This window comes from Oryza glaberrima, chromosome 7, assembly GCF_000147395.1.
Source record: "Oryza glaberrima chromosome 7, OglaRS2, whole genome shotgun sequence".
Taxonomy (NCBI): domain Eukaryota; kingdom Viridiplantae; phylum Streptophyta; class Magnoliopsida; order Poales; family Poaceae; genus Oryza; species Oryza glaberrima.
Window position 1 is genome coordinate 10,136,036 of NC_068332.1, and position 72,089 is coordinate 10,208,124.

Consider the following 72,089-nt stretch of genomic DNA (forward strand, 5'->3'; position numbering starts at 1 on the left):
ATAAGCTCAGCCAAAGCTTTACAATTGAACATAGTTTCCAAATGACTTTTTCTCTGATATGTTACCTTCATTCTTAAACAGATGATATTTTTGAACATATGCAAGCTGTCAAATATTAAAGGAAAAGGTTTATTCTACAACCTTGCGCTTTTAACCATGGTTTAGAAATTCACCCTGTAACTTTCTAAACCGTTCATCCTACTGTCATAAACTGAGGTAGTGATGTGGTTTTGGCTTATTCAGTATAGTCCCCCATCCCCATGCCGTTCCCCTATTTTCTTCTTGCTCCTCTCCTCACTCCCCTTCCCCACTCTGCTTCAGACCCCCAACCAAAGTACCCAACCACTGTGTCTCAGATCATCCAATGGAGGCAACAGCGGAAAATAGTCCATATGCCACCTCTTTGTTCGGAGTTGTATTTCGCCTATGGCTTAAGGTACTGGAGAAATTTCGGTACTATATATTTAAGAAGGTTGGGTAAGTTTTGGTGAAATGGAGGTGAAGAAGTTGTGGCATTATCCAATTATTGGTTATGAGTAAACCTCCTTTTGTATATTATTTTAGTGCTCTTGGTTGATAATATAGTTTATTATGCCTTGTGCACCAATAACCCTCTATATAGCTTGGTTATCGACGGTTGGATAAATGGTTCTTCAGTTTATTTGTAGAATTTTAGCTCCTTGGATAAAGTTGATGGGGGCCAAGATCTAAACTCAAAATAGAGCTATCCACCAATCCCAGGCAGTCTAGAAACTTTATGGAGCTCAAGGGAAATATAATACTCCCTTCAGACGAAAATATAAGAATTCTAGCAATTCTATGACAAATTAAGCATCAGGATAAAAATCTAGAAAACCTCTCATTAAATAGGGTAATCACTTCTGATTCATTAATTATCGGCTGGTTTTGAGTGACCCTTGCGAGTTATGAGGAATGAGTGGCTTCAAAGAGTGCACCAGATAAGATGAAAATCCAAGATATACTCCATCTGTCCCAAAATATAGTAATATAGTACTCCCTCCATCCCAAAATGTTTGATGCCGTTGACTTTTTTAAAAATGTTTGACCGTTCGTCTTATTCAAAAAATTTAAGTAATTATTAATTCTTTTCCTATCATTTGATTTATTGTTAAATATACTTTTATATATACATATAGTTTTACACATTTCACAAAAGTTTTTGAATAAGACGAACGGTCAAACATGTTTAAAAAAGTCAACGGCGTCAAACATTTAAGGAAAGAGGGAGTATTAGATTAGACACAATCTAGTATTACAAATCTAGATAACATGTCATGATTCCTGATTCAAAATACTGGTCCTATCTAGTAGTAGATTGATATATGTTAGAACTATCGGAGTATTAATTACTGCTCCAGTAGTCCTTATATTTTGGACAAATTTTAAAACTCCTATAGTCCTTATATTTTAGGGCGGAGGAGTATATCTCAAATGTGTGTAACAGTTAGCATCCGACTAATTGCTAATTCATTTCCTCTGTTTACCTCAAAGTATGGCTAATCCATGTTTTTAGCAATAATCACATTACTTGATGTGGTACAGAGTTTTTTTTTGGCAATTATTGATAACAAAAAATAATCATCAATGAGAAATCATTCTGCTAAACTATTACATTTCAAACATCACCATTTTTAGGGCTGTGCTTTGTTAAGATATACTTCATTGGCCAATATTTCCCAATCTTTTTATACTATTTCAGGGCTCAGCCGTTTTATTGCCAAAATTAATATTAGCCTTTGTTGTTTATCTTGTCATTCATTCTTGTATATCTCACCATTTATTGTTTCCATATCAAACAAGAACTCAAACATATCTGCCAAGATAATATCTATTAATAGCCTAAAAAAATTGTCTATTTCCCTTGGCTTTATCCTCATCGTTTCCTCCACCTACATGTACATCTCACCATATTCTCCCCAATTTCCACAAAACAATTTAGAGAGAAAAATACAGATCAGAAGAATGCTTCAGGTTCAAGGCTCTCTTCGTGTCCACACTTTCTCCTCTGCTGCCATCGTCCATGCCGTTGAAACCTCCGATGAAGATTCTGATCCATCCCACTTCTGCGCCGTGCCGCAGAACGGTAAGAAGGCATCGAGGAAGGAGATCAAGAGGAGGATAAAGAAGCTTCTGTCATCGCTGGGGCAGAAACACCACATCTCTAAGGTGTTCTTCAGATCACGTTCTGAAGCTGCCAATAGCAATGCTGTCATTGACAACAGAGGTGGTGGTCAGAGTGACATGGAGACTTTTGTGTCCGCGAAGAGCTCCGAGTTGTGTTCGTTCCATACCGATGATGACGACTCCGAGTCACGATCGTTTCGTCTCAGCCCGTTGCCAATCTTCCCAACCGGAGGTATTGAATTCCAGCCACCCGCCTCTCCAGTGAAGATAATCAAGAAGCTCCCATTTGGGTATATCATCGGCCGTCAGCTCGACGGCGCCCCCGCAGCAGCGGCGCCATCAACGAAGCTCTCATTGAGCTTCAAAAAGTTGATGCATAGGTTGGTTGATATTCAGTTAAAGTCAAAGTCGAAGATGATCAAGAAGAAAGTGTTACGTGCTCTCAAGGGAAGATTTGGAGGCGGCGAGCGACGAGGCAGGGATGGACATGTAAGGGAAGGTAAGGAGAGCAGCGACTATGGTGACGGTGATGGTGATGGAGACGATGAAGATGTATTTTGGAGGAAGGATGTGAGGGGGCTGCGCTGCAGGCGGGTGGAGGACAACGATCTTCCATACTGAAGGAGCAGGCCAGTGTATATGGTGGGTTTTCTGTCATGCTTTTGATTTTAGAATGAAGTATTGACTTTCACTGGTAAAACATCTAAACATTTGGACTATAAGTTTGTGTTCTATGCTTTTTGTTGTGGAGGAACCGGATATCAGAAGTTTGGGAGTGAAATCGGCTTGAATCTTTTGGACCACCATGTGCCTGTATTTAGTTAAAACTTTTCACTTCTGAATAATATATTTTGTTATATATCTAGATCTGTCTTACAAATGCCACTGCAGATATGGTTTATGTTTATTACTTTTATTGCATTACTATTAGCAAAATTGTGTGTGCGGATAGGATTGCTTTGAATTATTACATGTTTTGCGATGAGTGCTAGCAATTACATTGATTTGAAAATATACTACATCCATTTTACTTCCTTATTCTGCTGAACCTAAAACTTATGATAGTATATTAATGTATGGAAAATATATCGAGTCAATTTGCATATTTTTTTAATTTAAATATACTTGGAGCTTTTCTTGGAACATATCTTAGAATATAGGGATGCACATAGTTTGTTCATAGTAGTAAATCAACAATATATGCTTTTTTTTACTACTAATACTACCTAAAATGTTTTTCTAAAAAAACTACTACCTAAATGTTAATTTCTACTCTCTCTTAAAAAATATTTGATGCTAGGAAAACTAAGTTATGCTCATAAATGTACTTATATAGAGGGTGCAAATGGGTATAACAACTTGCAAATTACTCGTTCAATATATATTTTTTTTTGAAACGAAAAGTGGCAAAAGACTTGTTGAATATATTAGAGAAGTAAACAAACATGCAAATCAGTTTAGAGAGAAACAATCTTGGGGGGGGGGGGGGGGGCGGTGAAGGGACAACTGGAAAAAGAGTACATATTCTCCAAACTTGGGAGAACAACTAGGAAGACCCACAGTCCCTTAAAGGGATACTCGTTCAGTATAATAACTTGCTAATCCGTGTAAACCAGTGCTGAAACAAGCCGTACAAGAAAGTTGCTACACAGGAAAATTGATCTGAATCTACAGCAAGCTTGACGATATGTACGCACCAAAACAGGATCGAATTAGTTCTGATTTAAGAAAACTAATTAATTCTTAACGGAAACTATTTAGATCATGAAAAACCGAGCTGCCAATTAAACATGTTTTTGTAACAATCAGAAATCACAATGAATCAGTGCAGTCAATCATGATATGGAAGAAAATAATCTCATTGTAAACCAGAGCCTGTGCACCTAACAAGAAGTATAGTAGTAGGCGATATAAGATCCACTTGGCAATTTTTTGATGAGCAATCTAAGAGAGGGCACGAGAGAGACGAGAAGCGGGTGACTAATTAGTTGCTAGCCTCCACGCTCATCCACTGCACTCTTCGCATCCGTCCACCGCCGTCATCCTCATTTATCATTTAGTCGCGGCTATCGTCGATGCCCTCTGCTGCCGCCGCCGTGGTCCTCGTCCACCTCGGCTGCGGTCCTCATCCACGGCTGCCGCTGCTGCCATCGTGTTCGTCGCTACAGCTTGTCCACTATGCTCGCCACGTCGCGTCCGCCGCTGTTGCCCTCATCCATCAGGCGCCGCCATCGCCATAACCCTGTTCCGCTGCAGCTCCGTCCTCATCCACCCTAGCCGCCGCGAGCGCTGCCATCGTCCAACGCATCCGTGTGCAGTCATCGTCGTTCTGAAGAGAAGAGATGAGTAGAAGAGATGGTACTATTTGTGTTCATAGTACTATTTGTGTTATATTATTTATTCATACTTTTGACATTAGATACGCTGTTTATTATTTCTTATAGATGACAGATATTTTCTGAACTAACAACATGCTCTCTTATTGACCTTGCTATGAAGGTCCGAGAGTTGGTGCCATTATGCTAACAAGATCACTGCCAAATCGGTGTCATAGTGCAGCCTTGCCTCTATCCCAATTCACAGAGGAAAATTTACTATTTGCTATCCTCCTAAAATACACATGGCCAAATATCACTCTCCTAAATTTTTATTCCCAAAAACACGTGTACTAGCTTCGATGGAGTATCAGAGCCCGTACATATTCAATGAAGTGCCAGGGGAAACAATAGGAGATGGTGCCATGCAGTCTTAGACGGATATTGTTACATATACTCCCTCTGTCACATAATATAAGGGATTTTGGGTTGATATGACACATTCTAGTATAACGAATCTAGACAGACGGTTTATCTAGATTCGTTGTATTAGGATATGTCACATCCATCCAAAATCCCTTATATTATAGGACGGAGGGAGTACTATTTGTTTAATCAAGTACTCTTACAGTCTTATTGTTTGGCTTATGCTTATCCATATAAGCCAAATTTAAATAAGTGAAAGGTGAAACCCAAAATGCAAAACTACTGTGCCACGTCATCAAGAAAAGATGCACCGTACGATTTTAGCTTCAGAAGTTACGAGCCATCGGATTCCCTGATTGGCGAAATCTCTTCTCGTTCCTTCAGCAAACTTCTTTTGCGCGTAGGTCCTTCCACTTCCCTGGCTCAAAAAAAACAAAACAAAACGAAAACTGCGTTCCCCATCTGTTCCCTTCGCCAATCGCCAATTCTCTCTCGCTGGACTGCCCGTCCGCCGCGGGGACTGCTAATAGGCGACTGATCGCGCGCGCCTGCGGCCGCGCGGTCAGTTATAGCCTTCCCCTATATACTATAGTACAATACTAGTATACTATACTACCCCTTTACTACTGTACTATGTTTATATATTTATACATACATATATATACTTTTGAATATATACATACCAAATCATTTTTGATGTATAAAAAATATATACACATATACAAACTTTACATACATCATATACAAAGTTTATATTTGTATACGACGTATACAAACTTTGTATACAACATATACAAAGTGTATATACATATGTATACAAATGTATACGTACCTATAAAAACATGTATAGAAACTTTGTAACGTATTAAAAAACAAGGAAAGAAAACCAGAGAAAATATCAACTTTGTATTGTATATATACAAAGTTTGTATACATATGCATAAAAAAATATACGTATATAAAGTTTGTATACGTGTATATAAAGTTTGCATATGTGTATATAAAATTTGTATGCGTGTTTACAAAGTTTGTATACATGTATGTAAACTTTATAAACACATACACAGAGGTTATATATGTGTATACAGTTTGTATACACATGTAAACTTTGTAATGTAAAAAAAAAGAAAAAGAAAAACAAATAAAAAAGAGAAACAGAACGAAAAAAGGAAAAGAGAAACGGAGCGAAAAAACAAACAAAAAAAAGAAACGCGCGGCGTCCGCCACCTCCCTCTCCGCGCGCGACACGTGTCCAGTCACGCGCAGGGGCGCGCGCGCGACTATCCGCGAATTAGCTCTTTCGGTCCGACGCTGCCTCCCTCCTCCCCAGTCCCCACCGGAAACAGATTCTCTGACTTTGTGCAGTCTGCAGTTGTGCCACTGATATGTGGACCCTAGTTTGGTATGACCCACATATCAGTGGCACAACTGTATACTGCATAAAGTTAGGAGAATCTCGTCCGTCCCCACCACCTACGCAACCGCCCTCTGCACTGTGGACTCAGATCCTCAGCATTGGCTCTTGTAACGCAGAGAAGTGCTTCTCTGCATTAGCCCAGATCTACCGTTCATCCAAAATCCAACAGATATGCTCGTTTGGTGTCTCTTCGTATAAAATCAGCAAAAGCTCCTGAGTTTATACAGTGAGTGAGCTAAAAAATACAAATTTAATAAGATACAAAATGGATTCCAGATAATATATTTAGCACGTTAATATTATTGTTTGCTCTCACCTTCCTCCTTGCTACACTTGAAAAAAAAGGATACACTTCCTCCGTTACAGAATATAAAGCATCCATAATTTAAAAAAAAAGTCAATAATAGTAACTTTTGATTAATGTTCAGGCTAACACTAGTAATATGTATGTTCAGTGTTATATATGTGATATCATTATATTCATATTTTAAAATGGTTTCATATATTGTTAATTTTATAGTCATTGATAATATATTATAAAAATATTAATGGTAATATCGAAGACAGTGTAAAAAACATACGCTCTTTATAGTTTGGGACGGAAGGAGCAACTGCTTTAAGAGAAAATCGTCATATGAAGATGAGGGACATCATCTTAGGAAAATCATGGTGAGTACAGCGCCGTTCTCACAGCAAGGTGAGCTACTGAGGAGTTTGGAGGAAGAAACAGTTATACTTATATTTTTAGTCAAATAAAAGCTCACCGTTCTTTTACCGATGAGTGGTCCAGATTTGGGCTAATGCAGAGAAGGACTCATCTGCTGTAGCAAGAGCCAATGCAGAGGATCCGACCTCTCCCACCTCTCCTCTTGCTTGTCGATGGCTATCCTCCCACCGGATCTGAACATCCCTAGCTTGGAGGCTCATGATCTAGCCACCAAATCCCGCCACCGCAGGAGGCCGCCCTAGCCACTGCCATGAAGTGGAGCGGCTGCTTCGACCTTACCCCCGACAAGGCGCGATGGTAGCGGCAATAGCCATGGAGCTCGAAAGGTGCCACCTCCACGCTGACGGAAGCGGCTTTCCCTTCCCAGTCATTGGAGCGCAATGGAGCTCAACATGCTAAAATCTCAGGTATGCTTCATCTACAAGCAAGATTCCTTCATCCCACTCCTTGGAATTCTTCATTCTTTCACTGATGGCGCGTCAAGATGGCCAAAGCCAATATGCAACCGTATGTTAGCTGTCCAATATTTATCACCATAGGTTGTGCATGTTAGGTGTTTGATAAATTGCTTGAATAGATATACTAGGCAAGGTTGGTGATAGGGATATACCAATTGCAAAAAATCAAGAATTTTGCCTCTTGGTATATATATGCAGTAATGAAGGTTGCTACTTGAAAATCCAAAGTACATTCTTTGCTAATTTTCTGTTATTGAAGCTACCCAATAGCCTAATTAGAAAAAAAAATGGATAATGACATGTATCTGCTATCTGCTATTCTGCTATTCTGCATTCCGGTAGTATGTACAACAGTCAACAGATACTATCTGCAAAAAAGATCCATGGCCTTCTGAGGCAGATAAGACTAAAGTCAATGGCTTTCAATTGATATTATTTAGAACTTTATGTTTGGTTGATGTAACTTATGGTCTGATGGATTTAACTAGATACAAAACTTAAAACTGATGTCCCTCAAGTCAACTTCTCAGCTCAGAATCTTTGCATTTATTTCTTAATACTAAATTCATGGATTAAGAGCAAATCCATCAAAAAAATTCCAACAATTCCTTAGGAGGGATTGGCCGGTTAGGCTAGGCGGCTAGCATTGTTTGATGTGTAGATCAGTGGCCCATGTTATGCCTTATAATTACCATAACTTTGCACGAATGACCTTAGGAGCAAGTCTTGATGTGCATATTTTTTTGTTATAACTTACATGCTCTGTTCATACAATGAATTAAAGCTTAACTTTTTCTATGCATCAATTGATTGATTACTTAATGTTCAATTAATGGAGTGCTACCATCATTTCAGAATTGCAGAAAGGATCGTTTATATATCTTATTTTCCTCTTTCCAAAAGACAATAATTAAGTTGTGAGGGTGACATTGCTTTGAACATAATCCATGGCAAAATATATCTCATACTGCAAATGATTTTATAAGGAAATGTCATGGCATTCTCAAATTGGTTTTAAAGTTAGTTGCTCTCATGCATAGTTTGTTTCTCAAATTATTGAAGAGCCACAAACATTTTGATTTGTCGACTGATTTATATGTTTATACCAGGACGCCTTTGGGACTATGCTCTGTCATTTATGATTCAAGGTGAAACCGGGTGTTTCTCTGAGGACAAGATTGCTGATTTTAGTGAAATATTCAAGGCAATAGAATGCAAAAATATTCAAGGCATGCCGATCTCCCTCCCCACTCGTTTCCTCCACAAATTGAATGCAAAAATAGGTTCCTATCCTCCTCCTCATCAATTCCCCCACGTTTTCCCCTCTTAATTCGTCCTTTAATCATCAAATTTAGTCTCCAATGAACTGCTGCCATTGATGGCAGCCCGGCGAACTCTCCGGCCGTTCTCCTCCTCTCCCCGGCCGTCCGCCTCCTCCACCCCGGCCTATAAAAAGGAGTACCGACCCCCCCTCTCTCCCCACACTGCAGCCCTCCCCCTCCTCTCTCCCTGGCTGCCGCGCTGCCTTCTTCTCGTGCCGTCGCCACTGTGCAACTCCGGCCGCCCCTCGCCGACAGTTGGGACCTCCTCGGAGCCCAGCATCGCCACCATCCACTTCGCAGCAACCTCCTCTTCCCCAGCCTCGCCTCCGTTTCTCCTGGAGACTGCCGGAAGCTCGTCCTCGCTGGTGAGCAGTGGTGACGTCGCCTTCATCCTCGTCCTCCAGCAGCCCTCCCTCCTCGCTGGAGGATTGCCTCGCTGCGCTGTCAATGCTGTCGGCGTCATCTCGTTGTCTTCATCATCGGCCGTGCCTCCTCGCTGCCCAAAGACTCCCGTAGCGCCGCCCCGTTGCTATTGCCTCCCTCCTGTCGTCGTTCCCGTCAAGACGAAGTGCCGCCTGTCGTCGGTGTCAAGTCCGCAGCGCCAAGCCCGTCGTTGTCCGCCTTTTCACCAAGCTCGAGGATTGCTGGAGCCGTCCCCTCGTTGTTGACCCGTTCCTCTCTGTCGCCCTTCGTCGCCGCGCCAAGGTCTTCGCCGGTCGCCACCGTTGTTCCCTTGCCGCGTTGTGCCCATGGTGAGAACCTCTTCCGTCGCTACCCTATCCTCGTCCTCCCCGTGTGGTCGCCACGTGGATTGCCCACGTGTGCAGCTCACGTGGTAGTCCCGGCTGCCAATCGCTCGATCCTTTCTTTCTTCGAGCGATATTTCATTGCACATAATTTAATAGTATAATAATAATAATTAAACAACTCGAAAATATCCACTTTAATTGCACTTAAAATTCGGATGGTCGTTTCTCGGCCATACGAGCTCCTAATTGACCCGTCGAAATTGTTTAATTTTTGTTATAGCTTGAAGAACCCGTGTTTGTTATTTTTATATGTTGTTATCGTTTATTTCTTAGATTTGTAGCCCTGTTTTGTTGATCGTGTAGCTGTCGTCATTTCGGAAGTTTCTGAAGTGCAGATCAAGTCGTCCGAAGACCTTCTCTTTGAGCAAGGCAAGTCATACCATATTCCTTGAACATAGTGAATCCCATTATTGCAAAAACTACATTGTTTCACTTCTATATGCATCGCTTTTATAAATTATATGACGCTCACTATTATTTATTTAATAGTTAATATTCATATGATCCTTGTTATATAGCCATGTTATTGAATTGCTACCCATGCTCTTGACAACCTTAGTAAAATGATAAAATGACTAGTATGGCTCCCTATATGATGGACTTATTAGTTGCTTTAGGTTGGGCTTATATACGCTTAGATCAAACATAGAATCTCTTTTTATAAATTAACCTGTGGGTAACAACTAAAATATGTGAGAATGATGATTAGGTGGCTGGTTGAGCCTGGACATGATGGAATCTCATTCAAAACTCTCTAAACCTATTTTTGGTGGGGCGTGAGGTGCATGGTTTTGTTAGAAGCACCTCGGCCACTGTAAGGACTGGTCTTCGGACCTCTGTTGCGAAGCATAACAGTGCAACCACAAGTCTAATGGGTAAAGCCTGACTAGAAGTCCAGATCATCTCAAAACAAAGGCCATCGGTATGATAGGTCTGGGGCCAGGGGAGGCTGACTTTGACCTGGCGCAAGAGGGGGCTTGTCTCGTCCCGGGGAATCCGGCAACCTTTACCTTGTCGGGGACCAGCGGGTGGCGAAACCTTAGCGGGTCCTTCTGTTTTGGGTTGAGCTAGGAGGATAGTCTTGACATGATCTTGACTTTTCGGGTTCCTTTGAGGTATCGCGATACATGGTTGACATGAAATCAAGTATTGTGTCTTGTGGGTAAAGATGTACACCTCTGATCAGAGTAAAACTATTCGAATAGCCACGCCCTCGGTTATGGGCAAGCCTAGCAATGTACCAAAGTTAGTGTTTTTCTTCTAAGTGATGGATGGAAATCATGGCACTTTGGACAGGCGGTTAACCTGGGTTTAAGGCCGGTATGCGTGGGTTCGTAACCGTGATAATATTGCTTAGATATAGGAACGAGTTTAAACTATGCTTTAAAACATTAAAATATTGCAACTTTGGCTTTACGCAAAAATGAACCCTATTATGCCAACTCTTTGTTCCCTTTGCATTATAATTCATTTCCCGGCATAGCTCACTTGAGTACGGTGGTTGTACTCATTTTCTTGCTCAATCTTTCCCTCTCCAGTCAAAGAAGCTTCTTGAAGAAGAAGTCTTAGGTAGAGTCTTGGCTTATACCCCAGTTGAGCACCTGTGAAGATGGAGCCATAGGCCCGCTAGTCCGCTGTTGTTTTTCTTTTGTTGTCAGGCTTAATGTGCCTTTGTAATAATGTAAATATTATCGTGATAATTAATAAAGATGTGTCTTTTGTATCAAGTTGTTGTGGTGTACCCCGGCTTTTCCTGGGACGGGGATTAATACACTAGCGGTCGGGAAAGGTATTTTCCGGGCGTGACACCATTAAAAATCCACTGCAATAGTTTGATCTAACCAATGAAACATCCATATGCATAGACCGAAACATCAAAAATTAAAAAAAAAACATTCTAGACATACCTCTTCTTCCTCTCATATGGTTGGCCACCGCGTCAGCACCGGATGCTGCCTAGCTGTGGAGGGGACATCGTTAGCGATGGCGTGCAGCTGCCGGGGATGGCGTTGTGGACAGTGATGTCGTACGACCCCCACCCGCTCTAGCATCCACTCTACACACATCGCCATCAATGCGTAGAACTTAACCATATCTGTGTCACTGCTGCCTCCGCGGAGAGTTCAGCGTGTCCATGTCGCCGCCGCTGTGGAGATATTCGTGTCGCCGCCGTCATTGTGGACAACTCGTCCATGTCTTCATCATCACTGCCGTGAGATCTCGGCCATTATCCACGCTGTTGCAGCTATCCACCGCCGCAGCCTTGCTCTCTTACTAGTGCTATGAGTTTCTCGTGCATCAGCCACCTCCATGGCTCTATCAGGGTAGGGGAAGAGAGGGACGGATAGAGAGAGAGAGAGACAGAGAAAGAAAAGCGAGAGGAGTTGATAAGAATGGCTCTATCATGGTGGGGGGAAGGGAAGCAAAGGAGTGGATAAGAAGTGAGTTGCCAGCGTGCATCCGGTATATTGTTTTCCTCCGAACTACCGAGACGAAGCCTTTTCGGAAAATTTAACTCGCTTCTTTAGATGCCATGTTATTCTTCATAATTCCTTTTTTTTCTACTAGAGCCTCATGAATGTCCATTGTGCCCCTCTTCACCCCGTTAACTCTCTTTGACATGACGAGATACTAGCGATGGAGGAGAAACTATTTGAGCTCGCAGACACCGTTCACAAGTATGATGACGCACGTAGCAATGGCAATGGGTTGCAGCAGCGTGGTAGAAGGTGAAGGCGCGGGTGGGGGCGGGGGAGGGGGTGCGGCGGTGAGGGGGTGGAGATGGCCCAAGTCATGCTACCACCAGCAAAGCCCATCAAAGACCGCACCGTCGAGAAAGCGCACAGGATTGTTGTCGAGGCGCAGACTCGCTGTGGTTATTATCGATGGGAACTTTGATGCTGATAGCTCCATTGAGCCCCTCATTAGCAACGAGGAGGTCGACCCCAACAAAGTTGTCACCGTCTCCGCGCGTCCTAAGTGGCAAGTAGATAAATAACCCACCTGAGCCCTAAATTAAATGCACGGGGATGTGTGTATTAGAAACATGCTGCAAAAACCTCCAAAATGGTTTTATTGGATTAAAATTGTTTTTGTGTGCATTGCATAATCCTGGTTACTTGAAGCCACTCCATTTTCATCATTGCCACAATGTTAAAAGCAAAATTGGATCTATAGCAAAGTTATCTTTCTTTTGTTTTGTAGCATCGAAAGTTCATTGTTCACTTTAGTAGAACATAAATTCCTGCCTTTTCCGTACATAGCATTTCCATCGCTCCAACTCCCTTTCTAGTTTTCTTTGACTGAAATCGACAAAAATGGCAAGACAATTGACACTATAGGGCCAATTTATTCTTGTCCCTATTTTGATGTTCAATATTAATTTTGCCCCTACTTTTTAGGGTTTTTGTTTATGCCCCTGGTTTCTTGAAGCGAAGCCAAGTTTTATCTCTACTTTAGAAGGAGATGTTAGCTGTGTTAAATTTTTAGCAAAAAGACATCCATACCCTTGCTTGCTACTGTACATTCCGAACTTTGGCAGATTCAAATCATCAAAGAAAATCTGACAGATTCTAGCGCAGCAAGAAGTGGCATAAACAATAAAGCAAGCACCAGCTCCACATCTTTTATTCAGCTAGCAAGCAACCAGCAACTCCTCACCTCTTCAGCAAGACAGTTGGGCGTTGGCAGCGATGCCGCTAGGCCGTGAGAGACAACAGCATGACGCCTCACCGACGTTGCGCCGCCAAGCAGGAAAGGCCACGCCGAAGCCATCCACACCACGATGGTTGGACGTAGGGGTGAAAATGGAGCGGATTCGAACGGATAGTGGTTATATCATATCCTAAACCATATTTTTTAAGCAGATTCGGAGCGGGTGCGGATAGTGTACGGATGTTGAGCGGATTGTTTCAGATGTCGGAAATGGTGCAAAGTCGGTGCGGAATCGGTCTGGAAACAAATTAAATTTATCGGATGTTACGTGTGTATGCAATCAATACAACATCGAGTTAGCAATCCAAAGAACATTAATACAATAATCAATAAATGACCCATCGTAATAATTATACGATTAAGTGCTAAACATCATGAATACATGATGTCCATAATATAAAAACTAGTAATCGTGCACGTGCAAGGCACATCATGCAAATATAAATTAACTTGAGATCAGCATATCACCGATATGACAACATAATAAGTTTATTAAATTTAAAGTGTACGATTCATTTCACATCAAATAAAGAATAAATAAACATATATTCAAGCCATGTTTCATTGAAATACAAAAGCATAAGATAAAATAATACAAGGTCCTACGTTGTATGAATTAAGGATTAGACAGAAAAAAAAAACCTCAAGGTTCAAGAGAATGTGGAAAATGGAGATAAAAGGCACTTTGATCATCCGATGCTATTGGTCATAAAAACATTGTGCTTACAATTGTATAAGAAATGGCCACTTTTATGTGAATGTGTGATCCTCAACTTCTCCTAGAAGTTTTAAATAAATTAGAGTTGCAGATATATATTATGATCATTTGAACCTGACAAAACAGCACAACATGGTCAATCAGCTTTGTTAGAAAATACAAAAACCCTGCAATATTTCTAGAAAATGAACAGCTAACTTGTAACTCCAAGTAGCATATATTGCAACCTGCTCTTAGAATAGCTTTCTTTTTTTTAAAAAAAAAACTTACACTTAATGATACTTAGCCAATGTAATCCCAAGCTTACTGACAGTGAATCGATAAGCCAATATCTGATTGAACATAGAGAGATTTTAACGAACAATTGTGCAGAATATGAAGAATGAGAAGAATTGAAGATACAACTAACTCGTTTGTTTTGAAACAAACCATTCCCTCAAGCTAGCTAGCAACATTGAAAAACTAACACAACTTGCACTGTACTTATGAAGTGCATGCATCGTATCGATCACCAGATTATGCTAAAGAGATCCATCAAGCAAGGATGCATTTAGAAAACATTCAGATTAAAATCAGTTATGATATGTAGTTCAGCTGCTAAAACTTTTATTGAGGTCAACAGGTTACAGGTAGCGAATGACTCAGAACCAATCCAATGGGCCAATCCGAGATAAAAGAAAAGGTGGCAACCGTAGATCTTTATATTAGATGAGGTTTTATACTTGTGTGATACTGGAATATCAGTTCAAGCTATTTTCTGCTAGCTATGTCATAATAAGGTGTGAGATTTGGTTACCTGTTACACTTTTTTTAATAGCAGCCTAAAATCTTTTTATCATCAGCAGATTGATCCATGTACACATAAGGACCACTTAGGTACCACGAACCTGCAGCACAATGATAATATTCTTCAACACATCATTGATTTGCTTGCTCAGGGATGGAAGAAAAAGTCAAGGGGGACAACATAAGAGCAATCAGACAACAATATCAAGAAAAACAGTAGTTACCTTTTTGTATTTGTGAAATTTAAAGAACTACTACTATGCTGGACCATGCCAATCAAGGTTGAAAATAACAAGCCAATATAAAGGCAAAATTAATTAGATTCATGGAATGCAATTTGGTTGCACGCTCCTAGCGCAGAGGTCGGGAACACAACCCACCTTGTGCTTCAATAAAATGTCTCTAAAGAAAGATGCATCATTTCTTTTAATATATCTGTCTTTGGATCCACTCAAACCAAATTTTAAGAGATTGGTCCTTGGACAGGTTCATTGTGAGGCAATCTAAGCCTTGGTAATGAAGATAAACACTCAAATTCCTGGACCAGAGAAAGGGATCAATTTTCGTAGTCAGAATTAGAATTGTTCTATGCCAAGTTGAGTTCATCTCACTGATGGAGAAAGGGGCTTTACTCCCGGTTCATAACCCCCTGTAGTCCCGGTTTTTAAATCGGGACTACCAATCTGGGACTAAAGATCACTATCTTTAGTCCCGGGTGAAAAAACCGGGAGTAAAAATCCATCTTTAATCCCGATTGGTGTTACCAACCGGGACTAAAGATAGCCTTTTTAGTCCCGGTTGGTAACACCAACCGGGACTAAAGATAGAGGTAGCCTAGCTAGATCCGGTTGCTCTATTATTATTTTCTTTTCTTCATTGTGTTTTTAATATATTGATTTCACTCCATCCCCATCCCAAAATCCCAAATAAATTATCCCCAAATCCTCAAATCCCCAAATCGGCCATATTCAAATAGATCACAAAATCTTAAAACAAAATTACATCACAACTTCTACAAAATTCATCACAAATACATCACATATTCACAGACATCACACACAAATCAAATACATAGATCCGAATCACAAATTCTTAAAAAAAAGAAAAAAAACACAGGCTGCCGCAGCCGCTGCCGCGCCGGCCGCCGGCGCGCCACCCGCCGTGAGGCCGCCGGCCGCCCGGGCCTCTGCCCCGCCGCGCCGCCGCGAGGCCGCCCGGGCCTCCGCCCGCCGGCGCGCTGCGGCGAGGCCGCCGGCCGCTAGATCTATCAGTGGGATGATGGGGAGGGAAGGAGAGGAGTTAGAGGAGAGGAGTTAGAGAAGAGGAAGAGGAAGGGATGATGGGGGAGGGAAGGAGAGGAGTTAGAGGAGAGGAGGAGGAGGAAGAGGAAGAGATGGGATGAAGAGATAAGGTCAGTGGAGGAAGAGGTGAAGAGATAAGGCTGCCCGTCTCCTCCTCCTCCTCGATCTCGCAGATGGCAGATGCCTCGTACTCTTCGCCACGATCTTTAGTCCCGGTTGGAAGATGCCTACTATCTTTAGTCCCGGTTGGTAACTAAAGATCAAAAAGCAGCTCTAAACTTTTAAACTGGGACTAAAGATAATCTTTAATCCCGATTTTTATTACAACCGGGACTATTGTGGGTTTTGGCCGACCGAGCAAAGATGGTTTCTCCACCAGTGACTAACAGATACTGCTCAAATGTAGGTCTTTGCCCTTACTTGACCAGTGAACAATTATCTTTTGAGGGCTTTTACGGTGCTTGAGAGGTATGGGAGGTACCTTCCTCCCTACTTAAAATCTACCATTAATTTCTGAAAGGGTAACTTTGGAATAGAGATTAACGTAAACACAGAAAATTAATTATTTTATACGGTAATCATTATCATTCGATAACCTTCACTCCTTGCAATTTGATTTCTTGCAATTTGATTTCTCCATGGCGTAGATGGTAATCGGCTCCTTGATATGTATATTTCATTTATGACGGCACTCGTACAATTTCCAATAACTAAATTGCATTATTACTTGGTTCTTGTTTGATCAAGCTTAGTTTTATTTTTGACAGTATACGACCTTACTTGAATAGGATCAAGCTTAGTTATATGGCTATGTTTTTATTTACAAAGTTGCATGCAGGATTGCAAAAAGTTTGATGTCGCTAATTTGTAGTATTGCTAGTTCTTCCCCGTTACCTAATTTCAAGTGTAGTTACCGAGTTTATCTCAGCAGTTAGTTGGAAACAACCGTTGCCTTCTAATGTGATATCAGGTACAAAATTACCTATATAACCCTCCACCCAATTTTTACTTAATACCTTGGCCCACATTTGTAATACCTTCCTATATCTACATTTTGTTACAGATTGTCAGATTAGAAGCCATCAACGGATATAATGCCTCCCAAGCACCTTAGAAAATCTGTTATCTTATAAAATAGTAAAAACTAAAAGTAAAGAAATAATCTTGCACGTATGGATATTACCTTTATGTTGTGCTTACGGAGTATATGAAATTAGATACATCAACTAGAGGCCAATCAATGGTAAATAAAAGAACAAAATCTCCTCTGACCAACATCCTGGATAGATATGGAGACATGTTGAACATCTATATTAAGGAGTTCATGTGGTCCTGCTCCTCTGCCTCTGTCTGAAGTCTGGGTAGCCTGAAACAATGGAATTGTTAAAACTAAACACAAGACAGCATAATTAGTTGACCAACAGTTGTCGTACTGATTAGTTCGCCAATTCCCCTTGACCTTTGTCAAATGCACCTTCATATGCACAACAATTTACTCACATAGAAATTCCATTGAATATCTTGCAAATGAATGAAATTGTGAATCTAACACTACAGCTAATGATTTCTAGAGGAAAAGCATAATCACTGAATAAAATGAACCCTTTTTTTTTTCCTGAGAGCAAGCATAATGTACCTTGTTTGTGTGGATATGTTGTTTAACCAAAAGGAGCTCCAAGACACCATTGTCTAGAGCCTCCATATTATCTAGAGCACTATAAACAAAATATGCTGTGTACTGTTTAGCAGTCCCAAGTCACATAAACCAAGCTGCTAGGAATAAATCATAATTGAGCTTAATCATTGATTTTCTACTTTTGTGGAGTATGGAACAAAACTACAAATAAACAACAAAACCATTACTTGATATGTCTATATGTACATATCACGAAACATAATGTATATACATGAATATTCACCAAATGAAGTCATATCCACGGTGTTTTGTGTAGTGAGCTTAATCAAGTAGCTCTTGGGGATTAGCACCGGATCAATAGGGCATGTTGAACTGTTAGTCGATGCAGTAGTTAGATGCACACAAACCACCACATGACCACTCACGGGTGAAACATAATAAAGAACCTTAGGGTTATACCTGACCGTTTAGGTTCCTATTCTGCTTGACCTGGCGAAGAAATATTTCAGCTCCTGCACTTTTCTATTGCAGCATGTACGGAGGTAAATCAAATTGATATCTGCATATAATTTATTATAGAATTTGTCATGTTAATTCAGAGTGCAAGGGAAACAATACCTTAGAGGTAAGCACTGTCACAGTCTGAAGTAGCTAGAAGGCTCTCAGAGTACATGATCGTGTTGTAGTGTCTAGAGATTATTTCGGGTAAACACTCTACATAATCTTTCTACAAGCCTTTGCATTAGCATTGGACATGTATCTTTTTCCAATTACTCTGATTTCTAATCCTTTAACCAAAGTCTCCCATGTGTATAGCATAGTTCAGTTAATCAGTTGGTGCAAATAACATGGAGCCATCACAATTTCTGCCATAGCTCAGTTGCAAACTGTAATGCCTGAAAAAAGATTGACCAAGAACATTAACAACAATATTTAGCTTCTGACAAAGTTTTCTCTCCACACAGCAAGTGTAACAACAGCAGGAAAAAAAGTATTTTTCTTAATAAAACTCGCAGGAATATCAAGCGGCGGAGGGTGCGCAGGTGTTGCGGGCAGGACAACACAACCGGCGTTGGGGCGGTGGAGGAGGATCTGACGACGACGGCTGCACGGCAGCGACGGTGGCCATCACGGGATTGATGGCAGCGCGGAGAGAGGATATCGGCGAGGCGAAGGACGACGCTGTGGGTGATGGGGAGGCGGACGCGGCGGCGGTAGCGGTGGCAGGTCAGGGAGGCACAGCAACATGGGGGTGTTGGGGAGGAGGAGGACGCAGCGGCGGTGGACAAGACGGCGCGACATGCGTTAGGGATCGAGCACTGGACCACCGTTGCCGAGTTCACCCCGTCGGTGGATCTGACGACGACGGTTGAGCCGGCAAAGGGGACTCGGGGACGGTGACCGCCGCGGGATTGATGGTGGCGCTGAGAGAGGAGATCAACGAGGCAATGGCGGGTGATGGGGAGGAGGAGGACGCGGCGGCGGTGGGTGAGGAGGAGGACAACGCGGAGACCGTGTGGAGGAGGCGATGCAGCAGCGGTGAGTGCGAAGGAGGACGACGCGTAGGCAATGAGGAGGAGGCGATGCAGCGGCAGTGGGTGGGGAGGAGGAGGACACGGCGATGGTGGCAGGTCAGGGAGATTCGGCGGTGCGGGGGTGTGGCAGGAAGGGGTTCGAGAGCGGTAGTAGCGAGTAGCGCGGGAGAAGTCTTCGCGTGGTGATGGGAGCGAAAATCACGGTGGAGATAGGATGAAGTTGCTGTGCGAGGGTGAATCGTAGTGGACGGTAGGGATGAGAGCGATACGGATGAGGATGCAGATGATGGTAGGATCAACATGTTGATTTAGCTTGTAGAATTGCAAGGAGATAACTCCCCCTTTTTATATTAGTATAGATATAGCTACATGATGTCCATAATATAAAAATATAGCTACCTGAGTGTGACATGAGACGATAAAAGCCTTAGACTAAAAAATCTATGTTAATTGATGAATTAGGCTATTGGATGTACCAACTTATGTTATATGCAATAGATAGAGTGGTTACATATGTTAATAATTTCGGATTATCTGGCAAACGGCCTATCGGATAATCCGACAAAAATATCGGAAGTTTGTGGAGTGGAGGGAGACGGTCACAGTAGTACCAAATTATTTTGAAAAAGTAAATCAATATTTTGAAAAATTATTTTCCCTATTACTATACCTCAATCTGGCTCCAGTCCCTTCGGTCAAAAATAGGTAAACACCTCATTCAATTGAAAAAAGTGGGGCTAAAAACAAAAACCTTAGAAAACAATGGTAAAATTAATATTGGGGTAATAACGAAATTATCCCTTAACGATATTGCCCTTCTGTTTATTGATCCCATGTTCATTCATCTAATTATCGAACGAAGTGATAATCTCCACGGACCGACTCTCTGCGCTCGTGCAGTCCCGCCATTCTTGCTGCAGGGCCATACCCATCGTCAGTTCGCCACACTCGCCTGGCTAATTTACTGCACGCCTCATTGCCGGGCGCCCACACAAGAACGGCAGAGACGTCCAGAGAGGCACCAGTAATGCTCGGCTTCCCCTCCTGACCGCATGCCATTCACGATTTTTCTGTACCAGTACCCCTTGTAATTTGTAAGCGAACAATAATGATCGTGCCTGAAAAATCGATATGCATTTTTACATACGGCTACTTAAAAGACTCATATAAAAAAAATCAATTTTAACAGACGAACATCTTTACTCACCCGCATTAAAAAATAAATTTATTTTCGCATGTAGATCTGTAAGTGATTTTCGCATGCCAGCTACATGAAGAGCACATTGAGCCCACGCTTTTTAACAATTGTACCATAAAGAAATATCCCTAATCCTTTCGTCTTGCTTGAAAACAAATACTGGAATAGGCATTGTATCACTAGGATGCTGTTTATGCTGTCGATTACTTGGTTTGTTGAAATAACAAATCCTGTGAAAATTATTGGCAAGTGTATAACCAGCACTCTATCATTGACATACTATAGAGTAGAGTACAGAGTATCCCATATATAGAACATTGACAAGTTCTATATAGACTCTTCTTTCATTATTTCTTATTTTTAATTTTAAATTTCAGTTAAATCTAAATTGTATTCGTATGTCAACTATCATTTTTATTTTCTAAATTTAGATTTATTTTCTTTTCTTTTTCAAATTTTAATTATTCTCATATTGGGTTTTATATGTACTATTCTTATAATATTTCTTATTTTTAATTTTGAATTTCAGTTATTTCTAAATTATATTACTTGTTAAACTTTTTCCTTTTTCTTGATTATGTAGGATCGAATTACAAAAACTAAGCCAACCAGAGAAGGGTGAATGGTTGATATACCTAAAAACCGAAAACTTTTAGCGGAAATAAAAGTTACCCTCGAATTCGACGGATCGCAGTCTGACCGAAGTTGCTCTGCCGGTCTGACCGCCTGGTTGCCATCGGTCTGACCGCGATTAGATCTCCGGTCTGACCGCCGAGATCAGCTGCCGCTTACTGTTGCCGCCGCTAGTCTGACCGCCCGTATTGCCGCCGGTATATCGTCGGTTACACCGCCAAAACCCGGTAAACACAAATCGAAGAACTCTTAAAGTGGATAACGACTTTATTGATTCTCTCTGTGTTTACAAAGTGCACCAACAGCACTCCTTACAAAAAATTTGACTAAACTCAAAACCTTAACTTAAAACTCAACTCAATTGCTCTTTAAAGCGATACCGGGAAGCCTCACGCTCCCCCTCTATTTATACCCGAGGTAGGCAGCCTAAAGTAATGAACCAAACTCATACTAGGAGTCCTAAAAACCTTAGGAAACCCTCTAGTGCATCGAGTCACCTACACATGAAATAAACAAAGAAACCATATTCCGAGACCAAGTTATCTCCAACTTATCTCATTAGTAGCAAACAACAGTATTACATACGTATAGTATCCATCTAGAAGCCATAATAATGAAACAATCACGGATATCCAAACAAACAACCCGAAACTGATACAACGTCAACCGATCAGACCGCGGGGTGGCCGGTCCAACCGCTCGATCATCGCCGGTCTGACCGGTACACACTGCCCGGTCTGACCGGTCACATGAAATAATGAACATGCGATTCACCTGTAAATCCAATCATCTCCAAACTCACTTCGTGAATAAATTCCAAATAACAAAACCAATAATCTCCAATGCCCAATTGTTCATCACAGAATAATAATCAAAAACACCTTTGATTTTACAATCTCCCCCTTGATGAACACATTGGCAAACCCATCAAAAATATTTTGGTGTTTGGAAAAATAAAAACAAAAGTGGTAAAAAGCACACTTCGTACAAACATACACATCGTGCTCAAAAATCCAAATGAAAACTTTAAAAGAAAGAAATTCCCAATTGAACCAAGAAAACTTCTCCCCCTTTTTAAAGGACAGAAATTCCCAATTTAACCAAAAAACATGCTCTGAAAATACACCTTGCTTCTCAAAAACTCATCTCTTCTCCCCCTTTTGACAATGATTTCATCAAGCATAGGAATTATGTTATTTAATATTCAAGAGCTTAGCATACATATAGCATATCATGTCATGTGTTGCAATAAAAAGAAGATGAACACATCTATAATATAACAAGCATGCATTAAAGTATAACCATGAACCAAAGATTTTACAATTAAGCTTGAATCAACAATCAAAATTCATGATTTCATACGATTTATAATGCAACATCTTAGCAAACACATAGGTTGAAGAATAAACACTAAACACATATACCTATTGCATTGATCACTCTTTCTCAAATAACCTTTAGCACAAAATAACCAAGAGAATCTTTTCAACTTTTTCTTTTCTTGAGCCTTTTTGCTCATATTGTTCTCTTTTATTACGGGTACGTCCCTGTCGTCAAGACTGTTTCCAAGGATTCGACACCCATTATTTTGCTCACATCGAATACGTCCTTGTCGTCAAGACTGTTTCCAAGGATTCGGTATTCATTTTTTTCATATTTTTATTATCTTTTTCACAATGAGCAATTAAAGCTATTTGAGGAATAACAATTCAATAAAGCATATATATAAAGCATTTAGAAATCAAACCACATGCTAGCATCAACATTGCATATTTGCTTAATTCAAGTAGAGAATTTAAGTGTCATGCATCATCTCCCTTACAAGCAAAATCTAAATCTCATGAAAGGACTAGAATACATACAGGCTATGCTAGAGACAAATCAACCTTCATAGTATTGCTAGCATGCACAAGAAAATACCATATGTATAACAAAGCTCTCTTTTCTCAATTTTTCTCATTGTCATATTATTGCTTGATAAAACCATGGGATACAAACTCCCCCTCAAACCATGCCAAAAGGATGAATTGTTCCTAATTCACCACGAAGAAAAGCAAAACGATTAGAATCTAAAGGTTTAGTGAAAATATCAGCAAGTTGCAACTTTGTGTCCAAAAACGCAATTCAACATCTCTCTTCTCAACATGATCCCTCAAAAAGTGAAAACGAATATCAATGTGCTTTGTGCGTGAGTGTTGAACAGGATTTTTAGCAATATTGATAGCACTAGTATTATCACAAAAGAGAGGTACTTTCTCAAAAGTTAGACCATGATATTTCAAAGTAGATAAAAGCCAAAGAATCTGTGAACAACAACTAGCAGCAGCAACATATTCAGATTCAGCAGTTGATTGAGCAAACACTAGATTGTTTCCTAGAAGACCATGCAATCAATGATGTACCAAGAAAATGACATGTTCCACTAGTACTTTTCCTATCAATTCTACAACCACCAAAATCAGCATCGGAATATCCACTTAAGCATATAGAAGATAAAGTAGAATACCAAATTCCAAACTCAAGTGTATGATTCAAATACCTCATTATTCGTTTGACCGCTTGACGATGTGAAGCACGAGGAGAAGCTTGAAAGCGTGCACACAAACACACAACAAATTGTATGTCTGGCCTAGAAGCAGTTAGATACAACAAAGATCTAATCATACTTCTATATTCCTTTTGATCAACAGCTTGACCATCTTCATCAGGATTCAACACAGCTGTAGAACCAATTGGTGTTGAAATTGGCTTGCAATTCTCCATCTTGAACCGTCTCAAAAGATCCTTCGTGTACTTCGTTTGATGCACAAAAGTACCTTGAGGTGTTTGCTTAATTTGCAATCCTAAAAAGTACGATAACTCACTCATCATGCTCATCTCAAATTCCCTGCGCATAGTCTCAGCAAAATCTACAACCAAAGCGTGAGTCGAACAACCAAAGATGATATCATCCACGTAAATCTGAACGAACAGTTGATTATCACCATGCTTAAGAACAAAAAGCGTTTTGTCAACCTTTCCCATTGTAAAACCTTTCGCAAGCAAAAAGTTCTTAAGCCTATCATACCATGCTCTAGGAGCTTGTTTCAAGCCATACAAAACTTTAGACAATTTAAAAACATGATTGGGAAAATCAGGATTTTCAAAACCAGGTGGTTGTTTGACATAAACTTCCTCCTGTATAAAACCATTTAGAAAAGCACTTTTCACATCCATTTGATACAATTTAAAACCTTTTGAAGCAGCAAAAGCCAACAAAAGTCTAATTGCTTCAATTCTAGCAACAGGAGCAAAAGTTTCATCAAAATCTAAACCCTCAACTTAAGTAAAACCTTGAGCAACAAGTCTATCTTTATTTCTCACAATCAAACCATCCTCATTTTGTTTATTTTTGAAAACCCACTTGGTTCCAATAATGTTATGTCCAGAAGGTGGTTCAACTAAAGTCCAAACTTTGTTTCTATCAAAATTTTCAAGTTCTTCGTACATGGCGTTAATCCACGATTCATCAGTTAATGCATGTCACACATCTTTGGGTTCAAAAGAAGCTACAAATACAGAATTTGCACAAACATCATGAGTCGTTACCTTAGACCTTGTAGTCCGCTCACCTATATTACCAATAATTTGTTCCAGCGGATGTTGTCGTTGAATGTGCAAAGGAGCCGCGACTTCTGAAGTTGATCCACGTTCTGTATCAGTACTGGTCGAAGTTGTAGTTTCTGGAGGACCATCTCGAACAGCATCAACAGAACCCTCAGCCGACGACCCTGGCCGGTCTGACCGCACCTCCTGTGCCAGTCTGACCGGAGGTGTGCCGGCGGTCTGACCGGCCTGGCGCCCGATCTGACCGGCCGAGCTGACCTCGTCATCGTCGTTGTCGTCGCTCTCGTCTTCAAAAATACGACTATCCTCCCCCTGATCCTGTGACAATGTACCTGCAATATCGGGTCTAGTACCTGGACTAGCCTCATCAAAAGAAACTTCGCAAGTCTCAACGATTTTGTTAGTCTCCAAAATAAGTACACGATAGCCACGAGTATGTGCGGGGTAACCAAGAAACAATCCATCGGTAGAACGTGCCTCAAACTTATCCAAATTTCCAGATTTCAAGACAAAGCACTTGCAACCAAAAACACGCAAATGTGAAACTTTGGGTTGATGTCCAAATCGAAGTTCATAAGAAGTTTTTCCGAGTTTTGATCTCAAGAAAACTCGATTTGAAATATAGCAAGCAGTGTTAATAGCCTCAGCCCAAAATTTTCTAGGAGTTTTATATTCATCCAACATCGTTCTAGCCATCTCAACCAAAACACGATTTTTCCTTTCAACAACTCTGTTTTGTTGAGGAACACGAGGAGAAGAAAATTCATGTTCAAGACCTCTTTCATTGCAAAATTGTTCAAAAGAAGCATTTTTAAACTCACCACCATTATCACTTTGAATTCTTTTCAAATAACCAGGAAATTCAAGATCCAATCGAAGAAACAAACCACGGAAGTGTTGAAAAGCTTCGTCCTTAGTTGCCATAAAGAAAACCCAAGAATATCGATAAAAAACGTCAACAATAACCAAAACATACCACTTTCCTCCAACAGATTGCACTCTAGCTGGACCAACAGTGTCCATATGTAATAACTGTCCCGGTGCATCCGTCATCACAGAAACAATAGGAGCATGTGAAGAAGCAACCATCTTGGTATGACGACACCGTGGACAAACCAAATCAAGATCTTTCTTAAGTTTCGGCAAACCACGAACAAGATCCAAACCACTTAACCTAGTGAGATGATCAAAACCAACATGTCCAAGTCTACGATGCCAAAACATCACATCTTTATCAAACTTAGCAACCAAACATGTTATCACAGGTGAAACAGGATTTTCAAAATCAGCTTAAACACTCTTCCATAGCGAGAAATATTCAACATAGAATCACCACAAGAATCAAAAACTTTACTTCCAGTTTTCTTAAAGTGAACCTCAAAATTTTCATCAACAATTTGTGAAACCGAAAGCAAATTGTACTTTAAGTCCTCAACCAAAGCTACATTCTTCAATTCAAATTTTTCATTTACCTTAACCAAACCTGTAGCGACAACGGCACTTGTAGAAGCATCACCAAAGATAATCGATTCAGTCTTCGATGCCTTTTTAAGAGAGGAGAACCAATTTTTATCACCGGTCATGTACCGCGAACAACCGGAATCCACGATCCACACGTTCTCCTTCCTTGCCACCAAAGCCTCATGATCTTCATATTCTATATCCGATTCACCACGCGCCATGAAGCAAACACCGGAGATGTTCTTTCCCTTATCTTCATCTCCAGTCTCACCATCTACATCACTTGATGGTTCAAATGCGGCGTAGACTTGATCAAAAGCATTCCTAAGATTCTCCTTGAACTTCCTCCCTTGGGATGTACCCTTCTACTTATTGTTGTTGGTCTTCTCACCATCTTTGTCTTCTCTTTTGCCTCTCCCAAGCTTAGGACAATGCGAACGAAGATGATCAATTGAACCACATTCAAAGCAACGATTTGGACCACCTCTTTTCCTGTTCCTGGCATTATTCATAGCTCGAGCAATTCTGTTAGCAACCAAAGCCAAATCCTCCTCCTCGATCTGTTCGAGTTGATCATCGGATGTGGCATTAAAAATAGCAAGAAAAGAAGATTTAGATGAAGAGGCATCAACATCCAAAGAAGAAGAAGATGAAACCAAAGCACTCGACTTAGAATCAACTTTCCGAGAAAGAACATTCATCTCATGTGTTTTCAATTTTGTGTAAAGTGAATCCAAAGTCAAAGTAGACATGTTAACAGACTCCTGAATAGATGTAACTTTCATCTCCCAAATAGACATGTCAAGACCATTCAAAAAGTGACGAGAAATCTCAGATTGTGGATAATTAGCATCATAAGAAGATTCAACAGATCTAAGATCACTCAAAATTTTATTAAACCTAGAAAGATAGTCATCCAAAGCTTCTCCAGGTTTCATCTCAAATTTAATGTACTCCTTTTTGAAAATATCACGACGAAGTTCTTTAATGTTATTTGTTCCTTGATGAAAGTTACTCAAAGCATTCCAAATCTCATGAGCAGTTCGAAAATGCGCAACACGATCATAATCCGAACGAGAAATACCACTCAAAAGAATGTTGCGAGCTTCACAATTTTGTTCAAACGCAGTTTTTTCAGCAGCAGTATTAATAGCTTCAGGAATCACATAAGAATGAGAAACTTTTCTCCAAATATCATAATCTTCAGCCATAATATAAGATTGCATCCTACTACACCAATGAGAAAAATCCGTTCCATCGAAAATATGAGGCTTAGTTCAAAACCTAGCAGGAGTAGCCAAGGCAAAAACTCTAAATCGATAAAAATCCAAAGCAGAAAACAAGGCTCTGATACCACTTGTAGGATCAAATCACAATAACTAAGCCAACCAGAGGGGGGTGAATGGTTGATATACCCAAAAACCGAAAACTTTTAGCGGAAATAAAAGTTACCCTCGAATTCGACGGATCGCAGTCTGACCGAAGTTGCTCTACCGGTCTGACCGCCTGGTTGCCGTCGGTCTGACCGCGATTAGATCTCCGGTCTGACCGCCGAGATCAGTTGTCGCTTGCTGTCGCCGCCGCCGGTCTAACCGCCGCTTGTCGCCGGTCTGACCGCCGGTATATCGCCGGTTAGACCGCCGAAACCCAGTAAACACAAATCGAAGAACTCTTAAAGTGGATGACGACTTTATTGATTCTCTCTGTGTTTACAAAGTGCACCAACAGCACTCCTTACAAAAATTTCGACCAAACTCAAAACCCTAACTCAAAACTCAACTCAATTGCTCTCTAAAGCGATACCGGGAAGCCTCACGCTCCCCCTCTATTTATACCCGAGGTAGGCAGCCTAAAGCCACGAACCAAACTCATACTAGGAGTCCTAAACACCTTAGGAAACCCTCTAGTACAAGAAAGATACTTTACATATATAACCAATCGTACCAAATTTAGACTCCTTCCAAATTCGACTCCGCATCCCATACGCACACAATACCTCCATCGTATGCCATATGGAATCTCCATCAACCACGTGCATCAACTCTAGCCTAAGTATCCCGCATGATCTCTGACCACCACGGACGTCGTCTTATCCCCAAGCCGACTCCCGGTCCATCATCGCAAATACTCTCCCGAGGCATCGAGTCACCTACACATGAAATAAACAAAGAAACCATATTCCGAGACCAAGTTATCTCCAACTTGACTCATCAGTAGCAAACGACAGTATTACATACGTATAGTATCCATCTAGAAGCCATAATAATGAAACAATCATGGATATCCAAACAAACAACCCAAAACCGAAACCGACACAGCGTCGGCCGGTCAGACCGCGGGCTGGCCGGTCCAACTGCTCGATCATCGCCAGTCTAACCGGCACACACTGCCTGGTTTGACCGGTCACATGAAATAATGAACCTGCGATTCACCTGTAAATCCAATCATCTCCAAACTCACTTCGTGAATAAATTCCAAATAACAAAACCAATAATCTCCAATGCCCAATTGTTCATCACAGAATAATAATCAAAAACACCTTTGATTTTACAATTGTAGGATCGTAAAGGGCCTTTCCTACCCCAAAAGTTAGCCATTGAGGTGAGGGGCTCCCCCACTTATATCTTAGGTCCTTTGCCCTTCCACAACCAATGTGGGACTATTCAACAATCTCCCCCTTCACACATTAGTGTCCCTCAGCCCTTCACCGCCCCTTCACCATATCCGGGCCCCCACCGGCCCACGGTCCATCAGGTATACGGGCCCCGCAGGCATCCACGGTCCATCAGGACTACACACGTGTCCATCGGGCCAGAGATGTTAACCTAGCCTAGCTCTGATACCAATTGTAGGATCGTAAAGGGCCTTTCCTACCCCAAAAGCTAGCCATTGAGGTGAGGGGCTCCCCCACTTATATCTTAGGTCATTTGCCCTTCCACAACCAATGTGGGACTATTCAACAGATTAATGTGGAAATTTCTAGTCTCTGTAGCGAACGTGGTGGCTTCTTTTCGGGCTATATTAATAATACAATACTCCATTCATTTCAAAATATAAAGAGTTTTGCTTGGATGAGACAACCTATCCAGATTCGTAGTGCTAGGATGTCTCATCCAACCAAAACTTTTTATATCTTGGGATGTAGGGTTGAAAACGGAGCGGATATTATCCGATCCGATCCGCTCCGCTCCGAATCCGTCCGATGTGAGGATATGGTAAGGATTTTTAGATATCCGGCCCGATGTGGATGTGGATGTGAATTTTATCATGTGGATGCGGATGCGGATATGGTATCAACTATATCCAACGGATACGGATTATCCGATGTACTGTTTAGCGAATAATACGCAACTTTCAAGCCACACAACAACTCTATTTAGCACATTTTACATCGGGCGGCCCATCTAGCCCATCTAGTGTAACCTAATCCAATCCTCCCCTAAATCTCTCTCTGTGACTCTTCTCTTAGTCCCTTCTCCTGCTCCCACACGCGCCGCCACATGGCACCATAAGTGCGCCGTGCCACCGCTGCAGCCTGCTGGCGCCACCGCCGCCGCTCCTTCTAGTCCGTCGACAGTGTGCTGTGTGCTGTAGGCAGTGTGTTGTATGGAACTAGTGTGTTGTGTGCTGTATGTAGTGTGCTACTGTGCTGTGTGGCTGTGTGCTGTATGCCTATATTGTTGTATGTCTCATTGCCTCATGCCTATCGTACTTATGAGTGAACTACTGAACTGAACACTACATTTTTAAATTTTAAGCAACGCAGTGAACTACTGAACAGAACACTTATATCATGTTTTTTGATGGATGTGTTATATTAAGCAAAATTATATTATTGATGTGTTTTGGTTGGTTTTTCCTAGAGAGCTGAGATCATGTTCATATGTTGTTTTGCCATCGTATTGCGGCTAATTGTATTGCCGCCCTCTTGTTGTATGGATCGAATACAAACTTGACATCCGACAACTTTTTGTCCATTTCCGAACCGAGTCTGCACCGACTCCACACCGAATCCGACATCCGAAATAATCCGCTCCGCATCCGCACGTCATCCGCACCCTCTCCGCATCCGCTTAAAAAAATGGTTTAGGATATGGTATAGCTATTATCCGTCCGAATCCGCTCCGGTTTCACCCCTATTGGGATGAAAGGAGTACATAGAAATCACAAATTTTGATTTCTGAACTGCCATTTGTACTCTCTAGTTAGTAATTGTTTCATTAGGACTGCCACGTGATTCAAGGAAGGATTCTGCAAACATGTCAGCAATATATTTCTGCATTGGGTTTCCAATTGTAATTTCATTGATAGATACAGAAACTAGTCGGCAATATTTTCTTGCGCATCTAAGTTACGTAGTATATATCTTTCTCAAAACTTCACATGCAATTCTCGAATAGAGTATTTAGACATGCAGACTTAAGGACTACTGAACTCTCTAACAAAGAGCGCGACGACTTCGGGAAAAAAAAATTACAGCACACATATCCCTTCACAATTTCAAATAGACAAAAAGCAGAGAACGTGTTGCAGATGTAAAGCATAGAAACACGTAATTGGAGGTGTATAATGACAGACACACAGTATAATATGTTGTGCAGAAAAGGTAGCTGTATTTAGCTGATATTATGTTATGACTCCACTAACGGATTTGCAACACTAACCAAAATTAAACCAGAAGTGTATATACTGCTAAAACAAATATGGCTTAAACAAAAAGGTATACAAGGGATTATCTTTTATTTAGATAGGCCTAGTAATGGATGACTCAACATGCTGCACTGCACGGTTCTAAATAAGAACATAAAAGATATTGCTTAACGTCAAACTACTGAAAGCACACCCAATGCAACAGTTCTTCACAGAAGTAACAAGGTCATATTTCATCTCTGCCAGTCACAGTTAACTGAATTTGTTATTTCAGAACATAACAATTAGTTGGTAGTACAGATCTAATCGCATGAACGTTCAGTAAAAAGAACTGCCGCCTTATTTAACTCCGAGCCTTTATGCTAACATTAATTCTCATACTATTCCATATGACTAAGTCATTAAATAGAACACCAAACACTCCTTGTGAAAATATAATATATAGTACATCATAATACATATTGCAGGAAAATAAAGACAGTAGCGTCACGTTTTCCTCATTTTACATAGGCTTAAATGGGACCAAACTGCAGGTTTACCTTCTCCAAGCATCTAAAGTATATGATATGAATATGTTGAGAAATCCTGATTTGAATCTTGAACTTCACATGCTTTTGTATGCACACTATTTTAACCTTGTATAAACATCAAAACAATACAATATAATACATCGACGTGTTGATTGGAACTCACACGCTTCTGTATATATTAATCAGTTGATACATAAAATCCACATTATGTTATCAAATTAGAATGGTATAATCTGTGAAACCAAAAGGCATCCACAAATGGCATTTACGCACCAAAAATTCAAATAGATTACTATCTATTAAATACATTCGAGGAATGATGGTCAGGCTATTCTGGATATGCCAGCCAAATTACTTTCCACATGTAGCATAATTGTGCGTGTGGTTTTAATTTAGTTCAGTTGGAAAAATGTATGGAACAATTCAAGGGCAGCAATAATATTACACATCAGAAAATAGGACTGCCATAGCCAAGGGAATGTATTAGTGGTAAAAACTTACTAGGTTGCGGCTTTAAATAAAGATAACTCATTAACTTGCTGACATAGTACGACACCAAAATCCAAACAAGAGAAGGTACAAATATAACATTTGAACATAATACAAGACTGCATGTGTATCATATCCGAGAGCAGCATGGTCATAAAGACCTATCAAAGGGATCAGATATTGACAAATCATGGGTGTGCTTGTTCATACTGAAATCACTCGTATGGGTAGTTTTAAATGTAAATTGAGCATTTTGAGATGCTTTCTTTTCTAATTGAAGCCGCCTGTGTTGATTGGCCAACCATTTCTGATTGCAATTGTTAAGCCCAGCTAACTCCATTTCTCTTAGCGCTTTTGCATTCAGAACAAAGAACTTGGCAAAGTCGACATCTGGCCTCCTTCCTCCATAATTTCTTATCACCACTTTTTTGAGATGGAACTGAATGCATTCTATTGGATTTAGCGGGTCATACCTCCGCGTATTTTTAATAACCTTAAACGGTTGAGACTGTAAATGGAAAGAACCATTTGAAAGCAGTTGCTAACTGGTTAGCAATGTAATACTTGACAAGAGTATAATAAAAAATGGGAAATACTTACAGCAATATACAGCCTCTCCAAGCAGGGGAAGCAACTGAGGAAGTCAACAACTGCATCCAGATTAGGGCCATCAGAATCAAGAACCAAAACCTTCACACTTCGCATTGAGGTTGTAAGGCTGACAGCAGTCATTTCCTGCAGAAAAGAACACATCATATCAAGAATAATAGCCACCATCATTTAGCAATGAATAATCGTGATTTAATGAAACCTGCTGCTACCTGAAAAATCGTTGTTCCAAGGTGGAGTTGAGATATGCCATCAGAGAGTGGTCCCATTATCTCCAGTTTAGGCGCCGCGATCACCCGGATGGCCGCCACGCCATCATTGAGACAAAGTGGCAGCAATCTTTCAAGGCAAGGGGCATCCTCGATGACCACCTCCTGCAACTCGGCACCAGCAAATCCATTCCAAGATGCAGAAGAGAAGCCCCAGGATTTCGAATAGAAGCCGAAGCTCCTGAGAGATGCGGAGTTGATGCGAAGGCGGCGAACGCCGAAATTCCCCTGCAGCAGCAGGCTCTCCAATGCAGGGCAGCGTGACAGCACGCCATGGATGGCGTCCTCGGAGATAGCGACGCTGCACAGCGTGAGCTGCTTGAGGCGAGGGAAATGCAGCGTCGGCGGCATCTCGTCGGGGAAACCGCAGCTGCTGAGGTAAAGCACGACGAGGGTGGGCGCGAACCGCAGAGCGGACGGCGGCAGCGGGTACGCCTGCGCCTGCGCCTCGCGCTCCACCTCGTAGCTGAAACTAAGCTCCCGGAGATCGGCGAGGGCGCGGGAGCGGAGCCATCCGTCCAGCTTGGCGTGCCTGCCGCGGAGGCGGAAGCAGTGGAGGAAGAAGCGGCGGGCGGGGCCAGGGTGTTCGGCGAGAATCTTGGAGGCAAGGGCGACGCGCTTCCGTTCCTGGCCGGAGAGATCGTAAACATCGAGGTTGAGGGGCGCGGAGCGCCACAGGGGGCGCCACCGGCGGGAGACGAGCTGCGTGCGGGCGCCATACTTGGTGGGGAGGAGCGAGATGATTTCGCCGAGGATGGCGTCGGGGAGGCCGCTGATGAGGTCGAGGCCGCCGCTCCCGGGTGGCTCCTGGCTGCTGGACCGCTCGAATCTACGCTTCTTGCCTGTGGGCGGCGCCGCCGCCGCCATCGCCGGCGGCAAACGAGACGAGGGATTTGGGGGTTTTGGTGGAATGGGGAACTAGGGTCCGAGAAGGCGAGAATGTGTAGAGGATGGCAGACTGAACCATGTGCCGTTCGGTGGATCTGATGCCGTTGGTGAGGTATGGATGGCTGTGATTGATCTTGTCTTTCGGCGTGCTTAACCAGGGAATAATGGAGGGAAAAAGAAGCGGGAATAGGAGGCGCACGCGCGCCAAACTTTGTTTTTGATGGAGCGGTGCCCGTGCTCGAGATTTTTTTTTTTCTATATACATGATCAGCGTGTTTTCTATCAAATCGTTACTCAAATATCTAGAACCCAGTACGACTCCTCCATCCGACCAGTGTAACAGCTTCTGCCTTAATTTCGTCAAGCTAAGGCTGTGTTTAGATTCAAATTTTGGATCTAAACTTCAGTCCTTTTTCATCACATTAATCTGTCATACACACAACCTTTCAGTCACATCATTTTTAATTTTAACCAAAATCTAAACTTTGTGCTGAACTAAACACAGCCTAAATCCAGTGCTTGCTAACTTCGTCTCAATATTCTGTTTTTGCGTATATACACACATAATAAAAGGTATAGTGACATCGAAAACCATAAAGTACGAAGTGTATACTGTACTGTCCAATCATTGCGTAAAAATAAGCATGCTAATGTCTTGTTTAGTTCGTCGATTGAAATTAGACCTAGCACTTCGAAGGGAAGCGGCAACAAGTTTGTAGGTTCGTGCTGCACGCCTACAACCCACGAAGATTGACGTTCCGCCTTGTCGGTGATATGGGCCTGGAGTATCACGTTTAGAGGGAGAAGGCCACCCCCAAGCCCACGTGGCTCCCCCCGAGGGGGGTCGAGCCCGGGGTGGAGCGGCGGCTACCCCCTCCCAACTTGGGGTCGGGCTGCCCCGACCCCCTCCACGTATCAGCCCACGTGTACAGGGTTAAGTGGACACGCCTGATGCTCACCTAACCCATTTAAAGCAGTCCTTGCAGCCGTGTCATGCGGCATTTAATGCGGCGTGTTGCGCATCTGATAGGTCTGTGACCGGTCCGTGACCGGTCGATTGATCGATGGGACAGTGGCTGTGAACCCCCACCCTGTCAGTGTGCCAGGCAACATGCTGCGTGCTCTGTCCCGTCACATCATAATGAGAGGCTTTTTAGTCTCTCATCATAGCCGGAGTCGATTTATCCGCTCTGGTCAAACAGGAGCCCAAAAGTCTTCATCCCTTAAATGGCGACTGACAGGGGCACCCCTCGTGTCAGGCGGTAAGATTTGACAGGCCCCATCATGAAGACGACATGCGCTTGGCTTCCCAAGTTAAGAGACAAGACATGCATTTAATACAAAGATTGTAATACTTCTCCACTAAGTTAGGTTGTTGGACCCATGTGGTAACCCCTTAAGGTATAAAAGGAGATCCAGGCCTACTTAGGAAGGGGGATGGACGGATTGAAGGGGGCAGCTTCTACCCCTCATGATCAACACCTTCTACTCTAATAAGGAGATCTTGTAATTTCTTCCACAATCAGCATAGCAAAGGAGTAGGGTATTACGCTTCTCAGCGGCCCGAACCTGTATAAACCCCTTTTGTCTCATCGTCTTGGAGGGGCCTAACCCTCTCAAGATCACGCAGTTTCGCTCTCCAAGCCTTCGAATCTCACCCACTGCCCCCGGTCAAACCTAAAAAGGGAGGCCTCACGGTTCCCTGGTGGAGGAGTTCACCCTTCGACACGCACGTTAACGTTGTTGCGTACTCGTAGTCATCCGAAAATCGGACGATCTAGTTGTGTGTGTAGCATTTTCGAAATATTTAATCTCGGATGGACGTCAAGATTTGTACCATGTTATCGGGCCTGGAACACATTTTTAGGTTTAGATCCGTTTTGTGTAGACCCATTTCCAACCATACCGATCCAACAAGGCTTCGTGATACTTCTGACACACAAGGTGGGGTGTTATTTTTTAAAAAACAGTGTTACCCCCTCTCCACACCGGCAATGTCATCGAGGGGAGGGGGTGAATCTGGCGGCGACGATTCTCCTCGCCGATGGGAGGAGGCCAGCCCACATAGCAATGTTAAGAATAGGACTCCTTTGCGGCAACCGGGCTCTGCCGGCGAGTGTAGTGCGGCGCCCTCCGCTGCGATGTCATCGAGTGGAGAGGGCGGGCCTGCCCAATGATTGTCCTCGGCGGTGTGGGGAGTCCAGCTCGCGCAACAAGGCTATAAGCTGGATGCTTTTGCTACAACCAGGCTCAGTCAACGACCGCGGTGTGGTGCCCTCCGCCACCACCGTGGAGACAGGCTCGGGGTTCGGCAAGATTGATGCCAAGATTTACTAGCTAGAAGGAATTATAAGTCACTAGAACGGATACCCTCATCTCAATCGGGCGGTAAGCCCCATCTCAATCGGGCACAGCGTCCGTCACAGGCTAGAAGTCACTGATGTGAAGAGTTATCTCAATCGGGCAAACGGCCGTCACGAATGAATATATCTCAATCGGGCCCTAAGTAAAGCCCGTCACCGATAGCTTTGACCCAGATGACCAGTCAAACTATAGCCCGTCACAGATGACCTATCTCTATCGGGCCACAACTAGCGCCCGTCACAGATGACTACTAACCTTTATCGGGCCTAAACTAGAGCCCGTCACAGATGATACTCATCTCAATCGGGCCTAAACTATAGCCCGTCATAGATGACTGATGACCTCAATCGGGCCTAAACTAGAGCCCGTCACAGATGACTGCTGACCTCAATCGGGCCTAAACTAGAGCCCGTCATAGATGACTAGTGACCTCAATCGGGCCTAAGCTAGAGCCCGTCACAGAAGATCTCATCTCAATCGGGCATTTAGTTATGGCCCGTCACAGATGACTATAATCCACAAAAAAAATAAATTTTGTTTTTTGGCTAGCCTCAGGCCTTCGCTAGCCATGCTCGCTGCAAAAATGACAGAAACAAACACAGATATCCACTATCCCCAGCTCCCCAGCATCACCCATTCATACATATGCATTCACATACACAGACATCAACATATTTCACACAACCACACATTCACAGCCATCTCATATTTCACATCCATTCAAATATTTATCATATTTCACCTGCAAAACCGAGTTAATTGGATCAAATATTTATTTACCAAGTCTTAACATAAACATATGAAATATATACATAAATATAAGCATCACAGTTACATCACCACAGTTGCATAATAAGTGTTCATCATTGCCTAAACATAGAAGTTCAACATTGTTCATCATTTTAGTTTAAGCCTAAACATTCCTTTGGGGTTAATTATTTCGCGGAGGATGAAGCTGACTATCTCCTCGTGAACCTCCTCAAAGCTGGTAGTCAGAAACTTGGTTATTGTGCCCTACATTGTCATAATTCCAGATTAGTTGATCGATCATATATAAGTACTAAAATGTAGTTAGTCTATCACAATTGAGACCACCGACCTCAAACTCAGCCAAAGTCTTCACCTTTTCTCTATACAGAAGTCGCATGTTGTGGCACACATGGAATCCGCACTGGTCACCTATTTGTTGCTTCACCGGGAAGTCTTTTTTATGGATGAGGGTGTCATGTCCTGTCTTCCTGAGGCCTCCTCTTTGCACGTATTGGGCCCACGCTTCATCTATCGCTAGTTGAATTGGGGTCCAATCATATGCGTTCTTATCAATTCTGGAGTTCAGGTAATGACATGTACTCCATTTAGGTGTTATGACCAGAAGGATCCAATGGGCACTGCGGCATTAATATAGTGAAAGTTAATTAAGTACTCAAGGAATGTGTCATGCTGTTGTGTATATTTAGTTAACACACTTACTATTGATTATAGGCACACATAATGTAGTCCTTGTCTCGGCGGGACCACAAGGTGTCGTAGATGTAGTTGACCATTCCTTGACGGTCATTCTGGAGTTTTGTGACAGTGACCACTTGTGGATCAAGGAAGGCAACTTCCGGTGCATGCTTCTGACACCATTGCCAACTTAACCTACACACAGGATCAACGATCTTGTAAGCAAGTTAAACCGATTGTTATTACCAGAATGAGTTGGGCGACAATACTTACAAGGAGTAGCACTTAAGGAGGCTTGTGTCCACCGCTCGGAGCCTGTAGAGGTCGAAAAGATCCTTGAAGTCGACCACGATATAATTTGTTGGACCAAGGAATGGCTTTCCATCGTGCTGTCCAAGGATATCGGTAGCTTTACTTGGCTTCCTGGCATTAGATTTCTCCATGTAGTATAAGTGAAGGTCCTTGCAAGCGGTGCCCATTGCTGCAAGCACGTCATCTCCAACCAATGGCATGCCTAGTTGGAACTCCTGTGGAGCGACGTATTTCTTCTTGACCTCTTTGCCCTTAGTCTCTTCCTGGCCCTTGCCCAGATCTAGCTTTCTTGGAGCTAGAAGCGAGGCCTGCACCTTTCCTCCCCTTCCTCTCCCCTTTGCTTCGGGTTTATCGAGAGTAATTCTCTGAGGGGAAGAGTGTGCCTTCCTGCTCTTCTTCATCGGTGGGGGTCCATGAATCGCCTTGCTGTCGGCCTCCGTTCGGTCCTCCCCAAAATCCGTGTCGTACTGCAACTGCACATTGTAAAATTGTGCATGACGATCTTGAGCAGGAGGGGCTGAAGGAGCAGAGGCGGGTCTCTTTGGTGGACGACCACCTGGTGCAGTGGTTGGCCTCGCTGTAACCCTGATCTCAATGAGGTCCTTGGGCCATTGGATGAAGGTACCACGGGCATTTCCTAGTGAGAGGACCTCGTCGTTCGGTGGATACTTCAGAGGGAAGAGCTCGTATTCGGGCTTCACCGAGTCGACTTGAACTTTTGCACAGTCGGCCCTGAGTTGCGCTCCATGCACTCTTGTCTCTGGGGTCGGCTTGTACGCAAGTCCCTCGGCTGCTGGAACAGTGAAGGTCGACATCACCCTAACTGTGAGGGTGTAGCTCGTTGGTTCCTACGATAGATTAATCAATTTTTTTAGAATATTATATATCATATGGATTCGTTACGTCTTTCATGTATTGAGTAAGTTCACGGTTACCGTTATGTGGTCGACGGCGCTGTCGACCGATGTTGGATTTTTCGCCAACTTAGTTGATGCGCAACTGCTGCGTTTTTCGGTGGGACTTCCTAACTCTTTGTGCGCAGCAGCAGCGGCGGCCTGGGGGATCTGTTGCTCTTCTCGGATCTCTTGCCTAATCTTAGCCCTCATCGACTCAAGCTTTTTGTCGAATTCAGATGTCAGCTCAGCTCGTATCGACTCCCGGATCTTGGCTTCAAGGCGTGCATCTTTCTCCGCCCTGTTGGAAGTCCGCTTCTTGTACTGCCACGCGTAGTCTGGAAATTCATACTTCCAGGGAACAGAAGACCCAACGCCCCGTGTCCGTCCACGGTGTTCCTTGTTGCCCAACGCTTTCGTGAGGAGGTCGTCCTCGCATCTTTGAGAGCAGGCCTCTTGCGAGGCTTGTTGCTCGGCAACCAACTCCTTCTGCATTACAATTTAGTGGGGTCAAATAAATTGCACGATGGGAAACAATGCGAACATCTAGTTTGATTAGACACTTACTATAGCTTCGTATACTCGTTGATCTTCTGCATTTGGCATGAAGATTGTGCCATCATCATGTTTCTGGTACCTAGCCCTGGCCCAGTTCCTAGCCCGAGGGTGTGGGATATCGCCAAACACGAGCGGTGTGCACGATTCCTCCGCTTCTTCATCCTCACGCTGCTATTCCTCTTCCTTACCGGCATATCCGGCGGTACCAAGCCGGTGCAGATGCTGGTTCTTGGTCTGGAGCAAGCGATATGCCTTGCTTCTAGCTCTGGACTCGGGGGTCGACTTCTTCGCATGGAATTCCGACCAGACCTGTTCCGTGATCCAAGGAAATTTCTCTCTTGGATCTGGATTTGCCGGGTTGTAGACGAACTCGCCGACTAGCTTAGTCTTGAAGTTCTTCCAAGCAGTGCCCATAACCTTGAAAGCAGCCCGCCTAAGACGGTCCTCATGCTCCGCAGGATAATCAAAGCTCTCCTTGAACGTTAGCCAAGCAATGTCCTTCTCTGCGGCCGGCACGAGCTTGAAGTCGTCTTGCAGAATACTGAATTTCTGCCTCCCTATGACCCCGCAGATAGACCTAAATCGGCTCAATATTTTCCTTGGAGATGTCGGCAACCCTACGGCGTCCACCGCTGTTATGCGGAACCGTTCCTTAGGAATTTTGTTCCCTGTCCTAGGAGTACGTGCCCTTGAGGACCCACTAGTTGTCGTCGACATTGGTTCGCCTTGCTGAGACATTGTCTACTTTTTTCCAAAAAAACAAAAAAAACACAATTGTGTGCTACAATCTATTACAATGAATTGAATGTCACTTATAAAAATAAATGAAACATATAAATAAACTAAATTGCGCATATCACAATGATGGAATGAATTGAATGGCACATATAAATAAATTAAACATATCATCAAATCCTAAAATCATAAATTCACCTCATACCATCTATTCATCCACATATCATGCATCTATCATTAAATTGATTAATGCACCACATTCCATCTATTCAACATCATGTCATCAATCAAAAAAATCATTCGTTTACCATATATCATCAATCCCTAAATTCATCCCAACATCCACATTTCATCCCAACATCCACATTTTCATTATCAACCACATGCAGGTAGCAGAGGGAGGCGCGATGGAGGACTCACATGAGGTCGGCCGGGGGGGCTCGGTGGTGGCGGCGGCGGGCTCGGTGAAGGAGGAGTTCACGGCGGCGGCGCCGGTCGGTGTAGACGCCGGTCGGGGAGGTCGGCGTCGAGCGGGCAGCGTCGGGCGTCGGTGAGGAGTAGGCGACGACGATGAGGAAGGACGTCGCCAGCCTCGGTGGGGGCTGCTGTTCGTGTCGGTGAAGAGGTAGGCGGCGACGACGAGGAAGGCCGACGCCGGTCGGTGTAGAGGCTCGGTGGCGGCGGCGGCGGGCTCAGTGGAGGCGGCGGGCTCGGTGGCGGTGGCGGCGGGCTCGGTGGAGGCGGCGGGCTCGGCGGCGGTGGCGGCGGGCTCGGTGGCGGTGGTGGCGGTCTCGGTGGCGGTGGCGGCAAGGGAGGACGACGGCGGCGAAGGAGGAGTTGGCGGCGGCGCTAGGGTTCTAAGGAGGCGGGAAACTGTAGCGGGACTTAGAAAAATTTTTGATCCGATCTGAGAAACCCTAGTTATATTAGAGTGATGAGTCATCTCAATCGGGCTTTGCCATAGAGCCCGTCACAGATGACTCATCGGTGACGGGCTCCATACTAATGCCCGATTGAGATGACATTCATGCCCGTCACGGATGACTCATCTGTGACGGGCCCTAAGATAATGCCCGATAGAGATAGATTAATCTCTATCGGGCTTAAACTAAGGCCCGTCACTAATGACTATTTTTCCATTTCCCAGATAAGTCTTTATATTTGTGAGTACAAAGTATATGGCTACTGTATAATAATTCATTTTATTAGTCATAACACATTTTCGGATAGTAAATGATTTCAAATCGAAATATGCTCAACAACAAAATTGATCTTCTCATCAAGATCTACAACTTTTATTTTGGTCATTTATCTATATAACTTTGTTTCTAACAGCTTGAAATTGATTTTGACAATATGACAAATGTAAACAGCATTTGTAAATATTACATGACTTTAAATGGGAAAGCCATAAACAGCTAACTTGTACAGCTAATCAAGATCTACAACTTTTATTTTGGTCACTTCTTCATCCAACAAAGTGATAGTACCAATGTTTACAAAATTGACATATCTGTGTTGATATTTATAAACCAGATGAGAGAAATGTGATTTTTGTGAATAATATAACTATCACTTTGTAGGATGAAGAAGTAACCAAAATAAAAGTTGTAGACCTTGATGAGAGGATCAACTTTGTTGTTGACCATATTTCCATTTGAAATCATTTAGTATTTACAAATGATGCTTATATTTGTCATATTGTAAAAATCAATTTCAAGCTGTTAGAAACAAAGTTATATAGATAAATGACCAAAATAAAAGTTGTAGATCTTGATGAGAGGATCAATTTTGTTGTTGACCATATTTCGATTTGAAATCATTTACTATCCGAAAATATGTTATGACTAATAAAATGAATTATTATACAGCAGCTATATATTTTGTACTCACAAATATAAAGACTTATCTGGGAAATGGAAAAATAGTTATCGGTGATGGGCCTTAGTTCAAGCCCGATAGAGATTAATCTATCTCTATCGGGCATTATCTTAGGGCCCGTCACAGATGAGTCATCCGTGACGGGCCTGAATGTCATCTCAATCGGGCATTAGTATGGAGCCCGTCACCGATGAGTCATCTGTGATAGGCCGTACAGCAAAGCCCGATTGAGATAGATTAATCTCTATCGGCCGTAAACTAAGGCCCATCATCGATGACTCATTTTCCATCTTTCATTTGTTGTGAGTGCAAAATATATAGCAGTTGTGTAATAATTCATTTTATTAGTCATGATACATTTTCGGATAGTAAAATATTTCAAATGGAAATATGGTCAACAACAAAGTTGTAGAGCCTTTCAAGATCTAATATTTTTATTTTGGTCATTATTCTATATAATTTTTTTCCCAACAGCTTGAAATTGATTTCGACAATATGACAAATCTAATTAACAGCATTTGTAAATACTAAATGATCTCAAATTGAAATATGGTCAACAACAAAGTTGATCCTCTCATCACGATCTACAACTTTTATTTTGGTCATTTGTAATAAAACAAAATTAGCCATATTAATGACTACACATATCAAGTCTTTGCAATGAAACAAAATACTTCATTCATTACAATAGATAAGTACAAATGCATCAGTCACAAGGTTATGCCTTCGGTATGATCTGAATGAGCATATGCCACAGGCTCTTGGGGATCATCGTCAAGGTCAATGTGAGGTCTTACATGAAGATTATGGTTGTATTCTTCTTCATCGACAACGTTGTCAACTCCTACAATTCGGCGCTTTCCATCCCTCACGATGTGCATCTTCTTGTTTGAAGGGTCTTTTATGTAGAATATCTGCTCGACCTGTTTCGCAAGTACAAATGGTTCATCGGCGTATCCCACCTTAGATAGATCTACTAAAGTGAAACCTTCCTTGTCGGCTTTGACACCAGTGCGTAGATTCACCCAACGGCAGCGGAACAAAGGAACCTTGAACTTGACGTAGTTTAGCTCCCAGATCTCCTCAATGCGGCCGTAGTATGTGTTTGACCCAACTTGATCCTGGAATGCATCTATACGGACGCCGCTGTTTTGCACTGTGCTTTTGTCATCTTGTTTGACGGTGTAAAATGTCTATCCATTTATATCGTATCCTTGCCATGTGTCTATGGTCCAAGACGGTCCCATCCCCAACAACTGTACTGTCTCATTTGGGACATCCGTGGACATTGTCACACGATTCTTGAACCATTCGTTGAACCGACAATTATGTTCTCTGTTAATCCATGCATCAGATCGCCCCAAGTTCTCATCTCGGATTTTCGCTAAGTGCTCCTCAAAGTATGGGCCAACTTCTGCCATATGTTGGAGCACAGCGTAATGAGCCTGCGTGTACGACGCTTGATCGGGCCTAATTCTTTTCCTTCCGATTGTGCCAACACCTGACAACCTTCCCTCGTGACGAGACGCTGGAACTCCGATAGGATCGGAATCGGACATGTAATTGACACAGAACTCAATAGCCTCCTCGGTCGTGTAACCTTCAATGATGCTCCCCTCGGGTTTAGCTCTGTTACGAACGTACGACTTCAGAACTCCCATGTACCTTTCAAACGGCCACATTTCCGTTAGAAAAGCCGGGCCACATAGTTTTGTTTGCTTCACCAGATGAACAGGGAGATGAACCATTATATCAAAGAAAGACAGTGGGAAAAACATCTCCAGGTGACAGAGGGTATTCACAATATCGGTCTGCAGCCCATCTAGATCTTCTGGATCTATAACCTTCTGTCCAACTGCATTGAAGAAGGCGCACAGACGTTGGATCGTGTGACGCACTTTCGGTGGTAGAATGCCTCTGATAGCAACTGGCAAGATTTGTGTGATTAGCACGTGGCAATCGTGAGACTTCATTCCAACAAGTTTTAGATCGTCCAATTTAACATACTTACTTATCCTCGCTGAATAGCCCGATGGAACTTTAATATCCTTCAAGCATGATAACAGTGCGATCTTCTCATCCTTCGACAGTGTGTGGCAGGCTGGAGGGAGGTACACTTTACCTGTCTCTGCATCTCGTATGGGCTGGAGTTCGCTGCAAATATTCATGTCCTGTAGATCAAGGCGCGCGTTCAACCCGTCCTTTGTCTTCCCGGGAATATTCAACATCAGGTCAACCAAACTCTCACACACATTCTTTTCTACATGCATGAGATCAATGCAATGACGGACATCAAGATCTTTCCAGTAAGGTAGCCGCCAAAATATGGATTTTTTTCTTCCACATACCCTTCTCCTTTGTCTTGCTACGTTTTCTTTTCTTCCCAAACTCATTGCTTATGTCCTTGACCATATTGTGGACCTCATCTCCGGACAAATCTTTGGGAGCAGGCTGAAGTTCTCTCTTACCATTAAAAATTTTCTTCTTTCTTCTAAATGTGTGATGTAGCGGGAGCCACCTCCGGTGACCCATGTATACCATCTTTCGTGATTTCTTCAGCCACCGGCTTCGTGTATGTTCCTTGTAATCGGAGCATGCCTTCTTTCCTTTTATAGTTTGTCCGGAAAGATTACCGAGTGCAGGGTAGACATTAATGGTGCAGAACAATAGAACTCTTAGCTTGAAGTTCTCCTGACCATATGCATCCCAAGTTTCCACACCTTCTTTCCAAAGAATCTCCAGATCGTCGATAACAGGCTCCAGGAATACATCGATATCATTGCCGGGTTGCCTTGGACCTTGGATTAACAAGCACAACATAATATATTTCCGTTTAAAGCATAACCATGGCAGGAGGTTATAGTTCGCAATAAGAACTGGCCAAGTGCTGTGAGTACTACTCATGTCACCGAAAGGATTCATGCCATCCGTACAAAGACATATCCTCATGTTTCTAGGGTCGGCAGCAAAGTCTTTGTGTTTTCGATCTATATTCCTCCATTCAATCGAATCCGCTGGGTGTCTAAGCGTACCATCATTCCTTCTTTCCGTGGCGTGCCAACGTACTAACTTCGCTTCGTTCGGGTTGGCAAAGATTCTCTTGAAACGATCAATGATAGGTAGATACCACACAACCTTTGCCGGACCACCCCTCTTTGACTTATTTCCTTCGTCAGCACTTTTCTTTCGCTTGTATCGAAAAGCCTTGCAGACAGGACAAGCATCCAAGTCCGCATATTGCTTGTGGTACAATATGCAGTCGTTGGGACAAGCGTGAATTCTACGGACCTCTAACCCCAGTGGACACAGAACCTGCTTTGCTTCGTATGTCGTCTCGGGCAATGTGTTCTCAACAGGAAGCATAGCCTTCAAAATTCCTAAAAGATCTGTGAAACTCTTGTCTGTCCATCCACTACTTGCCTTCAGCTTCATTAGGTCTAAGGTAACTGACAACTTAGTGTGTTTTGCTTTGCATCTAGCGTACAAAGGCGTCTCGGAATCACTTACCAACCTGCTGAATTTCATTCCATCTCTCTCATTCTGGGCTGGGTCCTCAACGTCACATAACATGTCTTGCAGTAGATCGTGATCCACATCAACCATTTCACCGCCCAATGGAGAAGGTATAAACATGTCATGCTCATTTTCATCTTCCTGATTATGCGCACCACTTCTGTCTGCTGCTGCTCCACTTCCTGATTCTTGCTCTCCATGCTTCACCCAACATGTATAGCCCTCCATGAATCCTCGTTGTATCAGATGACCGTGTACGTTCTCTCCGCTATCAAACATATTCTCGTTCTTGCAATCTGCACATGGACAACACATGTAATCACTGTTTCTTCTTATCCGATCCTCCTCCGCGGCGTTCATAAAATTTATTACGCCCTTTCGGTACTCCGTAGAATGACGTTTCAAATTTTTGGCATACATCCAACTTCGATCAATTGCTACCAAAAAAAAACAAATTAGAGGCACATATTATAAGATCAGTATTGCAAAAGTAAGACGTGATGAAATTGCTCAATTAATGATTTATATTACTCACTTGATTGATCCATTTTGATCACTTTTGGGAATTTAATTTCTATTTTCCTTGGAAAAAGGACAAAAAATCGCCCCCTACAACCTCCCACCAAAATAGTGAACAGTGGGATACAATTACACTAGGTGGTGGGGGGTATTTATACTGTGCAACAAATATCTGTAACGGCCCTAAAATAATCAACCGTGACGGGCATACAAGTAATCTCTATCGGGCCTTAATAAAAGGCCGTCAAAAAAGAGTGTCATCTGTGACGGGCAATAAACTTATCTCAATCGGGCCTCTAGTTGGAGCCCGTCACAGATGGCTTCTTTTAGGGCCCGATTGAGATATGGAACCCTCATCTCAATCGGGCCTCAACTATAGCCCGTCACAGATAAGTGTCATCCGTGACGGGCTTTAGTATCGATCCGATATACCATGGCTGTGCGACCATATCTTAATCGGGCAAAACTTCGGCCCGATTGAGATTACTTCCTTGTGACGGCCCGCAAATTCCAGTCTTGTTATGGGCCGTCACAGATGGAAGGATCTGTACTAGTGAGTGCCAAAGTTTTTAAATCCAAAACTGTAGTCTAGCATTAATATCCACACTACAAGGAAATACAAGTGTTGCTTTATCGAAATCCGACCTTATATGCTAAAACTAATACCCAGATTACACAACCGACTTATATATTTAAATAGAAAACACCAAACATCCCATGTGCATATGATAATACAAATATATGCCCATACATGTACAAGAAAATAAAGAGACGTAGTAGCATCATGTATTTCCACATTTTACATGTGTTCAAAATGGTGTCTAAACAAGAATTGACTATACTTGATGTTGCAGCAACAATTTGAATATATTTGTGTGTATTAAATACATCTCTGCTGATACATGATGATCAGGCTAGTCTAGATCTGCCAGTCAACTACCTTCCCTATTACTAGATCTGCTAGTCTAGTAATAGCTCAAGGTGTATGCAGTTCTTAATTACCATATCCATATCTGAAAATAGGACATCCATGGCAGGGAATGTATTAGTGGTAGAAACTTAAAATTGGACCGGTGCAATGGCCGAGTAGGTAGGCATAAGCATATAGATAGTTATGCGGCATAGAGATTTGATTTCTATCCTTTTTTCCTAGTTTATTTAGTTTGAATTGCAATTATATCTCTAGATTTCCTTATATAGATGGGAATATAAGCGTAAAGGTAACCTAGCTTGTATTAGGGTAACAAAAAGTAGTATCAAAACGGGTCTTGTACAAACCTAGTTATGTCGAGCAGAGCCTCCAGGGGATGGATTCTAATTCTCGGGTGAACGTCCACTCGTTTCTTGCATGTTAATTAAATGACTATGAAAAATTTTAAAAAAAATTTACAAGATAGATTAATATGTAATATGTCACTTCACAAACATGCAAGTTCAAATTCGACTTCTAGAAGTTGTAACAAAAATAACAAATTAAACTCTAACTAGTATACGTATATTCACAGTCAAATTTGTTATTTTTGTTACAACTTGTAGAAGTCAAATTTGAACTTGCATGTTTGTAAAGTGATATATTACATATTAACCTATCATGTCAAATTTTTTGAAAAAAATTTCATAACCATAAACTCTAACTAGTATACGTATATTCACAGTTAAATTTGCTATTTTTGTTACAACTTGTCGAAGTCGAATTTGAACATGTTTGTGAAGTAATATATTACATATTAACCTATCATGTCAAATTTTTTGAAAAAAATTTCATAACCATTTAGATGACATGCAAGAAACGGGTGGACGTCCACCCGAGTGCTTAAAACAGTTTCCCCTCCAGCCATGCATGTCGAGCCTGCCCGACCAGAGAACATAGTCTATATTTTCCTTGTCCCAATCAGTTTTCCAGACATGCACTTGTAGGGATGTATACATGCAGTATGCAGGTTTAAATAGAGTTAACTCAATGACTTGTTGACATAGTCTTGACATCGTTGCATAGTAACGAATCTTTAAATAGAAGATATCTTTTGCAAACACACTATAACCGAAACCAGAAGCAGCATCAACACAAAGAGCGGTCGAAGGGGTCAGATATCGACAAATCATGGGTGTGCCTAATACTAACGAATCTACACCAAGAGGTTTTTTTAAATGTAAATTGAGCATCTTGAGAAGCCTTATTTTCCAATTGAAGTCTCCTGTGTTGATTAGCCAACCATTTCTGATTGCAATTGGGAAGGCTACCGAGCTCCATTTGTCTTAGCACTTTTGCGTTCAAAACAAAGAACTTGACAAGGTCAACATCTGGCCACTTGCCTCCGTAATTTCTTACCACCACTTTTTTGAGATGGAGCTCGATGCATTCTATTGGATGTAGCAGGTCACTCATACCTCCGCGCATTTTTAATAACCTTATCTGGGCGAGACTGTAAATATGAAGAAGAAACCATTTTAAAGTGGTTGCTAATAGGTTATTCCCAACCCATGATATTATTCATAGTTTCCATAAACTCTACATCATCAAGAAACTAGTAATAGACACTACTCTTCCAATGCAAACACCATTATTCCATACTTCAATTTAATGCTACTTATCTCACATGATGTCTTGGATATTGTGTACAAAGCATGTCTATGCAAGACATGGTTTTCTTCTCTTTCCTCATTTATTCACTTGTCACATCATTTTTCATCCTAGGTGGTAGCTTATTGAATGCTATGGACACTATCCTAGTCATTGGGTTAGGAATGGCCTAACTACAATAGTTGGCAATGCAATAATTGGGAAGGTTATAATCAATCTAGTGTAAAATCAAAGGTGTTTTTGATTATTATTCTGTGATGAACAATTGGCATTGGAGATTATTGGTTTTGTTATTTGGAATTTATTCACGAAGTGGTTTTGGAGATGATTGGATTTCACAGGTGAATCTACAGGATACTGCTGTTATTTTATGTGGACCGGTCAGACCGGGCAGGTGTTGCCGGTCAGACCGGTGTGTATTGCGTGGTCAGACCGGCGCAGCCCACGGTCTGACCGGCCGACGCTGTGTCGGTTTCGGTTTTGGGTTGTTTATTTGGATATCCGTGATTGTTTCATGATTATGGCTTCTAGATGGATACTATACGTATGTAATACTGTTGTTTGCTACTAATGAGTCAAGTTGGAGATAGCTTGGTCTCGGAATATGGTTTCTTTGTTTATTTCATGTGTAGGTGACTCGATGCCTCGGGAGAGTATTTGTGGTGATGGACCGGGAGTCGGCTTGGGGATAAGACGACGTCTGTGGTGGTCAGAGATCATGCGGGATACTTAGGCTAGAGTTGATGCACGTGGTTAATGGAGATTCCATATGGCGTACGATGGAGTTATTGTGTGCGTATGGGATGCGGAGTCGAATTTGGAAGAAGTCCAAATTTGGTACGATTGGTTATGTAAAGTTTCTTTCTTGTACTAGAGGGTTTCCTAAGGTATTTAGGACTACTAGTATGAGTTTGGTTCGTGGCTTTAGGCTGCCTACCTCGGGTATAAATAGAGGGGGAGCGTGAGGCTTCCCGGTATCGCTTTTGTATCGCTTTTGAGAGCAATTGAGTTGAGTTTTGAGTTAGGGTTTCGAGTTTAGTCGAAATTTTTTAAGGAGTGTTGTTGGTGCACTTTGTAAACACAAAGAGAAGTAATAAAGTCGTCATCCACTTTAAGAGTTCTTCGATTTGTGTTTCATCGGGTTTCGGCGGTCTAACCGACATCTCACCGGCGGTTGGACCGACGGCAAGCGGCGGTCAGACTGGCGGGAGCACGGCGGTCAGACCGGCGGCAGCGACAGGCGCGGCAGGCAACATCGGCGGTCAAACCGACGGCATCCACACGGTCAGACCGGCAGATCAATCTCGGTCAGACCGATCTCCGTCGAATTTGAGGGTAACTTTTATATCCGCTAAAAGTTTTAGGTCTTTGGGGATACCAACCATTCACCCCCCCTTCTGGTTGGCTTAGTTATTGCTATTCGATCCTACATCTAGTGAGCGAAACAAAAAGGGAAATACTCACAGTGATATACAGCGTCTCCAAGCATGGGACACATTTGAGGAAATCAACAACTGCATCCAGATTAGGGCCATCAGAGACAAGAGCCAAAACCTTCACTGTTGGCATTGAGCTTGGCATGTTGACAGCAGTCGTTTTCTGGCAAAAGAAGAAGAAGAAATAACAAGGCATAGATATCAAGAATAATAGCCAGCACATAGCAATGATGAATCGTCATTAACGAATTGGTTTGCTGCTACCGGAAAATATGTTGTTCCAAGGTGGAGTTCAGATATGCCATCAGAAATCCAACCCAATGCCTCCATTTTAGGCGCTGCAATCACCCGGATGGTCGCTGGACCATTATTCAGATAAGGTGTAAGCAATCTCTGGAGGCAAGGGGCATCCACGATGACCACCTCCTGCAACCTGCCATCATCTCGTGCATTCCAGGAATAACAGAGGCCCAAGCTCCTGAGAGTTTGGGAGGCGATGCGGAGGCGACGAACGCCGAAGCTCTTCCCCTCTAGCAGAAGGCTCTCCAATGCAGGGCAGCATGAGAGCGCGCCATGGATGGCGTCCTCGGAGATGCTGACGTCGGACAGCGTGATCTGCTTGAGGCGAGGGAAATGCGGCCGCGGTGCCATTCCGCTGGGGAAATCGCACCAACCGAGCTTGACCACGCGGAGGGTGGGCGCGAACCGCAGCGCGGGCAGCGGCAGCGGGTGCGGCTGCGCCACGCCGTCGAGGGCGGTGAGGGCGCCGGAGCGGAGCCAGCCGTCAGCCATGGCGTACCGGTCGCGGACGGAGAAGCGGCGGCCGGGGCCAGGGTGGTCGGCGAGGATCTTGGAGACGACGGCGGCGCGATCCTCTTCCTGGGTGGAAGCCGGTCGTCCGCCACGAGGTTGAGGGGCGCGGTGCGCCAGAGGCGGCGCCACCGGTGGGAGACGGCCTGCGTGCGGGCGGCGTCCTTGGTGGGGAGGAGGGAGATGATCTCCCCGAGGATGGCGTCGGGAAGGAGGCCGATGAGGTCGGGGCCCTGCTGACCCCGTAATCGAGCGGACCTACGCAACTTGGGTGCCGGCGCCACAGGTTCCATCGCCGGCGGCAAGCGGCGCGGCCGGAGAGGCCAGAGCGGCGGAGGGGTTTAGGTAGGGTTTAGGGAATGGGGATCGCCGGAATTTGTTCAGGCTTACCGTGCAGCCCCGGCGAGCAGAGACCCAATCTGATTCAGTTGACACCGCCTGCGCTGGCCCATCCGGTCCGTCACTGATTCTACCTACCTCGGAATAAGTTCATTTTAGATCCTTCAGTTTGTCGTCGAGTCTGAAATTCGTTCCCAAACCATAATACCAACAATGACATGTCCCTCAACTAAATCACAAGTGGTTTGATGACGGTTTCAGCTGATGTGACATCTATATTGTGTTGACATGGCTCTTAAAATTAGAAAAAATAGTAGGATCCATATGTCATTGAATGCTCGAATTTATATTTTTTTATGTTAACAGAACGCTCACTGACATGTGCATATCACTATTTTTTATGCCTTAAAATGCTACATGAATACTATGTTGGCGTCATGTCAACCGAAACCATCGTTCAAACCGTATTTGGACCTTATTGCACTGTTTTTGAGAGTCGAGGGATGCATCATATCTGGTTTGCGGTTTAGGGATGAATTTTAGAGTCAACAACAAACTAGCATTATACCTCTGTTCTTTCCGCTTGCGGTCGGTCGGTCACACAGCTCGTGCAGGGCATCAGCATCAACACAGTGCTTGTAGTAGTATAGCTGTTGACAAAGATATGGTGTTCTTTGTGCAATTCTGAAAAAAGAGGAGTGGTGACAATGTGGTACAATAATGCCATGTGAGAATATTTGCAAACAAGCATTTGTTAGCTACGATATGAATTGTGGGGGAAGTATAGGTGGTGCGGCGGTGGATTTATTGGTGTACCACTTTATCTATTAGGGTTTAAATTCCAGTGTTACGCACGTATAAGTGGATTTTCAATAGAATTTTACTAAGATTAGAGATGTGTCACTAGTTTCCATCTCTAGAACATATGCTATGGGAGTGTATTTGTGGGTTGTGAATATAGTTAGGGACACATTCGTGGATATGTGACTATGGTGTTGCGTGTGTAGTGGTATATGCACGTGTGTCTGCTATCTAATAAAAAAATATAATGCAAAATTTATGACCTCATAAACCGTGTTTTTTTTAAAAAAAAACATCTATAAATGAATCTATTAAATTTTCATCCTAAATCCATTTTTCATTTTTTTATAATAGTTTATTCATTCTTTTATCAGCTCGAATTCATCTAATCGGCTATTCAGCCATTCAACATAAATAAAGAGCACACAGAAAGTTGAGAATTCGAGATACAAGTAGGGGAGTGAATTCTAGACTCTCGAGAGGATATCTGCCCACTGCTGCTCACGAGCTCCCTTTTGCTCGTCGTTGCTTGTGCAGCGTGCGCTCCTTTCCAATCGCCGCTACTCGCAAAGCTCCTCCACCCGCTGCCAATAGCCGTCGCGGCTCGCCTCCTTTCATCTTCGGTCATGTGCTCCTCCGCTTGCCAGTCGTCTCTCCCTCAACCGTTGGTCACCGCCTTCAAGCACGTCACCGGGAACGGATGAAGATGCAAACATAGTCCATCCCACGTACCAAAGAAAGAATTAGGATCGACCCATCCCACGAACCAAATGGATAAATGGAATCATCCACCTAGTCTCAAAATTAAGGAGTATTGAATTTGTATACATATTCGTGGCAGCAAAAAAAAAAGCGTGATGAGCAAGTATCTATGGCAACACTAGTTCCATGAAACAAAACAAATTTCCTTTTACAGGGCATAGCGTTCATATTCATATAGAGGACAAGCAGAGAACGTGAAGAGATACGTAGCTGGAGTTGTATGCAGACGAATACAATACAGTACTTTGTGCTGAAAAGGTAACTGTATTTTGCCTGATGTTATGTTATGTTATGACTGCACTACTGTATTTGAAACACCAACCTAATCAAACCCGAATTTTTTATTTATAATAAATAATAGTTTTTGAATTAAATAATTAGTAAATCAATGCTCCTGTTTTGAAAAATAATCCCTCCATCTATTTTTGATAGTCATATTTCATCTTGGCACACAGACCAAGGATAAGTAATTCTACTTATCATCCATTTAAACATGCTACTAGCTATTCATTGTAAACAAACGATTCATTAATATTTATATTTCCCGATGCCTATGTAGCCAATCTTATGTGGAAGAATGGAGAGTCACGTATTAAATCCAAGAAAGTCATTAAGATGATAGGTTGTTGGATTGAAATATGCCTATAAAAATAATTTTTTTAATTTTAAAATATACCTATCAAAAATAGATGGAGGGAGTAAGACCGACGCTGACGCAAACAGCATCCAGCTGTGGACACCCTTCCGATCAGCGTCCAGCTCTGGACGCTGTTCGAGGCCAAGTCCACCTTCCTAGTGCGGCCCAGTGCCCAGCGCCCACACACTGACTGACACACGTCGTAACTTTGCGTAGCGCTGGCCAATGCCGGAACTTCCACACAGCCTTCGCCCTAGCCGATCGCAGGCACGACGTTGTGAGTGTTGAAAGCCTCGGCTCTTCCATTCGCTTTGCCCTCGACGCCATCATCCTGGGAGTGGCTTAGCCCTCGCCATCGCTACCATGTCGGCCTCTGTTGTGATAAATCTGATCGACATTACATATATAGCAAAGCTGCTCCCTTGCGAAAGAGAAGACGAATCAGGAGTTGAGGACATTAATCATCGTCGGATGTTCATCATCGAAGGAGCATATATGTCAGTATACTATAATCTGAAAGGCAGACACCGAGCCAGCTACTAGTATATTTGTTCGACGAATGTTCAACACACCTGAATGTAAATATGTATTGTGCTAGGAAATACTACTAATGTAATAACATGCTTGCATAAATTAAAAGTAATCGAGTTTCTCTGCTATTGTGCAAATCTCACGAGTGAATCAAACTATACTAATCAATCTGTCTTGGACTCTTGGTGGTCTCGTAGAGGATGGCGGCAGCTAAAACGAAAGTCAAGGCAGACTGGTGGTTTCCCTTTCCCCGGATCCCGGGTGGACAATCGAACGGCAGCGCGTGCAGCCTCTGGGCATCGAGACAGACTCACAGACGTCGTCCTCGCGTCCCGGGCATGTTGGTGAACAGACGACGCCCAGGGTGAGGTGGATGGCGGCGATGTCTCCCGATCGAGCGTCGTCTGCGCCTTGATCGTTACGCAGTTTCAGTATATTGGAACGGCCCATGCAGTAACTAGCCTAGACGCCGTTTTGCAAAGCGTCCACAACTGGACGCTGTTCGTCTCAGTGTCCACATCTGGACGCAACTATAAACAGCGTCCATCCTATTTTTCCTAATTCTCACTTACCAATTACTAATTATTTAATTTGCAAACTATTAATTATTACAAATAAAAAATTCGGCAATCAAACCAGAAGAGTAATACTTCTAAAACAAATAGTTTAAGTTATAACAAGGGATTTATTTTTTATTTAGATAATGATACTAGAGTTGGAGAACTCAACAACATTAGTCAATACTGGAAAAAGTGTTTTTCCAGGTGGGCCAAACACCATTTCGCAGGCGGGCAAGCGGTCCGCCTGTAACTCAACGACGGTAAAAATAGTTGAATTTTGCAGGCGTGTAACTGATCCGCCTGCGAAAATAGCTTCCAGCGCTAAAAAAATGGGCAGCCACCGCCGTTTCCGGCAGTAGCTTCCAGTTCCCACCCATTGCTCATCCAATCCAGTGAATCCAAACTCAACAGAGAAGCAACAGAGAAGTTCATCCAAAATTCAGTTTCACACGCGCCAGCCATATTTCAGTTTCACAAGAATCAATTCAAGCAAAGAAAGCAAACAAAATCACATGTAAAATCATACCTAAAATCACTTTATACATATAGCTCATCCATCTTCATCGGCAAAAACTCCCACATCACCAGGAGGGAGGGAGGGGCACAACGCGGCACGCCGCCGCCGGGAAGGAGGGAGGGGCCGGGAGCCGTCGTCCGCCGCCGCTGCCTCACGGTCGCGCCATGCTGTCGCCGCCACACGATCACACCCCACCGTCGTCCGCACCACCGGCCATCGCCCTTCCCCCGCTCCCCAGCGGCCAGATCTCGGAGAGAGGGGCCGGGAGCCGCCGCCGTCGCCATATCTGATGAGAGAGGGAGGGGAGCTCCGCCGGCTACCGCCCTCCCCCCATCCCCCTCCGGCCAGATCTGGGAGGGAGGGGCCGGGAGCCGCCGGCCACCGTTCCCGCCAGATCTGGGAGGGAGGGGCTTGGAGCTACACCGCCTCAACCCTCCTCGCCGCTGCCGCCCTCCGCCGCCATCGCCCGCCGTTGCCACCGCCACCACCGCCGCCGAGAGCACACGTTGCCACCGCCACCTTCGGCCGGCGGCCGGGTTGAGGAGGAGAGGTGAGGGGAGGGGAGAGGACGGTGAGAGAAGTGTTGAGGGAGAGAGAGAAATGAGTGGTGGGAAGGGGTGGGAGGAGGAGATAAGGATATGCATTTTTTTTGGTAGGTACAATTTTTGCAGGCGGACCACTTAAGTGATCCGCCTGCGAAAATGATTTTTGCAGGCGCAGCTTAAGTGGTCCGCTTGCGAAAATAGATTTTCGCAGACGGACAGTGAACTTCACCACGATTTATATTTTTGTAGGCGGTCATTTGGTTCCAAAGGTCATGTCCGCCTGCGCCGCCTGCGAAAAAAATACCCCCACATCAGAAAAAATGCTTTTTCTAGTAGTGAGTTTGAAAAACACGAAGAAAAAGAATTAGCGATTTTTCGCAAAACATACTGCACTGCACGGTTTAAAGAACATAAAAGATATTGTTTCCATCGAACTACTGAAGGCAGTCGTACACCATGGTACCATTTTTTCACAAAAGTAACTAAGAGCCTGTTTGGGGGAGCTTCTAGCAGCTGCAGCTTCTCCTAGAATCTTCAGTTGCTAGAAGCTCTCCCAAACAATCCAGCTTTTTACCCAAATTCGGAGAATCAGTAGTTGTAGAATCTGAAAAATGAACTAGAAGACAGAAGATTCTCACCAGCTAGCTTCTCAGCAGCTGCTTCTCAGAATCTTAAGCTCCCCAAACTAGCCCTAGGAAGTTGGTATTACTAGTCATATTGCAAGGATGTTGTTCAGTCATATTACATGAAAATTGTTTTAAAAGCTAGAAGGAAAAATTAGTGCTGCCTTTTCTAACTCCGAAACTGTATACTAACACTAATTCCCATACTACAACTTAGTTGTCACTTGTCAAATATCAAACACCCATTGTGCAGGCGATCATACAAATACATCACAACACAGATTGCAAGAAAGTAGTGCCATGTTTTCCTCATTCTAGAAAGCCTTAAAATGGTGTCTAAACAAGGATGGATTAAACTACAGGTTTACCTTCTCCAAGCATCTAAGGTATTTTGACCTTCTGTAAGCATCAAATCAAAATAATATAAATACATCAATAACCATTTATTTGATCTTATGCTTATTAATCAGTTCAGACACGAAATCAGGTTGGTAATCTGTAAAACCGAAAAGCATCCATGAATGACATTAACACTAGAATAATTCAAATATATTTGTGTGCATTAAGTACATCTGAAAATGATGGTCAAGCTACTCTATATCCGCCAAACTATTTTCCACATACAGCTTAATGGTACATATGGTTTTAATTTATTTCAGTAGACGAAAAGTAACGAACAATGCAAGGGTGGTAATAATATAAACATGAGAAAATAGGACTTCCATAGTCAGGGAATGTATTAGTTGTAGAAACATACCAGGTTGAAGCTTTAAATATAGGTAAGTCGATAATTTGATAACATGCAAACACAGTCCGACATTAAATATTTGCAAAGAAACTTTAAGATACAAATAAGAGCAGGTACAAAATATGCTAGTATTTGAACAGGATATAAGACATCTGCAAGCACATCATAACTGGAAGAAGAATCGACACGAAGAGCATAGACATGAAGAGAAATCAAAAGGATCAGACATTGACAATTCATGTGTATGCCTGTTCCTAGTCAACTCATTCCTAGTCCTAGAGGTAGTTTTAAATGTAAATTGAGCAACTTGAGAAGCCTTATTTTCCAATGAAAGGCGCCTGTGTTGATTATCCTGCCATTTCAGATTGCGATTGCTAGGGCTACAGAAATCCATTTCTCTTAGCACTTTTGCATTCAGAACAAAGAACTTGGCAAAGTCAACATCTGGCCTCTTGCCTTCATAATATCTTATCACCACTTTTCTGAGATGGAGCTCCATGCATTCTATTGGATGTAGTGGGTCATAGCTCCTTATATTCTTGATAACCTTATGTGGGCGAGACTGTAAAAGGAAAGAAGAGACCATCGCAAAACAGTTGCTAACCGGTTGGCACTTGGCAATGTAATACTTGACAAAATTATAATCAATCTAGTGAAAGAAACCAAAATGGAAATACTCACTACAACATACAGCCTCTCCAAGCAGGGGAAGCATTTGAGGAAGTCAACAACTACATCCAGATTAGGGCCATTTGAATCAAGAACCAAAACCTTCACCGTTCGAATCGAGGTTGTCAGGTTGACAGCAATCATTTTCTGCAGGAGAAAAACAAGGCATATCAAGATAATAGCCACCATCCATACAGCATTGAAGAATTGTCATTGATGAAGCCTTTTACTACCTGAAAAAATGTTGTTCCAAGGTGGAGTTGAGATATGCCATCAGAGAGCACACCTAGTACCTCCAGTTTAGGCGCCGCGATCACCCGAATGGTCGCCGGACCATGATTGGGATAAAGTGGCATCAGCCTCTCGAGGCATGGAGCGTCCTCGATGACCACCTCCTGGAAGTTGGCATCACGATATCCTTCCCAAGAAGAAGCAGAGAAGCCTAAGCTCCTGAGAAATGGGGAGTTGATGCGAAGGCGACGAATGCCGAAATTCCCCACCAGCAAAAGGTTCTCCAATGCAGAGCAGCGTGAGAGCAAGCCATGGAGGGTGTCCTCCGAGATGGTGACGCGGTACAGCGTGAGCCGCGCCAGGCGTGGGAAATGCAGCGCCGGTGCCATTCCGTTGGGGAAATGGCATGTGCGGAGTTCGACGACGCGGAGGGTGGGAGCGAACCGCAGCGCGGACGGCGGCAGCGGGTAGAGCGCCTCCTCGTCCTCGATGTCGTAGCTGAAGTCGAGCTCCTGGAGGTCGGCGAGGGCGGGGGAGCGGAGCCATCCGTCCAGCTTGGCGTACCGGTCGCGGAGGCGGAAGAAGGGGAGGGACAAGCGGCGAGCGGGGCCAGGGTGGGAGGCGAGGATCCTGGAGACGAACATGGTGCGCTTGCGCTCCTGGGTGGAAAGCGAGTCGACGTCGAGGTTGAGGGGCGTGGAGCGCCAGAGCGGGCGCCACCGGCGGGAGACGGCCTGCGTGCGGGCGGCGTCCTTGGTGGGGAGGAGGGAGATGATCTCACCGAGGATGGCTTCGGGGAGGCAGCTGATGTGGTCGAGGCCGTCACTACCCAGCGATCCCTTGCCCGTGGACCGACCAAACCTCCGCTTCTTGGCTGCCGCCGCCGCCGCCTCCATCGCCGGCGGCGAGCGAGAAGGGATTTTGGGGTGTGGGGAATGGGGAACGACACGGAGAGCATTTTGGGGTTTTGAAAATTTGTAGAGGGTGTGGGGTTTGGTGGATCTGCTGCCGTTGCAGAGATATGGACGGCTCTGATTGATCGCATTTAATTTTGGTGTAGTTATCGTGGCGAAAAGAATGGGAGGGAAAATCAAGCGTGAATGGAAATGGAATTGAAGTTCGCGCGCGCCAAAATTAAAGCTTCTGCCGACCAACAACCAGTTTATCGTCGAGGAGATTGTCCTGCTAAAATGCCCAAGATGCAAAAAATTCAAATGAAATGATTCACTTTTGCCCTGGCTCATGTCCATTACTGTTCGTATTTCTCACCAAACCTCAAATGAAATGATATCTCCCGTTATAGCTCTGGATCATGTTGATTAAACAGCAAGCTCAGAAAGAACTATGCTGACAAGAAAGGATTGAAATTTTCATGAAAATATTAATCTCAATGCATAGGAAACTCTAAAAGCAGAGAAATTACAGTGGCACTTATCTAACTCCGCAAAACAAAAATCTATATCTATAATAATTTGGAACTTTCTAGTAACTCTCATGTTAATCAGTAAAATCTATAATAATTGAGAACTTTCTATTAACTTTCACGTTAATCAGAAAAATCTAACTTTATATTGATTTTATCCTCATAACCATTACTGGAGAAACGGTTTTTACTCCTAGTTTACAACTATTTCTGCTCCCAATTGTATCAACTAGGATGAGCAAATCGGGACTAAAATTTGAGATCTTTAGTCTAGATTGAGAGAACCGGTACTAAAGTTGTATAGCAAAAGAAAAATATGTGTAATGTGAACTCAAGATCTCTCACCTCAGCCCTCACACACGTAACCATCGCACCTACTACACACATCTAATTTGAATAGAGATGCCGGGACTAAAACTTGAGATCTTTAGTCCCGGTTGAGAAAACTGGTACTAAAGTTGTATAGCAAATGAAAAATATGTGTAATGTGAACTCAAGATCTCTCACCTTAGCCCTTACACACGTAACCATTGCACCTAGTACACACATCTAATTTGAATAGAGATGCTTTCCTTTTGAACTAACCCTGGAGGCATCTTTACCAATTAGTAACACCAATCAAGGCTAAAAATATCTTTACTTCGGGTTGGTGTTATGAATTGGGACTAAAAATTCTTCTTTTTTAGTTCGGATTGGTGTTACCAACCGGGACTAAAATTTCTTCTTTTTTTCAGTCCGGGTTGGTGTTACCAATCGGGACTAAATATTAATTTTTAGTCTTGATTGGTAACACTAACCAGATTAAAAATGTTTTGAGGGACTTGGAGCATTTTTAGTGCCGGTTCTTAATCCAGCAGCGACAATTGTGATTTTGGATACCACGGGAAAAGATCAGATCTCCATTAGTGTACCATACATCACGTAAATAATTTATCTAATAGATCTATTTACATCATGGGTCAGTTAAAGCCCGTTCGATCTCCTTATGGATCTGGGCCAGGGTTTCGCAAACCGCCGGGGCCAGGGTTACCGCGTGGTAACCGTGACAAACCGTACAAAATTCATCAAAAATTCAAATTATTTTTTAAATTTATTTGAATTTAAGAAGGTTACTGCGGTATTTCATTACCGTACCCCGCGGTAAACCCGGTAACCGCGGTAACCGCGTGGTTACTGGCGATATGGTGAACCCTGGATCTGGTGGGCCACCGTATCTCTCATCTAGAAGGACACCCAAGCAAGACTTTAGCAACACAAGACCTATACACGCACCACACACAAGCCGAACACTTCGCCTTGAAATACACGCACCACGTGGAGAAGAGCAACAGACTAGTTCTGCATGCCAATCTACTATATGCGTTTAATTAGGGGCAAGTTAGGAATAAATAACCACCCACGTTCGTTTTTTGGCCTATGTGAAAAAAATTTCACGTTTTAAAAATTGAAAGAGGGAGTAGTACACTAGAAAGAATCTCGGAAGTCGGAACCTGCCTTCTTTCCGCTGTTCTAGCAGATGAACTTCTGTGCACGACGTCCTTTGGTTGTGCCGGTAGTGTTTTGGGCTTGATTAGTGGCCCATATGCTGTATTGGCGTTGGCCTGGTGCAGGGCAACAAATTTGATCCCACGGGTACAAAACTAATCAAACGGTGTAAAACATTGCAGATGACGTGAAAGCACTACAACACAGAAAAATAATAATAACTACACTAAGTGGAAATAAATTGTATAGATTTATATGATATGATTAAGATCAAGGAATGAGAGGGATCCAAAGCTATTTTCTAGAAGATGTGGCCCAATGCATGTCAAGTTTGAACTATGGTAACCAAGTGATCATAGAGAAATTATATTTTTTAAAAGCGTGAATGCAAATAATTTTATTTAGATCGATGAAATTATTTGCACGTTTGCGTGTATATTCATGGTTTAACGTATCGCAGCAGTTCTATTCCCTGTTTGACCGTGGACGGCCGCCGATATGGCACTCCACGCTAATACTTACACTTAACCCCTCCCACGCTACAGGGCTAGCCCCTGGACCACAGTGACATGTACTCCTATGATGCATGAAACTAAAAGATACAACAGTGATAGGGGGCATCTCGATAGTAAAAAGTTTCGAAGAGCATAGCATCGTTCCAAGCATGTAAGCTCCGAAACAACGTGATCCCAAAATAACCAATGGTCCATCTATCCATTTCATAAAAAATTCTGCCATATCGATCGGGCAACATGAAGACGACCGCCCACCTAACGATTTCCACATGCCGTCCGCCGCCCACCTTTGTAGATCTATTTACCTAAGATGTATGGTTACGCACCACAAACGAGAACGTCGTGCATCCTCCTCCAATTCTGGGAGGATCATCGGGCTAAGAAACTACTGATATCACCTCTATCACTCAATATAATCACTTCAAATATGAACACTAGAAAACAACAGATTACAATAGATTTTGTGGGAAGTTATCGGTGTCCCATGACACCATGAAACATACATATATAGTATCTGCGCAGTTCAGCACTTGCAAACAGGTAATTTATAAAATGAGAAATGAAGTACACCATAACAGAAACAGTGTATCCATGCACACAGCCGCACACACATTTGTATCAGCCACATGATCTAAATTAACAAATTAAAACTGTCGTGGCTATTGGCTAGCTGGGGCCTTACTAAATCTAAACAACCTAAATATTCACCCTGCAAAAAAACCAGTAAGATTCTCCTCCTTTACAGCTCCCTGGACCTAGTAAGGTTCTTCTCTTGAGAACTCTTCAGGCCTTGGAGTACTATTGGTTGGTCCTGGTGACAACGGAAGTGCAACTGGGACGATCGATTTTTGGACAGCAAAATATGCACAGCCATGCACTGACCAACTGAAGATCGAATAAGTAGCCACCTCGGGCTGACTGTTGAAACAACCGATTGCCTTGGATACTACCATCTCCTCCATCTGATGCATGCTAGTATCAATGCGTTCGTTGTTTCCTCCAATTATCTCATAACTTCCCTGCACATCTTCATGGTGCGGCTGATGAGGCGCAAAAGCAATTGTCAACTGCAGAGGTGGCCAATCTCTCATGATGTTTCTATCAATAACTTCATTAGTTGAGTTAGCCGACCTATAGTTGCAGTCAGATGCCACGACATAACCGTTAAAATGAAAATTGGAAACTTGCTCAGGAAATCGATATGATAACTCCAACGAGCCAACGCCATGCCCATGTGTTCTGCAACATAGTGGATCAGGCCGATAAGTTGTAGCGGAACCTTCATACAATACGTCGGATGGAAGAGCAAAGAAAATTCTAGCTGACGAGTTGAGAACATCTTGTGTAGGTAGCTCGGCAACTGTATTCTTTGCATTTTCAACCAAAGACTTGAAATGCGGTCCAAATGACTGTAAGCAGCTGATGATGATCCCCACTATGTCCGTGCTCTCAGAGAGACGTAGTATCAGCCTTAGATTGAAACTTCTTGTTAGCATTGTGACATTATCGTTACAAAGACGTATCTCTGCCTCCACACCACGCTCTTCCGAACGCACAGGGTCTATTTCAAGGCGAAGTGTTTGGCTTCTTTGCACCAGTTCATAGCAGAGCCTTTTGCCTTCGAGGAGGTGCTTGATGAGAGGGCTGAAAAAACGGTAGTGCGCAAGCGAGCATCCAGTCTCCACATCTCTCACGAATTTGCCAGCCTTGTCTGCAAACCACTCGAACCTCCGGACCGCATCATCAGAATAGCTCGCCTCGTCTTTGTCCATGCCAATCAAAGAAGAGATGGACGACTTCACAGCGCGGAAAATCTGCTTGGTAAAACCCCCTTTTACCATGTGGCTGTCTTCCCCCTCGAGAATTTGAAGCTTGCATCTGTGCAGCACATTGCCACACTCGTCGTAGGCGCGCTTGTAGATCTTCCTCTGACGGAGCAAGGATGCATCTGTGATGGGCAGCTTCGAGGATCTCTCGAGCGCGAGGTCCAACTCACTGTGCGCCATCTCCAGCCTCTCCATGTTGTGCCTTTTGGATGCCTTCTCTGTCCGGTTGCTGGATAGGTAAGAGAAGACTCCGCTGACGGTTTCCTGGACAAGGGCTGATGCAACTGCTTCTGCCATGAGAAAACTAAAACAAGAGGTGTCGCATAGCTAGCGTGATAATTCGATCCTCACTGGAAAAATATATATACAGAAAAAGATTAACATAATCTGACTTTTACATATATATATATATATATATACATACAGAACAAGATTAAATTAGTTTATAGCTAGCGAGCCAATAATTGGTACATCTATCATTATTCTCACCTTCGAGGTGCATTAGTTCATGAGCAATGCATAGAGCTGAAAGTTGAAAAACACATAGATAGAGCACGGCCGTGGGCAAATTAAATATTGGCAAACAGAGAGGAAATTAAAGTGGGATTATTTTTCTTCCTTTTTTGATAGAGATTGATCCAGGTGCCCACTTCTCTCTCGTCGCGTTCACTAATTAATAAACGGAAATGGTTGCCATCGGCAACGTTAACATAGAGGCTTCCTCGCTGCTACGGCCTAAGACTATTCTTGCCATCTTGGAGAGGTCAGTTACTACGGACCATAGAATGAAAAGATCGATCAAACAAGAAAAGTCTACATTACCCGCCTTAACAGCCTGAGTCTGCTTTTCCTCCCTCAACCACAAAGCTAAATACTAGTACTATAGCTTCCATCGGTTTGCTATATGCTAACTATAAGTCATACAGCTTATCAAAAAAATAATAATAATTTGTAGATAAACTTTTATGTGTCCAAAGAGATCTAAAAGTTAATGTTGGAGAATAAACAACTAAGAATAAAGAACCTCAAATTTAAATTTTAGTTTTAAGATCTAAATTTTGATAGCAACTTATAAGCTAAAGCGCAAAAGAAAAGAGCCAGTAACGGTTCATTTTGCCCTTGGAGTGGTGGTGGTTTCATCCGATGAAGCTTCAGTAGGACCCACCTATCAGTAGAACTCTCCTTTTATCTTCTTCCCTCTTCCATCCGGATTTGGGAGCTACCAGCAGCGCAGCTGGGAGGCCGAAGAAAAACCCAGCCTTACTATGGTCTAGGGATAACGATGTCGGAAGGGCGCTGGGAGGCCGAAGAAAAACCCAGCCTTACTATGGTCTAGGGATAAGGATGTCGGAAGGGTGCATGGGATTTCCTTTTTCCATCTGCGTCGGTCGCCGTCGTGGTCGTATTGTCTCCCCATAACCTCACTGCATCACACTACTTAAAAAATAATTTTTCTGACAACCAAAATAGATTTTGCTGGCGGCCAGTGCTACCACCAGCGACATGAGGCTAGTGAAAATCAAGTTTCGCTGACAGCAAGCTCATTTTCACTAGTGCACTACCAGCCACCAGAGAAAATCGATTTTTACTGGCGAGGAGGCTTGGTTTTCGGTGTCTTATGTAATTTTTACAACGAGATTTTTTAAGTCTGCTAGTGAAAATAAATCTTAACTGTCATGAAAAATCGTTTTTTAAGTACTGTCACCTATACCACCTAGCATCCACATTTCCCTGTTCTCCTCTCGCCATTGTTGGTCAACCCACACTCTCCACTCACCATCAGTGCTGTGTCGCCACTCCTATGCCAACGATCAACACAATCACTCTCTGTGTTGACAGCCCCCGAATCATCAACGCCCATGGAGGTCATCCCTATTCCACCCCGTGGTGCTACACTCTTACCTCGCCTATCTTTCTTGGAACTCCACCGGCAACACCACTCAACATGTGTGGAGCACCGTTAGAAATCCTTATCGGAGCCATGCAATCGAGGTGGTGGCCGATTGGTGGAGGCCCCTGGTGATGACGACATGTGCGAAGAGTCCGACGGCAACAAAGATCCTAGCGGGCATTGGTTCGGTGAGGACACTGAGGAGCTCCCTGATTTGTGGCTCCTCTTCCGCTGTTGCAGAGAGACCCTAGGAACGCGATGAGGACGGTCACCACTGCCCAGCAAGAGAATAGAGGGAAGAGAGGAGAGAATGGAAATGTGGAGGAAGAACATGGTAATTTACACATGGGTCCCTAATTTCTTAATTGATTTTTCCGAATGGACAACCACCATAATGTCATGCGTGCACCATATCGGATAAGACAACCGTCAAAACCTCTTAGAGAGTACGAAAGGGAATGTAGTCTAGTGATTGTAGTGATCTAAGAAGCACCCCAAGGTCCTGAATTCAAATCTCCATAGGAGCAAATTTTAGATAGGGTTGTTTCATAGGTTAAGTTCCCAATTTGAAATGGATGCATATATCCGGTTAGATATAGAGACCGTGTAAAAAATAAATACCCCTTAAAAAATAATAAAACACTCAGAGAGGGAAAATCAATACATATAAGCCGAAGTACCCTTGGTGGAGGTTGAGGTAAGAAGTTGGACTCCGACTCTAGCTGAGGAAGGTAATATAGACTTTAATTTCCAACTAAGTTATCAGCTTTCAAAGAGAAGATGCGCAGAGTCACTAGCTGCATTTGATCTTGGGCAATCTCACTGGCCGTCATGCGATCAATCCAGTGATCTTGCCAAAAGAAAAGCGTTTCGCCATTACCCAACTTCAAATGTACCGAAGCTCTGAAAATAGCATGTGCGTTGTAGCCACATACGCGCTCACGCAACGGGTAGTCCACGAGCTGAAGCTTTGATGATCGATCCCTAGTCTACCATGGGCGAAAGGCCAATGAACTTTTTGCCACGCCACCAGTCAGGGGCCTTCTGTCACCTCTTCCGACCTTCCACAAGATGTACGCTAGACACCGCTTGTATCTATTTTTTTTAGTAAAATACGTGACCGGTCCTTAAAGTTCGAACGTGGTGTCACTTAGATCCATGATATTCGAAAATCGATATTAGGGTCCGTGATCTTGTTTAAGTGAATCATTGCGGTTCAAAGAATATTTGACCGGATTAACTACCTTACATGGCGGTCCAGCGTGGCAATATATTTGCAGTTTGGCCCCCCGTATTTTGCTTCCCCCGCGTCTGATCTAGCTCCTACTTCGCGTGGCGCGCAGTGATGCAGCCCGATGGCGCCAACGAAGTCGAACGCGCGGCGCGAAGTATGCGGTTGATCTTGGATCAATTCAAGAATGGCGTCACGCCAGATGCAGACAACTTGAGGCGAGTGCTCCGCCGGGTAAGGATCAGTAGCTGGTCAGATTGCTCCGAGGAGATTGCGTTCTTGGAGAGCGAGCTGTGCTTACGACTGGACGCCGGCGACGAGAACATCAATGATGTTCTCCATGAACAGCTTAATGGTGTTTCTTGTGTACTGCCGCGTCATGCTATTTGACCACATTCGCCGACCGGGACGATGACGACGCGGCGAGGGCGTCGGTGAGGTGGGCGACGAGGCCTGGCTGTGAGAGGACGGCCATGGCGCCCAATGGCTGCTCGGCTTTCCTCACCATTAGCTTAATGCTGTGACTGGCGAGGTCATCGCGGTCGGTGGAGAGCAAGGCGGCGAGGGCAGACACGGCGCCTGCGGCGATGGCCTTGCCCTGGTTGGCCGCGCTCTGGAGTAGCCCGTACAAGCTGACCATGGCATTCTTCCGGCTGCGGTACGCGCCGTCCCGGATGAGCTGGACCAGCGTCGGGATCGCCTCCGGGATCGTTGTGATGCGCCTCGGCCTTGGTACTGATGTTGATCACGTTGACGACGAGGCCGACGCCTCCAACCTCCACGATGGTCATCCGCCTGGCGGGGTGCTTCGAGAGGTTGAGCAGCGACGCCACAACATTGTCCTGCATAGCGACGGCGGTGGAGGAGAGGAGGCATAGCAGCCAGGGCACGGCGTTGGCATCCACGAGGCACGCCCGGTAGAGCACGTTGTGCTTCGACAGCTTCCTTGTCTCCGATGTCCCCTTCTTCCGCTCCTCCGTCGACCCCCTCGAGAGCGGCACGATGATGTACGGGCGAGGCGCGCGGCTCCCGCGGCGGCACGACCATGTTCACAACGGCGCCGTGGCAGTGGTCATCGCCGGCGGCGCCGCTCGGCTCCGGAAGGGTGACGCTATTGATGAGGAGCATCCTCTCAATGATCCCTCAAAGCACGGCGGGCATTGGGGACGAGGTAGTCGGCGGTACTGAGCTTCTCGCCGGTGACCGGGTACGTGCGGCACCCGGCTTTCATCCACCGGGTGATCGACGCCCGGTTGTATGTCTAGCCGGTGGACACGGTCACCGGATCGGTCATGAGGTCCAGAGTGATTGGGCATGACAGCGCATCATCCATTCCGGGCACCTCGCCGGCGCTGATGCAAGGTCGTGCGGACAGCAGTGAAGCCTTCTTCTTTTTTGCAAATCAAATCGCAGGTAGAGAAGAAGATTTGGGGTTGGGGAAGGAGGAGGTTGGATCCCACGTGGGGGAAGCAAAATGCCGGGGGGAGGGGGGCAAAATACATATTATGTTGCCACGTTGGACCGCCATGAAAGTGAGTCAACCTAATTAGACATGCTTTGGACCGTAATGATTCACTTAAATAAGATCAAGGACCTTAATATCGATTTTTCAAGATCATAGACCTAACTGACACCACGCTTCAACTTTAAGGACCGGCCGTGTACTTTACTCTATTTTTCAGGCAAAATTGGTTATATAGCATCGAAAGTTCACGTTTTTGGTTTTATATCACCGAAAGTTACCGGTTCACTTTAATAGCATTCAGTGTTCACTCTGTTCCCATTTTTAGCACTTCCGTCAATTTTTCCGTCCGTCTTGATCGTTATTGATCCAGCGACACACATAATATGACATTTCTACCCCTCATTGACATGCATTATACTTGTACTTGTGAGGGGTAGAAACGTCATATCGTGTGTGTGGCTGGATCAAGACGAACGGAAAACGATCGAGAATTGACGGAAGTGTTAAAAATGGGAACATGGTGTTGGGTGCTATTAAAGTGAACATGTAACTTTCGGTGCTATAAAAAAAACGTGAACTTTCGATGCTATATAACCAATTTTGCCTTTTATCACCCATTTGGGGTGTTCAAGGCAAGAGAGTAGTAGCTGATTTTTGTTCTCTTGCACATCAGAACCATACTTGCGCGGTTATAATTCTAACGAATTATATAGGATCAATTATGGATTCGCATCGTCTGCCATTAGGAGCAAATGGCAAACATAAACAGTAAGCTGAGATTACCCCAATGTCATAGACACTGTGACGATACGCACCCATCAAGTATATAGGGTCAGATTAACTCTATATTACTCTTAAATTACAGGAACAGTGATTTGTATTTATTTGTACGTTAAAACATATGTTCTCATGCGTTTACAGCTCGTGAGTTCTGATACACTGTTGTTTAATTCGTACTCCATCTGTTCCCATGCGCAGTCAAATCTCAAACCGTAACTCACTGATATGTGCAAAAATATTGAAATTGTACATTCTAGATTTGGCATGAAAAATACTTCAATGTACTTTCCACATCTTTGGAGACTGTTTTAACAAGTATAAATTAATTAAATTAAACTAAGGAGCATTATTTTTATAGCAAAGTCATGGTCATCTGTTTGATTCAAATGACCGCTGTTTAATCAAACTCCAACAGTTTCGCTGCTGTTAGCTAGCTAGTTCGGTAGTCTCCAATAAACATTTGTCCTTTTGCATGAATGCACACATAAGATGTGAAAGCTGGTATCACTATTCAGAAGCACTCAGCCTGAATGGATCTAAACTTGGAGGACGCAAGTTGCGTGTTTCTGAATGTTGAGGAGCAAGAAATTCTGGTCAGGCTGTATCATTCTTGATGGGCCTGGTACGCAATACCACTAATTTCATTTAGAGGACAACTACTTAGAATGAAACTAAGCACACCCCATGATTAATGGGCTCAAATTGGTATTAGAAGACATATAATTGAGTATAGAACATGCAGGTACACAAGCCACATGCAATCTGCTGTTTTGAATAAAAATAAAATGGACATGCCACATCTTGAGTAACAGCATAAAAAGTACTTATGTTGTACTGGAAATAGCTAAGCTGCGTGAAGAAAAGGAATGAATTACTACTACAAGAGCAAATATTTATCATGTTTAATTCAAGCAAACAACACACTAGATAAAATTGGAGTTTCCATTTGAAGGCCGTCATCAACAACATCAACATATCGAACAATCAAAAGGGTCATCTCTGGGCAGATCGTGGATGCGCTTGTTATATAAAATGTTTCGCCAACAATAATCTCTTCTAAAATCAAATTGAGCATCTGGAGAAGCCTTATGATCAAGTTGTAGCCGCTTATGTTGATTGGCCATCCATTTCTCTGTGCAACCGACAAGGACACCGAATTTCATTGCCTTGAGCATTCTTGCGTTCAAAACAAAGAACTTGGCAAAGTTCACGTCTGGTCTCATTCCTAGATAATTGTTCAGTATTATATATCTGAGATGGTGATCAAGGCATTCAATAGGTTCCAGTGGGTTGTAACGTATTGTGTTTTTCATAGTCTTCTGCAAAAATGACTACAAAATTGAAGGAACAAAGTAAGTACCACCTATGTGGCATACATAAATATTGTAATCAAGGATTTAAATCTCCGGCTATAGCGGCAGCTATAGCCGGAGATAGCTGCTAGGAGAAGCAACTGCTAAGATATGTCTAATTTACAGCTACATGTTCTAAGGCGCTATTAGCTGCCTTTAGCTAGAGATAGCCGCTAAATGGGCTCTCAAATAGCTGCAGCTAACTCGTTGGTGGGCTGAAATCCTGAAATTGGCGAACGGCCCATATCACCTAACGAAACCCTAACTCTCTCCATCTTCCACTCAGTCACTCTCCGTCCTCTCTTGTCGACGGCGGCTTGCAGGCTTGCAGTGGCTGCTCAAGGAGGCAACAGCAGCCGCGACGGCGGTTGATCCCGAAGGTGGTGGCTATGACCTGCAGTGGTGGCGGCTGCTCCCGAAGGTGGTGGCTGCGACCTGCTGCGGCAACGGTGGCGGCGGCAGCGGTGACTCCCGAAGACAACGGATCCACCAATCCCGACCCCAAGCGACGACTGTGACAGGCGGCGGCGGCAGCTGTTGGTGTTGCAAGCGGCGGGCGGCGGTGCTTGTTCTGTTAGTATTCTTTTTCTTGTGCTCGAGCCAACATTGTGTTGTTTCTTGGTTCAGAGATGGGTTGGTGGCTTGGTTGCTCATGAATTGTTTCTTCTTGGTTTGTTGGTGGCTTGGCTGCTCATGAATTGTTTCTTCTTGGTTTGTTGGTGGCTTGGCTGCTCATGAATTATTTCTTCTTGGTTTGGTTGGTTGCAGTGGCCTCAGGGTGAGGAGTATGGAGGTTCTTGAATTGTTTTTTTTTGGGTCAAGTTCAGGAATTCATGGGGGAGGAATTCATGGGCATGTTCCTCCTGTAATTTAGCAAGATGGTTGAGGAAGTGGTGAGGATTTGATCCTACTGATTATCAAGCAATTCCTCTCTCCCTAGTGCTTCCCCAAGTTAAATAGCTTTCTCTTCCATATAACTGATTATCAAGTTATTTATGTCTAATTTTTGCAAAAACCGCTAAATAGCTTAGCTGTAGCTATAGCCAGCTATAGCTGATCATAGATGATGGAGAACCTAGCAGCTAAATGTCTTAGCCGGAGATTTAAATCCTTGATTGTAATTAAATGCATATGGTTCAAGCAGGAAAAATGCTTATTCGGCAGTAAAGCCCTACTAATCTTGAAAACAAAAAAGAAAGTTATTTTTAAGTATTAGGTTGTTACCAGTATTTTAAAACAGATGTACAAGTTAATATATTTTAAAATGGATTTTATGAAATATAACTGCCAATTATTATATCCATATTTCAATATGATGCATTTAGAAATATAACCAATCAAAGGGAAAAAAAATAAAAGAACTTGTTAAATTTGATTAATTTTTTCATGTATTCTTCCCATAGTTGATTCCTTTAAATCAAAAAACAAGGAAGAATTTTCACCATGATGTACAGCTTCTCCAAGCATGGAAAACATTTAAGGAAGCCAATAATTGTGTCTAGATTTGGTCCAGCAGACTCAAGAACCAAAACCTTCACTGTGCGCAGCGAGGCTGTCGAACTGACGACCATCGTTTCCTGAAGAAAACCAAGACGTACAGCATGTCAAGATGTCCATGTCCAAATTCACAACATATACTGATATATACGTGTATCAAATCAAATCGAAGGCTCATGAACTCAGGGAGGTTTCAGCTGCTATGCTACGTACCTGAATAATTACAGTTCCAAGATCAAGTTTGGTGATTTTGTCGGACAGGTAGCCCAATACCTTCAGTTGAGGCGCCCTGACCACCCTGACATTCTTTGGGCCACTGTGCGGATCGAGCAACATCAATCTCTCGAGGCATGGTGCATCCTCTATCACGAGCTCCGTCTCGGCGGAGACGGCGAAGCCGACGCTCCGGAGCGTCGGCGAGTTGATCCGGACGGCACCGAAGCCGCTGCTGGCCTCGAGACCCAGGGTCTCGAGCACGGCGCAGCCGGCGAGCACGCGGTGGAGGGCGTCCTCCGAGATGGCGACGCCGTAGAGGGTGAGCCGCGTCAGCCGCGGGAAACATGGCGCGGCGGCGGGGGCGACGGCGGGGAAGTCACAGCCGCCGATGTAGGCCGTGCGGAGCGTCGGCGCGAAGCGGAGCGCGGACGGCGGCAGCGGGCGCGGCGGCCTGGGGTCCGGGTCGACGCCGATGCCGTAGTAGCGGCCGTCGCGGGCGTAGCCGAAGTCGAGGTGCTCGAGGTTGTTGAGCGCGGCGGAGCAGAACCAGCGGTCGAACCTGGCGTAGATGCCGCGGAGGCGGACGCTGCGGAGGGAGAGACGGCGGGCCGGGCCGCGGTGCGCCTCGAGGATCCTGGAGACGATGGAGATGCGCTTGCGCTCCTGCCCGGAGAGGCCGCCGTCGGCGTCGAGGTTGAGTGGCGCCGAGCGCCAGAGGTGGCGCCACCGCGGGGAGAGCACGGTGGTCCGCGCGG

At 43.6% G+C, this 72,089-nt stretch overlaps 5 protein-coding genes and 1 pseudogene across 6 annotated transcripts in view; 1 reads left to right on the forward strand and 5 right to left on the reverse strand.

Annotated features, from left to right (window-relative positions):
• The first annotated feature begins 1,983 nt into the window (after window positions 1-1,983).
• On the forward strand, window positions 1,984-2,919 carry LOC127780170 (uncharacterized). Its single transcript, XM_052307121.1, has one exon. The coding sequence runs from the start codon at window positions 1,984-1,986 to the stop codon at window positions 2,764-2,766; it is 783 nt and encodes a 260-aa protein (XP_052163081.1). The 3' UTR covers window positions 2,767-2,919.
• A 27,921-nt stretch (window positions 2,920-30,840) lies between these two features.
• Window positions 30,841-33,739, reverse strand: LOC127779292 (FBD-associated F-box protein At5g60610-like). Its single transcript, XM_052306023.1, has 3 exons — window positions 32,698-33,739; window positions 32,477-32,611; window positions 30,841-32,384 (listed from the first exon to the last, which is right to left on the reverse strand). The coding sequence occupies exons 1-3, from the start codon at window positions 33,619-33,621 to the stop codon at window positions 32,028-32,030; spliced, it is 1,416 nt and encodes a 471-aa protein (XP_052161983.1). The 5' UTR covers window positions 33,622-33,739; the 3' UTR covers window positions 30,841-32,027.
• A 14,159-nt stretch (window positions 33,740-47,898) lies between these two features.
• On the reverse strand, window positions 47,899-51,197 carry LOC127779295 (F-box/FBD/LRR-repeat protein At4g00160-like; annotated as a pseudogene).
• Window positions 51,198-54,887: 3,690 nt separating this feature from the next.
• Window positions 54,888-58,697, reverse strand: LOC127779290 (F-box/LRR-repeat protein 13-like). Of its 2 annotated transcripts, none has more exons than XM_052306021.1 (3): window positions 57,656-58,697; window positions 57,435-57,569; window positions 54,888-55,671 (listed from the first exon to the last, which is right to left on the reverse strand). In XM_052306021.1, exons 1-3 carry the CDS (start codon window positions 58,547-58,549, stop codon window positions 55,636-55,638), a joined length of 1,065 nt encoding a protein of 354 aa, XP_052161981.1. In that variant the 5' UTR covers window positions 58,550-58,697; the 3' UTR covers window positions 54,888-55,635. The 2 variants fall into 2 exon arrangements, with proteins under 2 accessions (XP_052161981.1, XP_052161980.1); XM_052306020.1 differs by lacking the exon at window positions 54,888-55,671 and adding an exon at window positions 56,085-57,315.
• A 3,134-nt stretch (window positions 58,698-61,831) lies between these two features.
• Window positions 61,832-63,199, reverse strand: LOC127780171 (uncharacterized). The gene has a single exon (XM_052307122.1). The coding sequence runs from the start codon at window positions 63,197-63,199 to the stop codon at window positions 61,832-61,834; it is 1,368 nt and encodes a 455-aa protein (XP_052163082.1).
• A 6,038-nt stretch (window positions 63,200-69,237) lies between these two features.
• LOC127780172 (FBD-associated F-box protein At4g10400-like) overlaps window positions 69,238-72,089 on the reverse strand; it is a 3,037-nt gene continuing 185 nt past the window's right edge. The window contains exons 1-3 of the mRNA XM_052307124.1: window positions 71,332-72,089; window positions 71,064-71,198; window positions 69,238-69,600 (exon numbers count right to left, since the gene is read on the reverse strand). The exon at window positions 71,332-72,089 is cut by the window's right edge and continues 185 nt beyond it. Of these exons, the coding sequence (XP_052163084.1) occupies window positions 69,238-69,600; window positions 71,064-71,198; window positions 71,332-72,089 (1,256 nt within the window). The remainder of the gene's footprint in view (window positions 69,601-71,063; window positions 71,199-71,331) is intronic.

Coding starts and splice junctions, on each gene's coding strand:
- LOC127780170 (XM_052307121.1), top strand. CDS start 1,984: ATGCTTCAGGTTCAAGGCTCTCTTCGTGTCCACACTTTCTCCTCTGCT.
- LOC127779292 (XM_052306023.1), bottom strand. CDS start 33,621: ATGGCGGCGGCGGCGCCGCCCACAGGCAAGAAGCGTAGATTCGAGCGG. Junction 32,612..32,697: donor TTGGAACAACGATTTTTCAG/GTAGCAGCAGGT, acceptor TCTTTTCTGCAG/GAAATGACTGCTGTCAGCCT. Junction 32,385..32,476: donor TGGAGAGGCTGTATATTGCT/GTAAGTATTTCC, acceptor TTCCATTTACAG/TCTCAACCGTTTAAGGTTAT.
- LOC127779290 (XM_052306020.1), bottom strand. CDS start 58,549: ATGGAGGCGGCGGCGGCGGCAGCCAAGAAGCGGAGGTTTGGTCGGTCC. Junction 57,570..57,655: donor TTGGAACAACATTTTTTCAG/GTAGTAAAAGGC, acceptor TTTCTCCTGCAG/AAAATGATTGCTGTCAACCT. Junction 57,316..57,434: donor TGGAGAGGCTGTATGTTGTA/GTGAGTATTTCC, acceptor TTCCTTTTACAG/TCTCGCCCACATAAGGTTAT.
- LOC127780171 (XM_052307122.1), bottom strand. CDS start 63,199: ATGGCAGAAGCAGTTGCATCAGCCCTTGTCCAGGAAACCGTCAGCGGA.